Source organism: Rattus norvegicus, chromosome 5 (genome assembly GCF_036323735.1).
Source record: "Rattus norvegicus strain BN/NHsdMcwi chromosome 5, GRCr8, whole genome shotgun sequence".
NCBI classification, from domain to species: Eukaryota; Metazoa; Chordata; class Mammalia; order Rodentia; family Muridae; genus Rattus; species Rattus norvegicus.
Genome location: NC_086023.1, coordinates 43354016 through 43423156, shown reverse-complemented (window position 1 = coordinate 43423156; position 69141 = coordinate 43354016). Strand labels below are relative to the sequence as shown.

The 69141-nt window shown below is 42.2% G+C and overlaps 3 protein-coding genes and 1 long non-coding RNA gene across 10 annotated transcripts in view; 2 read left to right on the top strand and 2 right to left on the bottom strand.

The window, feature by feature from the left end:
* Nucleotides 1-16189: 16189 nt before the first annotated feature.
* Ndufaf4 (NADH:ubiquinone oxidoreductase complex assembly factor 4) lies at nucleotides 16190-21362 on the bottom strand. The gene is made up of 3 exons (NM_198783.2): nucleotides 21191-21362; nucleotides 20825-20928; nucleotides 16190-17966 (listed from the first exon to the last, which is right to left on the bottom strand). Exons 1-3 carry the CDS (start codon nucleotides 21324-21326, stop codon nucleotides 17682-17684), a joined length of 525 nt encoding a protein of 174 aa, NP_942078.1. The 5' UTR covers nucleotides 21327-21362; the 3' UTR covers nucleotides 16190-17681.
* A 52-nt stretch (nucleotides 21363-21414) lies between these two features.
* Nucleotides 21415-26618, top strand: LOC134478951 (uncharacterized). The gene is made up of 2 exons (XR_010051729.1): nucleotides 21415-21651; nucleotides 26453-26618. It is a non-coding gene; the product is annotated as an uncharacterized LOC134478951 (long non-coding RNA).
* A 7711-nt stretch (nucleotides 26619-34329) lies between these two features.
* On the bottom strand, nucleotides 34330-39870 carry LOC100911464 (glutathione S-transferase P-like). Its single transcript, XM_039111401.1, has 2 exons — nucleotides 39593-39870; nucleotides 34330-34801 (listed from the first exon to the last, which is right to left on the bottom strand). Exons 1-2 carry the CDS (start codon nucleotides 39868-39870, stop codon nucleotides 34330-34332), a joined length of 750 nt encoding a protein of 249 aa, XP_038967329.1.
* An 18206-nt stretch (nucleotides 39871-58076) lies between these two features.
* The window catches only part of Klhl32 (kelch-like family member 32), a 247220-nt gene continuing 236155 nt past the window's right edge, over nucleotides 58077-69141 (top strand). For 3 of the 7 annotated variants that reach the window (XM_017593707.3, XM_063261280.1, XM_063261281.1), the window contains exon 1: nucleotides 58083-58461. The gene's annotated coding sequence lies outside the window, so the exon portion shown is untranslated. Of the gene's footprint in view, nucleotides 58462-69141 lie in introns of all 7 variants that reach the window. The other 4 variants (XM_017593705.2, XM_017593706.2, XM_063261279.1 and 1 more) reach the window with 2 other exon arrangements.

Sequence of the window (69141 nt, the reverse complement as noted above, 5' to 3'; positions counted from 1 at the left end):
CTGTCTTGTTCTGAAGCAAAGCTATGCGGCTTCAGCTTCTTCAAGAATCTTTCTGAGAATATGAAAGTCATGAGGCCTCAAATATGCATGAAAATACATTTGTCAAATTACATAATATATTAAAAAATAAATGCATAGCTGGGACTTTGCAAAATAGTAACGCAACAACAACAATGGCAGAGAGTCCCAGCGAAAGACGATTTGAGTGCCGTTGTTTGAACAACATGAGTTCCTTTCTCCATCCTCTCTGTGAAAACAAGCAAAGAACCAACAGGACTACTGCAAATATTTGAATAATTTGAAAAACCTTTGTAGTGTCTTCTCTATTTACTTTGGAGTCATCAGCTCTCTGCTATTTCTAGAACAAAATGAACAAGTTTAAATATATAAATGTATAACTGAACAATGTAAAATCCACAGTTCCAACTTCAAATTCTTGGCTGCTGCTCAAATCATTGTTCTGTTTTGTTTTGTTTCATTTTTAAATACCTGATCTTTGTGAGGAAGGGACATTTTCAGGACATAAAGGACAAATAGTTTTGGTGTGTCACCTTTATGTGTCTACCAGAGATGTTTCTAAAACTGTGTGTCCATTTGCTTTGTCCCTGTCTTCGATGTTTCAAATAAGCCAGGGTGAAATCTAGGCCAACTCTGTCCCTGACTACATCTGCCAAATTCTAAATTTATATATCAGACAATGTTGGGCTCCATAAGTAATAACTACTTGGCAGAAATTTATATGACTCATAAGTAATAGGAATGGAGAAGTCACTTGCTATTAAATCCTAGCAATGAAGGGTGGACCAGGAGAACTCATGACGCTGCTTTTAAAGCGTGACTATAAACATAGGCGAAGGAAAAGTAAGTAAAGAAAGAAGTTAGCCAGAGGTAAGAGGTACAGGTGTGTGTGTGTGTGTGTGTGTGTGTGTGTGTGTGTCTGTGTGTGTGTGTGTATGTGTGTGTGTGACACAGAATCTCCAATTGTATCCCTCACTGGCCTGGAACACACAATGTAGACCAGATTGCCTTTGAACTGTCAGAAAACTACCTGCCTTTGCATTCTGAGTGCGGGTAATTATAGCACGATAGCCAAGGTCATTTCATAGCACCCCATGAGTGAGTTTTGAAAATATACACAGTCTTTATTGGCTGCCTCTCTAAGCAAAGCCATTCGCTGCCCCTCCCTATTCAGGTTCATCTCCCTGTCACCTTAGCAACCAAAGTACCATAGTAAACATAATAAGATTTATTGAGAGGTGAAAGAGCTTCTGGTGCCTGTCTTTAGGTGTCATGTCTCATTTTTGGAGCCTGAATTTCCTTCTCTGAGCACTTGAGATATGAATGCCTAATTACTCAACATTCAGCAGCCTGTTTCAACCGATCACCAAGGATACCACTGAGAAAGCCATGAAGACAAACCTTAAAGGTCAGCACCGACTCATTAAAAATGAGGCAAAACAAAAAACGAAACAAAACAAAAAGAAAAAAAAACAAGAAAATTAGAAAGAAAGACATATTCCAGAAAAAAAATAGCCCAGGTCCTTGAAGTGTGTAAAAGAAAGCAAAAGCACAGTCCTTGGCAGGAAACGGGGATGCAGGATGAAACGATACAGGGTAAAACAGGTTATGTGCACATTCTCCATGTTGCTTCTAAACCTTGGCACATGAGTTAGTAGTCCATGACGAATCCTATTCTCTCCTTTTCCGCCCATCACTTTCCTTGTAAGATGCACTGTTGGATATGACATCTGTGTAAGCTTCCACTCTGGGAACTTTTCTTTATGTCAGTTGTATTGACATTTAGTCTCAAAGAAGATTCTTGCTTGCTAGGAGCTTAGAATAGAGGTATAGTGGTGATGAGCTGGCCACCACTACCATGGTTCAGATGAGGCCTCTGGAGAGCAACCATGTCTGGGACAGCTTCTCTCCAATGATTTTTATCATGACCTTGAGTGTAGGGAGCGGCGCGGTAAAACAAAGATGGTGCCGACATCCAGTCCCGTCTGGTAGTAAACGACTTATCGCACATGCGCAGGCTTGTCCCCTTTCCAGGGTGGCCATAGGATAATGAGGTGATCCGGCGCCCACCTATGGTGAACAATGGTACCCGCATGCGCGGGTTTTGCACCTGGCATCAGTTGGCAGGGACGTTAATATGCTAACGAGGGATTCATGCTCCGCCAATCTTTGAAGGACAATTAGCATAGCCTCAGCCTGCTGTGTATATAAGGCGAGCACTTTTGCCACTCGAGGTCCCTGTATCATCAATGAAGGTGGTCCTGCAATAAAGGCTGTTGAGAAGAATCCGACCGTGTTGCGTCTTCCTTGCTGGCCGAAGTGGGCGCGACACTTGAGTAGAAGAGCTTTATTTAACCATCCAATATGTTCAGTTTTCTTGTTTACAAGCTGGTGGTGATAGAAATGAGCTACTCTATAGACTAATTTAGATTATGAAATGAACTCAGGGAAGAACTTGACATTATGCCAGGCGAATAACAAACACTATGTACATGCCGTGATCAGTATCATTAACCATTGTGGATCTACCAGTGAGCTTATGATATTCTAGAAAAGATTATAAGGTTTCTCTTTTGAGTTTCCCACAGATTATTAGCTTCCTGAAGATTTACCATCACTGAAATTAAAGTCTTCAGGCTCAAGGCAGCCAAAGCAGAAACCAAACCAACAACTTCTGCCTGTGCCCTGGACTACTTATTGCCTTTCCCTACCTGACCTTGGGGGTTGGAGGTGAAGTGGTACACAGGAACAGGTGAGAAATGCCACAGCAAGCTCATGCGAATGCTGCTGCAAGCTCTTTTAATACCCTCCACCCATTCCCCACTGGTCCCAAGAAAGCATCCCTTCTAAACAGCAGTTCCCAATTGGCTGGCATTGTCTGTATCACCAAACCTTGGTCTCTCAGACTGTTTTCAATTAGGTCCTCCTGCAGGAGATACCTTTGCAGCTGCACCCCTTCCCCACACCCTACCCCTAGTGTTTATGAAGATGTGACCGTGCCTTTCCTCATACAATTCTACCCTTTTGCTTTTAATTTTGAGAGCCTAGTGAGAGCTGGGGTGCCATTGCCTTGACATTGTTGACCACACCTCGGAGGATTCCCATTATACTGGACTGTGCCTGTCTTAGGTTGTCCTATCTTCCAGGATCTTACCCGTCATTGACTACCAACTCTCAAAGAATCATGTCACAGAAGGGGAAGATGAGGAGCAGTCTACATGGTGGCCTCATGGATCTCTGCCATCCAGGCTTTGATCACTTCCTTAGGGGGCCACAATCAGGATTTTTGAGAGCCATTGGCTCCTGGAGGATTGATGGAGGAGCCTTATTTATGGAGCACTGCCTGTAGACATGCAGTGCAAGAAACTTAAACAAAATATGGGTGGAGGGTATTAAAGGATCTTACAGCAAACAACACTAAGTTGGAATTGTGAGATGTTCCAAAGTTTTGTTTTCTCCCTTGTCAAGTCACCATGGTATGCAATATCTGTCTGAGACTTCTCCCTAAAAAGAGTACACAGGTTGAGGCAAGAGCAGGGAGCCATGCACCTGGGGCAATCATAGTTACTTCAGAATGTAACCTACTAAAGTCTCTGAAATAGTTTGAGTGTTTTAAATGATTTGCTTTTTCTGTACAACAAGTTAAATGTATTCTGTACATGTCTCAAATTAATAGCTTACTAAGTAAAATTTTTCTTTTCTTTTTATGTTTTATGGGGTTTGTTTTTAATTTTTCATGTATTTGTGTGCATTTGCATGCAACCCATAGTACAAATGTAGTGGCCAGAGGACAACTTCTGGAAATTGATTTTTTTCCCTTTACCACACGTGTTCTGGGGATTGAATTCAGGTTCCGTTTTGGCAGCAACGGTTTTTAACTGCCAAACCACCTTTCTGGCCTTTATAATTTGGAGGTTTTGTTGTTGTTTGTTTGTTTTGTTTTGTTTTATTGTTCTTTGCTTTTTTAATTAATTATTTTTATTTGTTCATGTACTTTGTTTTTATTGGATTTTGAGACATTCTTACCACGTGATTCCAGCCTAGACTGAGCCTCCCTAGTGCTTGAAGTACAGGTCACTAGCTTTGGCTTAGAGGTCACTTTTTAAAATGTTTGTTTTTATTTATATGTATGTGTGTATGCCCAGCCCCAGTAGATACATCTATATAACACTCCTGTGCCCATGGCTCAAGGAACATTGTGGAAAGGGGAACAGAAATCATATAAAACCCAGAGGACCAGAGAGAGTTTGTAAATAAATAAATAAATAAGTTACACAAAATCACTGAGTGAAGCCCAGTCAAATGACTGATGTCCTTGTGAAAGAGAGCATTAGGACACAAGGGAGCACCAAAGAAAGCTCATGTGAAAATCCAAGGAGAAGACAGCCACCTTTATATCTACAAGCCAAGAAGAGCATTCTCAGAAGAAACCAATCTTTCTTAAACTTAGATTCCATTATTTAGAAGTATGAGAAAACATGGCTCTGGTTTGTAAACCACTGGGTCTGTGGTGTTCTGGTTATCTGGAGCATGCATCTCATAGTACAAATGTTGGGATGGTTAGCTAATCCAATGAGCTCATCCATGACAGTCACATAACCAAGGGATTCCAATGCATATAAATATAAACACTAGGTGTTAAAAGGCAGCATCAGTCTAATGAAATGGGAATCTCAGAGTGCACTGGATAGTCACGCCTTTTCCAAAGCATTAAAAAGTCTTTTCTCAGCATATCAAGCTCAACAAAAACACCAACAGGAGCAAAACCATATCAGATATAGTTAGACACAGATATCAGTCACAGTCCAGCAAAGATAAAATAAAAATGCCAAATAGCATGTAACAGCATAGAAAATTCTCACTCCTTCTCTCTCTCTCTCTCTCTCTCTCTCTCTCTCTCTCTCTCTCTCTCTCTCTCTCTTTCACACACACACACACACACACACACACACACACACACACACACACACACACACACACACCAGGAATATGTTCCCAAGAATAGAAGACTTTATATATGCAGTTAGTAAATTAGTCATCCAAATAAAGAGACTTGGCCTGAGGAAAAGCCAAATTCTTCAGTGAACTAATCAATTTATACAGTTTTACCTCTTAAAGAGAAGCCTCATTCTCCTTGAGACAATAATAGTGGTGAAGACAAATAAATCTTGCTCAAAAGAAACATGCATCCTTCCTTTGACTCTATTACTTTTACACTGCTAAGAGCAGGTCTGAAATTCTGCTCTGTAATGGAATCATTTGTACACATCTCTTATCTAAGCACGAAGTCTCCTTATTCTTGTAACAAGTAACTAATCAACAATATCCATGAGCTGAAATCGAACTAAATTATTTTTCCATAGATTTCTGAAGTGTTATTTTGTATCTCAGGTTACAGGAAATAACTGCCAGATAGGTGTAGGTGTTACAGCTTGGATGGAAAGGTATCCTGGAAGTCCAGAGCCAAAGAATACCATAGTCACACTGCACAGCAAATCATACTAGAGATTTATTGGGAAGGAAAGCCCAGGCAAGAAGCAGCAGAGAACTGAAAAAGAGACAAGGTTTATATAGAGTTTCTTGGGGGCAGGAGCTTTCCAGAATGTCCTGGGATTGGAGGGATTATGTGGCCTGATCTTGGGGCAACATCAGGAATTGGTGGCTATTGTTTTTGGTTTGGGGATTTTGTTGTTGTTTTATGTAGGGCGGGGCCTGGCAACTCTCCCATTCTGGGGCTGACAACTGCTGTTAAAGCTGTTCTAGAGTAGGGCTGGGGGCTGGGCCTGGCCTTTGAGCTCCTCAAGAGTGGATTTGGCCACTGGTCCCCAGGAGCTGGGTTTACAAGGAATCTGTGAGCAAAGCAGAGAAAGCCACCCTGCCTGTCTTAGTTAGGGTCTTATTGCTGTGAACAGACACCATGACCAATGTAAGTTTTATAAAGGACAACATTTAATTGGGGCTGGCTTACAGGTACAAAGGTTCAGTCCATTATCATCAAGGTGGGAGCATGGCAGCATCCAGGCAGGCATAGTGCAGGAGGAGCGAACAGACTGGTGTCCCCAGGCAGCTAGGAGGAGGGTCTCCAAGCCCATCCCCAAAGTGACACACTTCCTCCAACAAGGCCACACCTTCTAATAGTGCCACGCCCTGGGCCAAGCATATGCAAACCATCACACTGACCAAGTTGCCCTGAGTACTGAACAGCCAACAATAAGGAAATAGTATTCCTACTGGGAAAGTCATGAGAGATGATTTTTGGAGAGATAAAATTGACCTGGATTTTCTCATAATTTAATGCAATTCAATAAAAAAAATGACTGGATGAATTAAAGTGAGGTGTATAGTGGTTTCACAGTCACTACTTTTTTTTGGCAAATCAGTCTGAGGGTCATGTGGGAAGTAGATTTCTAGGTAGAAGTGATGAAGTGGAAGTTGCACGTTGAGGTGAATTGGAGAACAGTTTGAAGTGTGAACTTGAGTCCTGCAGCTGGGAGCTTAGAGGAACAACTGCAGAAGCAGGCAAAGGAGCACAGCACAGCAGGTGTGGGGCTTCTATTCCAAGGCAGGGGAGCTGCACTGGCTTTTATTTTGCTTCCTTTGGTTTTTACAAGAGATACTTTTAAACTTTGCTGAGGATTTTAGCACATCATTTATTTTTGAGGACGTTTTAAGATTATAGAGTCTGCTTTAGACAAATGCAAAGTCTTAAATGAAGTGATATGATACCCACTGTATTAGACAGGGTGCTCAGAGCCCCAGACCAAGAGAATGTGTATGTGTCATAAAAAGAGAATTTACTAGACTGGTTACATGATGGGGCTGTGAGTTCGATTTTTTATTATACTAAATTATTAATTGTAGAAATTATTAATTATAGGAATGATATAAAATAGCTTAATTTTAGATATACAGAGACATGTTTGTACACTTGTATTTACTAATGAAGTCACTGACCCAGTGTCCACCTGGATCAGGACAGAACACTTTCAAAGCTTCTCATGTCTAATCCTAATCAATAACTGTTCAACTTAAAGGGGGGAAGTTGTAGATTTATAGTGAACACCTGGCAGCTGCCTCCTTAACCTAGCTATTACAGTTAGCATAATCAAAATGTGTAACTTGATCCAATGACCTTACACTTGCACTCTTTCTTACATTTTCTTTTTGAATACTGCCAACCACTGGGCCTTGGGAAGCCTGTGTCACATGCATATGCTATGTATAAAGGCTGGCCCATAGCCTTTAGATAAACCCCAGCCAACAAATAATTGAGTCCTGCCATGACGGTGATGTCCAGCCCAGATAAGCCTTCAGATAACAACATTCAAGCTTCCAATACACCTGAGATCTCGAAGGGGAGTCACTCAGGTGAGTTTCTGCTGTGGATCCATGAGAAGGAACAAATAGCTCTTTTAAACTTTAAGGTCTTAGGGTGCTTTATTGTTGGAACAACTGGACAGCAATTAATACCCTAACTCCAATGTCCAAGAGACTTGGGCCTTGGTTATTGTCTACACTATACAGCTTCTACCTAAGTGCCTACAATGTAAGTGAACAAACACTTATGATAAATGAATGATTGGTAGCAAGACTGGCCTCAGAGGATGATGAGAAGAGCTACCTGTTTTAAAAAGTTTAAAAGTTTCTCTCTTCTTTTACTTAACAACTTACTTGAGCAAGCAGAGGAAAGTTTAAAACTGACTATATTAACTTTACATCCACATTCAGAACTGGGTCATACATTTACCCTATCTAGAAGTGGGTCTCTTAAAAAAATAGCATGCCGTGACCTAAATATTTAAGGGCCTCATTAAGAATGTTGTTTTGAGGCTTCACTCATTTTAAATTGAGTCTTTACAATTTTGTCGACCTTAACTTTTGCTAGTTTTCAAGAAGTACCAGAGTCAGAGACCAGAAAAAAACAAAGAAGGGTGTGGACTGGCACTGTTTGGTTATGATGATGCTATAGTATTTCTGGATGCTTGTAAAATACAACATAATATTCTCTCTCCCTCTCCCTTCTTTCCCTTCACAAGACATTTTAAATATCTTTCCAGACTCCTGCCTGAATCAACCTCATCTGCCATTGTAGGTTGCAGGGGCAGGAAGACTGATACAGACATGCCTGACTCACTAACGAAGGTGAAGCCTGAGCTGGAGCTCAATGCCACACCACTAGCCTAGCAAGTGCAGATCTGAGTTCCAACCCCAGTGAGGAACCGAAAACAGAACAGCAAGAAAGGAACAATGAATGGGCTCTAAGGAGCAGTGAACAGTCAGAGTTTGAATGCATGGTGACTCTGCAAGCACCCCCCACACCGATAATGATGATGATGATGATGATGATGATGATGATGATGATGATGATGATAATAATAATAATAATAATAATAATCCGAACCCCAAATGGTAGTGCCCATTGTACCTTACATGAGTAGCTATGAAAGAACAAGTCTTTAAATATTTACAAGTCCATAATAAGGAACCGCCACATCATAATGTCCTATATTGAAAACAAGTTGAATTTAAAGCAAATTAAAATTATATAAAACAGACTACTGTGCAATAAGCATCACTGAAAAACAAAAGGCAATTATAGACAGTTCTAAAGTAAAATTAGAGATCTTTATTTTACGGTTCAGTTAAATTGTTGAACCATTGTGTTATATTTACCTTGTGAGGCAACGAGATATTTAAGGAAAAATTGGCTGCATTTCCCATACAATGTGGTACAAAGCATATCGCTACAGAGCAAATATACTTAAACATCATTACCTCTAAACAGAATTTCTGCCACCAAGCATGGATTACTAAATTTAATCAATAGTCATCCTTCTGGAAATAGAAAGAGGCCTGAGGCTTACTTTGCAAACGGTTGAGCCTGGGAAAGAATTCAGTCAGTAAAATGTTTTTCCATGTGAGTACGAAGACCTGAGTTTGAGCTCAGAACGCACATAAAAAGACTGGCGTGAGGGCGCGTGCAAGGGAGATGGAGACACACAGCTCCCTGACACTTTCTGGCAAGCTGCAGACAATAGAAAGATCTAGTCTCAAAAAGTCAGGGACAGGACACTGAGGAAATGACACTGTAGGTCTGAGTACATGCTTACACACTCCACTCTCACCCATACAAGAAATAGTAACTCTCCTGTCAACCTGTACATGGCCACAGCCAACTTCCCATGCAAATCCTTTCATCAGCTTGCTGGCTTTGGATCAGCAAGCAGAGTTCCTTTCAGTTGGGTGACTTTGTTTCTTCAAAATTCTGTATCTTTTCTGAATGTTATACTTTCTCACGCAACCAAGAAACATTCCTATCCAACGACTCTGTTTCTTTTCCACTCAGGAATTATGTCTCAAGATCCATACCATGGCTTATATAGATTTCATTTTGATTAAATTCTTGTCACTAGATTAGTTGTAGGGCTAATCTTGATTGTCCATTTGATACACATAATAAGAGGAAACATCAACTGAAGAGTCGCCTTCACCAGCCCGTCCTGTGGCCTTATCTGTAAGGCATTGTCTTGACTGATGACTGAGGAAAGAGAGCCAAATCCACTCTGGGAGGTACAATCCCTAGGCTCGTATCCTGGGATGAATAAGAAAGGGAGCTGAACGGGAGCCTGAAAGTGGCCAAATAGACAGCATCCTCCATGCTCTCTGCTCAGTTCCTGCATCTAGGTTGCCACTTGAGCTCTTGGCCTGGCTTTCCCTAACAAAAGACTACAATCTGGTATGTGTAATAAACTCTTCCCTCCTCTAGCTGATTTGGGTCAGTGTTTTATCACAGCAACAGAGAAGCAAACTAGGATATCAGCCATGCCTTCTCTGTGGCTTTATCCTCACAGAAAGCAGAGGAAGAATTTTGTTAATACTTAATACGTATTTCACAATATCGGTACACTGAAAAATGACAGAACTTTAGGATTCTGTTCTAGAAACTGAGTTCTTCTACTATACTTCTGCTATATTCATATATGTCCCCATGACATAGTTTGTTCCACAATAATTTGGTCCTAGTATATGAGAACTGGTAGAAGGAGGAGGAGGAGGAAGAGGAGGAGGAAGAAGAGGAGGAAGAGGAGGAGGAGGAAGAGGAGGAGGAGGAGGAGGAAGAGGAGGAGGGAGAGGAGGAGGAAGAGGAGGAGGAGGAGGAGGAGGAGGAGGAGGAGGAGGAGGAGGAGGAGGAGGAGGTGGTATTCAGGATTGCAAAGAGTGCAGTTTTGTTGGAACTTGACATGCTGCTACAGAATTGCTGAACATTAAAAAAAGTTGTCTCCAGCTGCTGTACGGAAGTGTGACTTCCTTCATAATGGAGACTCACCATCCAGGTCAGAAAAAGACAGGGTCTTCCTAATCACCAAAACCAGAAGGCACTTAGCTTAAGCTAACCTTCAACCATTAGGTAGTTTCTTGGTACAAGGGTCAAGGCCATAAATCTCCGTAACACTCAATTGGTTTTGACTATAGTGTGTTGTTGACAGGGAAAACCATCTGAAACCCTCCAGGAGGATCATAGGGCAATCATAGCCATCAAGACAGGAGATGGCTGGAACCAGATAAAGCTGAATCCATGCATAGCATCTTCCTAACTGGCTTATGAATTCTCCTCTTCCACAATGCTCTGAGCCCATTTGGGATGTTGGCACTGCCCACGGAATACCGCAAGGTTGCATGTCTGATTTGGAAGTCTGTGCCAGCCATATGACTAATGCTTCTCCAAGAGCATCCACACAGCCAGCCGGAGTAAGTTTACCTAACAGGACCAGTGTGTGTTGCTTTACCATTGCAAGATGTTTTTGTTTCTCTTTCACTTCACCGACTCATCTGCTTGGTTACATAGGGCAAATAAAGCACAATACACCATATGTGTTTGGCTTTGATCCTGGAGAGGACATATTGTGAAATGAGCTGAAGTGACTCATACATGATATGAGTAAACGTATCTCATTTATGTTTCAAGACTGACTACCACCAGCAGGTTAACACTTTTTCTCTAGAAAGGTCTTCTACTATATTACGGTTGTCTCATATGCCACAGTCCCATCCACAAATGTAAGGTCTCAGGTTCCTCCACAGCTGTCAGTACAAACAGACATCCCTGGTCTATAAGTTATCAGCAGCCATACTACCTATTAATTCTGCATGTTAGCTCTTCTGACTTTCTCAACAGGACAAATGGCAGATTGCACGATGGCTGCAGATAGATACTCAAGTTCCCTCTACTGGTTCATGTTAATACCAAACAGTTTCAGGCCTGGCAGCTACCCTCTCCTTGCACTTACTATATCATAGCCCTGGTGTGGCCACCTAGGTAGTCAGGTAGTTTCAAAGGGAGCACAGCTTGCAAGTTAATAAGCTACCGTAAGACATACATGGCTGCAAACATTCATATAACTCACTTATAGCAGGTGTTTACATGAAAAAAGGTTGAGGCCCGATAGGCCAGTCTGCATTATGACTGCTGTAGACCCCCATACACTGCTGTTGTAAAAAGATTGTATCTAGTTTCAGCTCCCTTCCAGAAAGTGATCAACACTTCAGAACGTTTGTCTGTGCTATTAAGGCCAGAGTCCAACTCATGCCATCTAGTGACTTTTAACTGCATTTGCACCTCAAAGTGTGTCTTTACAGATGCTTTATGCTGGGAAATATTCCAATCTTATGTGGCTCCCTTCTTAATCACAGATAGGGTTACATAGGTAGAAAATTACACTAGAAATGAAAGCACACCAGTAAGGAGAAAGCCTGTGCATGTTTAATGGTATGGGGAATGGGGAAATTGGCCCTTCCCATCTCTCTGTGTCTGGAAGCAAACAGGTCTTATCCAACCAGAGCATCTATAAGAACTTCACAGATGGTTCAGGGCCATGACTCCAGGGGTTGGCAGTCTGTCCCCTCATGCATATGTGACAATATAGTCATTCTACCATATCTCTCCATAATCCTCCCATTACTATGGCATCGTCTGTATTAATGTTATGTAATGAGAACAGAGTGGTCCCAAGCCACCAAAATATGACTGACAGTTGGGTGGTGTCAATATCCTGAGGCAATAGCTAGGGTGGCCACTGTTTTCTCACCCCCCACCCAAGAGAAGACAAACTGGTTCTGTATGTGTTTGCAAGGCAATGCTGAGAGGAGCATCAGTTAAGTTCAGAGAGCATTTACAAAACTAAAAAGAAGTTTTCTACTACTTTAGTCATGTTAGGTACCGTATCATGCCTAGGAGACACCAGCACAGTTCCCTCTAGTCAATGTCATTGTTAAACTCCCATCCTGCCTTTTCACCACCCAGACTGGGCCATTAATAGGCAGGGCAGGCAGAATCCAGAATTCCTTATAATTCTTCTCTGGGCTCTGTAATTGCAGCATATCACCTGGAAACTTGTATTGTCTGGTATTTACTACCTGTTTAGATATGTGGAGGCTAACAGAGTCCTACTTTTCTTGATTAATGCTGCCTTTGCTGCCTGAACTTTGGGTTAAAACTGCCCCTCCCACCCCACCCCACCCCATAGAGGTCTGTAACATCTTTCCTAATAAAGAGTATTTGCTTTTGGCATGATTTTAGAGACTGGGAGATTGAACAAATACATAGCTGGGAGGGACTCTGCTTCCTAGATTCCATTAATTACTGCACAGGGCCCAGAGATCATTCTGAGCGGTAGCACATCAGTGTATATTAGCACATGTATCTATTACACCTATTCTTGAAGGACCAGCAGTGCACAGAGTCTGACATAGGCTTCTTCCTGCTGCCTTTACTCACAGGAGTGGAATGGGATATCTATTCCAGCAGTTGATTATGCTGGAGGGAGGAAATGCCTCACCTCCCAGAAAAAGCGGAAAGAAAAGGTTGTCGAGGGCTTGACCTTCCACAGAACTGCCATGATGGCACTTGTTTGCAAGCAAACCAACCATTCTGCCTCTGCTTTCTTGGACCAGCCCTCATCTTTTCAGTATGTTCTTGTCTCTTCTCTTTTATGGGAAAGTGTACCCTTGTCCCAGTCAGACTTAGACTCTCTTGGGTTAGCAACGCCCTTGACTACATTATAAGAAACCTTGCCCACCAGTTGAGCTGAGAAGGAAGAAAAAGAAGCTGCACCATTCTTGAGACGCATTTGGTAATTTTTTTTTTCCCTTTCCTGGACACAAATAAAGAAAATCTGATTTATTAGGCCCTGAAACCACAGAAGCATAAATGGCCTGTTGTGTGCCCATTTCCCACAGAATACCTTGGGTTTTGTCAGCACTTTTCCATCGGGAAGGGGGTGACCGTCCTGGCGAATTTATCTCATTTAGGCAAGCCTCTCTCATATCTAAGAGGATCCAGTCTGTAAAATGACTTCCTAGGAAAGAGCAAGCAGTATATGGGCACCCAAATCAGAGATTAGATGAACAGTAGCACCACTCAGTTTTCAGCTTTATGTTCTGCTGTAAGATACGCTATCCCCTCCCTTTCCCAGTCTTAGCATCCAGGCAGTGCAACTCACAAAGCAGTGTTTGTAACATTTAGAAATTCTGTATTAATATACTAACAGTCCTGGTTTCTAGCACAGAAGGCTCTTCAGCTGATTATTCAGGGCTGTTTTCTTGTACCGAATCAACAGACAGTCAAACAGTGTCACAGGTATAAGGGGTTCTTCCTTACTTCTCTTAAGGATCCTAATGTTTTATATTCCATTCTGATCATGACTGCTCAAACCTGATCAAACTTGTTTCCTCTTGCTATTCTAAACCTCCCAATGGAACCAAGTAAACATGAGTTTTAGCTTGGCATTCTGATCTTCCACTATTTCTGGCAGGAAAGAGCCTGAGAAGAAACAGGACAGAGGGTTGATACATTAGGCACATAGCATTTTCCAAGCTGTAAGTTTTGCTAACATCTTTATATTCTTGATGACAGCTAAATGGGCCACCTAAACTGCCCACAGCAACAGTCATCTCACTGCCAATAGCAAGATGCCAGCCTTCCTTCCCTCGGTGTGATAAGACCCTGCCTCGAACACCTCAGCAATGTTAGGATGTGACTAGACTCATTGACATGTAGACCCTGGAGCATGCAATGCAGGAGTCTCCCCTTCCCTTATGGATTCAGATGACCACTTCAGGGTTTCTGTACTCATTTCCTCAGTCTGCCGACTGTTTTGGACGAGTGAGATGGCTCTGCGGGCTCTGCACTGGCACCATGCCTGACAACATGTCGGATCCCTGGGACCTACACGGAAGGAATCAACTCACCTTTTGTCCTCTTACCTCCACATCCAGGCTCTAGCTTGTGTCCACACAGATATCACACACACACACACACACACCCCTTTTGTCCTCTTACCTCCTCCACATCCAGGCTCTAGCTTGTGTCCACACAGATATCACACACACACACACACACACACACACACACACACACACCTTTTGTCCTCTTACCTCCACATCCAGGCTCTAGCTTGTGTCCAGATATCACACACACACACACACACACACACACACACACACACACACACACACAACTTTTGTCCTCTTACCTCCACATCCAGGCTCTAGCTTGTGTCACACAGATATCACACACACACACACACACACACACACACACACACACACACACACACACACACACACACTTTTTAAGAAGTAGGCAGATCTAGGATGGCAGTGCAGTTTATTGGGGACTTATTAACAAAAGTAGTCCTGGATGACATCAGAAGTTTGTGGAGAGCCATGACATGAGTAGGAACTACAATATAAAAGAAGTCTGAGCAAAAATAAGTTCATCCAAGCCAGAACGCACCTGGTTGATCTTAAGCTTGTATCAGACAGACCCATTCCAGTCAGTCACTGCAACGAAAACCAGTGTTATTCTGGGCAGTTATGGCAACTGTGAATGAAGATGGCTATGGTTAGGTTGAATCCATGACTAGTTCTATTGTTAGCACTACCCAGTAGCTAGCCATTGGGGGAGATGGAATCCGTGGAATTAATGACCAAAGGGTTCTGTATTAAATAGCTATTTATGTATACAGATTCAGATCAAAGATGATGAATGTTTAAGGGCCCTGAGTAAATACCGAAAGGAGGATGTCCGTTCCTGAGCAAACATGCAGCCCTTTCTGAGTGATGAGGCACTAACCTGTAAGACAGTACTGGGAGGGGTGGGGGGGGGCTGCTACAGATGGACTAAAGACTTTGAGGTCAGCTTGGCCCACACAGTAAGATATTACCTCAAACCTCACCCCATTCCAGCTCAAAAAATAAAAGGTAAAGCTAAGATATTACATCAAATGGCGTTCAGACGTAGTCTTTGTGGTTACGTGAGCTTACCTGGGTTTATCTACGTGTCTCTTGACACTAGGTGGTTGGTATTGCCAGTAGCTGTGCCCAAGTCTGGATACCCTATCTCTTTGGGTAGGATTTTACCCAAACCACCCACTCTTCTGTTGCAGGCTCCTTCATGAACAGCTTTTCTCGGCTCTCATTTTTACTAATGCCAAACCTAGGAGTTTTCTTCTCTCCTCCTTATCCAGTTCTATTCCTTCAAATTCAGTTCCCCATTCCTGACTTTTCCAAATAAAATCAGACTCAAACACCAGTCATCAGCCACCAGTACCTGCAGACATTACAGTCACTGGTCATTTTTAGAGCATCTTTGATCTAGAGTCTATTCATTCAGGGATCTCAATCCTGCTACACAGTTTCAGAGAGGGTTAGAAGCTCTAAAAGGACTCATACAAGCACACATTTGAGCAGTCTTGGCCCTTTATACCCAGGCAACCTACATATCTAGTCACATAATTCTTACAACTTCCATATGGGCAATCCAGTGTAGTAGTCAGTACAAAATATTGTTTACTCTTCAACATCCACTTTGTAGTTACTGAAGTTCCCCAGGCTGTAACTTTCCCAGGAAAACATCCTTAACTTCAAGCCTGTGGTAGATGTTAAAATTAATCCATGTAAAGCACCTAGGTTAGTGCCTGGTACATAAATTGCACTTCAGACAATTACTGGTTGCATAATCACAGACAATTCAGACACAGCTAGTTATGGAACTGAAATCTAAACTCTTTGTTTTTCCAAATATGAATTCTGCACATTTTCTGTGACATTACAATTAGTGTTCTATATGAAACAAACAAACAAACAAAAAACCAAAAAAGGAACAGAAAAGTGGGCTAATGAGTAAAATGGAAGGATTTTATTGTGATACCGTATAAGAAACCGTATTTATATCTGCTAACCACCTAGGAAACACGAGTCAGTACTACTGATTCACATACTTATTTTGAATTGAAGGAAGATGGTTTTGACTATATTGTCCAATATAATTTGCAATGATTAGACTTAGCATGTTCTCTTAAACTTCTGTACCGAACCACAAATAAGTAGGTATAGTTTGTTCACTGGACCTAGATCTGAAAAACCTTACAAACTTTCCATTCATCTCCCCTCTTCGCTGTTACTCTGCCTCCCTCCATCACCATGCTGAATTCCTCTCATCTTCCACATCATTTCCAGGGGAATCTCGAGGCAAATATGTCTGTTTGTTCCCTTGAAAGAATTTGGACAAGCCCAGTTCCCCCAACTCCATTCTGTCCTCTTGAAATGGGTTTCATTTGGCAGAATAAATAAAAATACGAGTAGGATTCTGAGAACCTAAATTCTGGTCTCCTTGCATCATAAACTATAGACAACTCCATCATAAGTTCTGTAGACACCCATTTTAACTATAAGACTCTGTGCTCGCCTGGCCTTTTGCCATTTAACTTCACTGTTGTCCTGGAATTTACATAAGCAGAGTTCTACTTTTACAGAAATTCACTTTCAGAGAGGTCAAACAATGTGGCCAAGAACCCACAGGTACAGCATGCCAGAATGAACCAAACTCATATTACCTCATTTGAGATTCTAATACTGGAATGTGTCAGACTCGAGTTTAAGTGAATGAATCAGTAACTTTCTAGGTCCCTTCAGGGATTTTATACTTCTACTGGCTACTTTTTCTCCTAGAATGAAAACAGGTATAAATATTTGGTTATCAAATCGGATCCTCTTATTTTTAGCTATTAATATTTCTCTCATTTCTAAATTAAAGGAAGTTATTTTGTTCAAATAGTCTTAAGTATTGCCTCTCAGAAAACTTTTCAAGTTACCTATTTCTATTTGTCAAGAGACAGCTAGTAGGTCACAGATACTAATAATAATTCTAAAAAGTGATTTCATATTTAAAACATTAAAAACCCTCACGGATTTTTATTTTGTTGAGTACTAATATATATTTTTCTTCCTTTGCACTCAGTTTTCTCTCTTTCTTCACTTGGGAAATATAGTCACTATGTCTCATTGCTGATTATCTGTCCCTAGCACAATGCCAGTCTTATAGGAGTCAGGAGGGAGGGCTCTTCTTTCAGTGTCTCCTCCAAAGAACAAACCATCCTAAATTGGAAAGTGAAACTTAATATTGAATCAGTCACATGATCAACACTGACATACAGCCAGGAACTACACATAAATTAAAAAAAAAATTATATGAACAATCCTGAAGAGATCAAAGGGCTATCCAAGTTATAATCACAATCACAGTAACTTGTATAATTTATATACACGAAAAACAAGGACTCAGAGCTTGGGAGCGCACATAGGAAATCGTTTTGTGATTTTCTTCACTTTGATTGTATTGCTTTCCTGTCTTCAGGAGGAACGATTTTGACTTCAAAAGTAACGAAATATTTGAGAAGGGAATTTACATCCTCCAGTTCTAAATGGTATTCCTGGGCGATTTTCTCAGCAGTCCATGTCTCTGGAGAGAGTTTATGGTTATTGAGAAGGGTCAGTGCTTCTACAACAGTGATCTTGCCTTTGGGAATGTCCTTGATATTCTTGTCAAATTGATCTCCTATCGGCAATCTGAACTCCTTTGGTTGTTGCTGTGGTTCAATGGCTTTTACCTAGTACCAAAAAAAGAGGGCTTTAGGATAAAATACATCTTCCATGACTCTTAAGTCTATACCATTTCTTTCCAAATAAATACATACATACTTCCTCAAACTTTGCTTTTTCATTGGAGTTCTTTTTTCCCTAAATATAGCTCGCTATAACTAAGAAAGCCTCTATAAAATTGTAACTGAATGCACACCATGAAATCAAGCCACTGACCATTACCGATCCAAAAATGTGAGACCCAAAGTGCTTTAAACTCCTTTTGAACTCCACCATGATGCCCCAAGTAGAAAATGCCACATCTAACCTCCTGTGATGGTCAGCAGTCACATAACCCACACCTAACTTCCTCTGATGGTCAGCAGTCACATAACCCACACCTAACTTCCTCTGATGGTCAGCAGTCACATAACCCACACCTCACTTCCTGTGATCAACTTGCCTTCAAGCTGTTTACTCATAGCTTCAAGCTTCAAATTTCATAATTAAACTTGGATCCTACCACAAAGAGGCTTCATCATATACACACAAATATTCCAAAATGAGGTCTGTAAAGACTTCAGGTCCTAAGCAGCTCAGTTAAGGAAACCTCAACTTGTATGTGAAAAGAACGAGAATTGATTGGATTAAAATCACCTCTTTCAAGCTCTGACAGCATGGTAGCAGTTTACTGGACCGCTGTTTTCCAGCCTTCCTTCACTGGTGAACTCTAACCTAGACATGTACGATGAGATAAACCTTTCTTTCTCCAAGCTGATTCTGGTCACTTTTATCACAGCAAAAGACAGCATGCACGTGCTCATGTATGCGCACGCACGCAAGGGCGCACACACACTCACTCCTTACATATTTTGAGGCTTGGCCTGTGCATCACAGGCATACATAGGTAGGTAGATCTTTGTGAGTTCCCATCTAAGCTTACCCTCTGCCTTTGTGCTACTTAAGCTGTGCCCAGATTCCCTTTTTCTTCTCATTTCCAACTACACCTGCCTACACCACTTTTAGGCCAACATCTCCATAATTCTCTCTCCCTTTTCTCCAATGACTCCCCAAAGCCCTCCTGATAAAACTAAAATTCCTTGGCATATACTTCATGAGGCTGCCATCACCCCAAGTCCCCCTCACTCTCTCCTTGTCACATACCCTCTAAGCAGACTTCCATACTCGCTCATTCCTGCTCCCACTTGAGTCTTAGACACTCACTCTCTTACTCTCCTACTTCCTAAATCTCAAAGAGTCTCTCGGCTTCCAAACCCAGGTACAACAATCTTCCCCTCCACACAAACAGATCTAACCTTCCCATTCAGCATTTCATATTAATTACTTGACACCTCCCAAAAAATTAATAAAATTTAACATCCTCTTTTCATTTAGTAGAAAGGCAGAAAAAATTTACAAATTGCATATAAAGATAAAATATTAAGAAGACAAGAAACTGAAAAACTACTTCCTGGCAGAAATAATAACGTGTTATGTGGGTAGCTACAAAATAAAAATCACCCGTTTTCCCATACATTAACATGAGGGGAAGAAAGTTTTACTTAATAACAACTTTCTTCCTCAAAGACAAAACAATTAGAAGATCTTTACCTTTTTCTAGTTAAACTGTGAACACAATCTAATTATAATCGAATGTAAACAAGGCTTACTAAAGACACTGGCAATTTGAGTTCTAAATTCATTTAGAGGAAAGTAATTTGAGAAGAGACAAGAAGCTTTTTAAGGTTACAACAGTGACCAGGATGTGTCATACAGTTTACTGAGTAGTATGGGTCTAGTGGTAAGAAACAAACCAGACAGCACCAATAAGTTTATAAACCCAAGTAAGAACATTAATAAATTACATGGGTGATTGACACCTATTCAAAGAGGTTAAACTGATCACTTCTACAGACTAAATACTAAGCATAATATGAAATAAATATCTTTTCACAAAAATCGCACACACACACAAAACAAACAAACCCAGGCTTAGCATAAATGAGAAACCCTAGTTCCAAGTATTGCTCAGCTTAAAGATAATAGATTATGGCCACCAATCAATGTATCTTTTGTGTGAGAATCTGGAGGTAACTGAATCCTACAGTTGCTATTAAATTATAAATATTATATAAGTAGCTATAATAGTAATCTTTTGCTTAGTATTAGACAATGCAAAAAGATTTATGATGCAAAAAACCTTTGGGAGCTATGGCTCTTCATTTAATCTAACTCTTCACCTTACGGACTGCAACTTCAATTCACACTCCAGGCCCAGGGTTAAATGTAATTTCCTCAGAAGCAGTCCCTCATCTTCCTGGGTCTGTAATTACACTATTGTTGTATAACTGCTCACCCACTTAATGTCTGTAGACTGCAGCATATCATGGGCCTCAGAGAGTACACGGTCTGTTCTGATCACTGCACATAAACACACCTGACACATGAGACAGGCCCACCATTCCAGCATACTATATTAACTTACATATAATATTACACATCCTGTTGGGACACAGCCTCAAAAATATGAACATGTTCCCACAAACTCCCAAACATTGAGGCTGTCATTAAAAGCATCTTAATTTACAGAATATGAAAGTAGCTCTCAAAGTCTTATTTGTCGCTCAGCTAACCACTAAAAAGTGTGTAACCAAACCCTATAACTTAGCAATAAATAATTCACACAGGTCCATTCAATCAATCCCTTCACAGGTCTTTCAGTATACCCTAAGTATCCAACAAGCCAAACCCCGTGTCTAGATCGCTGTGCTTCTTTGCACTGACCACCGCTCCACACACTTAGCACTTTCACCCGTTTCCCTCTTTTTCTTGATCGCCTCCTCACACCTCCAAAATAAATTGGTGAGTTAATTAACGTATACATTACCGGCAAGGAAGGCACCGGATCTTTGGAATTGACATATACATCTCTTAGTAAGGACAGCAGCTTGTTATCTTTTCTAGAAACTTCTTCCTCGATTTCTGGATACTCTAGGGAAAGAAAAAAGGCCGTAATTTTTTTTTAAAGAAAAAAATATCCCTAAAATCGTAAACATGTATGACAATTAAAAAAAAACAATCATCTGGACATCTAGGGACAAACATTAGGGCGAGACTCTGCGCGCATCCTGTGCAGACCCCGGAAGAGAGCACGGGCTGCCTTGGGCTCTGGGATTCCTTGCCGCTGCCACCACCGGAGCCCGCGCGGGGACGACCTCAATGTCACCGGAGGCCTGGAAGGGGCCGCACTCACGACTCAGGTGCTCCTGCAGGAGACTGCGGGTGGAAGGGTGCTTGGGTGCCATGGAGGGCTTCCTCTTGCTGATCTCCTGCTCCGCTCGCTTCTCCACGTTGAAGTTCCTGAAGGCGCGGGTCATGCGAGCCCCCATCTCTACCTCATGATGCCCTTAGTTCACTACGCACGTGGGGAAACACCGGCGCGACTGACCTCTGTGTGCAGGGAGCATGCGTAGAGTAGGGGTCAGGCACCGGTAAAACGCCGACGGTGCGCTCGTCGCCCTCTAGCGGCCAGGAGGACGCATGCTGGACTCCGCTCCGCCCTCTTCCACAGGGGCGCATGCGCGGACTACTGCGGGCATTGCTAGGGACGCCCGCCGGGGACTAGGGAGTTAAGAGCTGTTGCAAAATCCCGAGTAGCTAAAGTGTAAGGCGGAGATCTTCCAACCTCTTCAGAGGGTAGAGTGCAAAGTCATGGTAAATTTACCTGCCTATGCTTTTGAGAAACGAAAATAGAGAATATTTGTTCTCAGCCGTTCTTCCCGTTTTGACAGCCCTTATTTTCCTGTCCCCTGCCTGGTGCATTTCTGAGCCAATTTTGTTTAGGTTTTGTTTGTTTGTTTTAACTCTTCCACTATTTTTGCACACCATTTTCCCGTCACTTTGTCCCCAATGCTATGAAGTTTCTTCCTCCTCATATTCGTATTACAAACTTGACGTACTCCTCTGTAAGCACCGGATCACCCTGCTCTTCTCAGTCCCATTTCTCAACTCGGCTGCCTCTCAGAGTTTCAGTAATCTTGGGAGACCCTGGTGAAACTTGGGTTTTAACGGTGTATTTGGGGGGGGGAAATCAACGTTACACGTTCTGTCTTCCTTTCCCCTCCTCTTCCGTCCCCCTTTGACTCTTCCTTTTTACTTCTGAAACGGTTCGATGTGATTGACCCGTACATTTTTAAAGCCCACCAGAAAGAAAATAAGTTTCCGAATTAATATTTCTCCCAGACTGTGGTTGTGAAATCTATTAGAAATATTAGCCTGGTTGATTAGGTGAAATAGATTGGTCGTGTCTAACCAAAACAAAAATTAGGGGGAGGGGTGTTAATTTTTTAAACCACTATTATCAACTAGACGGCTTCATAATAGGGGAAAACACTAGAGGGGTAAAGTTCTCACTGTTGCTTATGAAACATTTTCTGGTGACGGCTGTATTGGGAGATGGGACATACAGAAGCTAAAAACCTCGTTCAGTGAGTTAATTTGTTAGTTATCCTGAAGGTGGCAGGCTGCTCCAAGATTTCCATCTGAGAGCTTTAAAACAAGTTCATAATTGGGTGAATTTATAAAAACCAATTTCTCTGAGTGCCGAGAAATGTTCCTCAGCTACATTAAATCTGTTGTGTGCTTTAAGAATTATAGTAGCAATTCTAATCACTCCCTGCTAAAGTATTTTAAAAGTGAAAATCTCATTTTCATGTAATTGCACCAAACTTCGGGTAATATGAAAGTAACCTTACACTGGAGTTTCAAATAAGTCCAGGACAGCATCGAGTACAAAATTAAAGACCTGTGAATTTCTACACACAGACAAAGCTTGGGTTTGATATTGAAAGAGACATGCTCAGGTGAGCCTAGTGCTTTATCTAGCCTGGCCTAGGGTTACTCAGACCCTTAAAAACCAAAACAAGGCAGACAGGCTCCAGCAGAATCCCCTTTGGCTATCCTACTTTGGTAATCATAATGAAAATAAATCCTGGAGCGTAAATGCATAATTTCAACTCTTCTTACCAAAACATACAAAATAACAGGAACTCTGAACTTAAGATTTTCCTTCTGGCTTCTGTTTAAGGGTTGAAAGCAGATACACAAGGGAAGTCAGAAGTATGCTTTTTCTCTCAGCCAAATATTGGAATAAGGTTTTGATAGCTGCTGAGCTCCAAATATCGCCAAAACAGTAAAACGCTTGTTTTTTTGTTTGTTTGTTTGTTTGTTTTTTGTTTTGAAAAGAGACATTTTCCTTTGTTTTGCTTCATGCTGTATGCCCAAGTGGTTCTAGGACAAAGAGGTGTTTATGCTAAGCTCAGTTTCAATTGCTGACTAGCATGCTCTTTCTGAGCGACAGTGATATTGAACCCAGGAAGGTTGGAACATCGGTAAGAATTACATCAAGGGTTTACAATGCTATCTGCTTTTGCCTGGCACTCACAGCAGTAATAGTCATCAGCAGATCCTGCAAGCTTCCCTCGCTGTTGTGTAGACATTTTCCTCCTGGTGGAAACCTTCCTTCCTGCTTCAGGAGGGATGCCTATGAGACTCAGGAAGTTAACAGAGCTTACAAGTCTGGGAAAGCTGAGGTCTACATGATTAAAGAAGCCCATTGTGGGTGGGTGGGTGGGGGAGGGGGATGGGATAGGGGGTTTCTGGATGGGAAACCGGGAAAGGGGATAACATTTGAAATGTAAATAAAAAGGTTATCCAATATGTTTAAACTAGAATATTTTAAAATTAAAAAAAAGCCCATTGAATAAGGAGGCTTGAAGTTGAGGAGATGCCCAGAAGCCAGACAAAAAGCTCCAGCATTGCAGCTTTGGTGAGCTGTCATCCGGCTTGGAGTGGGCTTCTTAGGGAAGTGGCTCCCCGAGAGTCACCCCTGTTCCTCTAATGTATTCCCATGAGTAACCCCCAATCAATTCACTGGCTTCCCAAGTTGGACTTGGGTGGAATTATTACTTTATCCATTCATTGGTTCCCTAGCTAAAGTTAGCAGACATTTTTATTCATGTCTTCCCAAGAAGTGTCCATCACTCGCTACTCTTCCTCCTCAGGTGTTTTCTCTGCCTAGTCTCATCATCACACACTCTTTCCTTTGAACATACTTCAACGTCCTACCAGGCGTTTTAGAACTCAGGAAATAGGTGTCTCAAGCTCAAGTGTTATAGGGAGCAAATTGCAGCTGCTTGTGGGCCTCAGACGTTTATGGAGATGTGACATCCTCACGGGGTATTGATGTTGAGAGAGAGCCCAGGAGCCAATGGATTTGTAAGAGCCCAATTCACATAATTTCTGAGGTTCTAAGTTTGACCAGTTTTCTAGCAACACAGAGTTACAAGGGCTAGACTCCAAGCCAAAATGCATTAGTCTTCTTGTGGATCTAGTACTCAAACTGAGGAAATAGGAATCTTATAAATCACACTGACAAGAAACACAGCTCTCAGCTGAAAAGAAATATATGATTAGCCAAATATGAATGACCGTAGATTGGGAATGAATATAGATTCATGTTGTCCTAAATAACTTGATCTAGTGTGGAAACGGGTATATGAACTTTTCTTAAACACAGAACAAAAGAATCATAAATTAATGTATTCACGTGTGATATATGTGTGGAACATCAGGCAGGCAGCTTACAGAAGAATAGAAATAGCTCTGTTACAGGTCTCAAATGCTATCTGATGACTTTCAGTTTGGAAAGGTTAATAATCTGCTAATACAGTCAGATAGTTGCTTAGACACTTGAGGTGAGTGATAAATGGATACTCTTTTTTTTATCTTTATTAACTTGAGTATTTCTTATTTACATTTCGATTGTTATTCCCTTTCCCTGTTTCCCAGCCAACATCCCCCTAACCCCTCCCCCTCCCCTTTTCTATCGGTGTTCCCCTCCCCATCCTCCCCCCACTGCCGCCCTCCCCCCAACAATCACGTTCACTGGGGGTTCAGTCTTGGCAGGACCCAGGGCTTCCCCTTCCACTGGTGCTCTTACTAGGCTATTCATTGCTACCTATGAGGTTGGAGGCCAGGGTCAGTCAAATGGATACTCTTAAGACTAAAGATAACCTGAGATAACTTTGGCCGTTGTATTATCTACTTGCCACATTATTGTGGCAAGATCATTGATAAAATCATCGAAAAGGGCTGTTTCTTTTGGTTTACAGCCCAACGCTGTACAGACCATCAAGGCAGGGAAAGCACGGTAGCAAAAGTGAGCCAGAGAGTGCCTCCGCATTCAGGACGCAGAAACAAATAAACCCTGCTGCTCCTCTTGCCTTCCTCTTGTTCAAATCATGCTCCAAACCCAGAAAATAATGTCATTCACATTTAGGGTGGGCTTTCCCATTGCAAGGAACTCTATCACGGTAGGTAGGCCCAGAGGCGTGTCTCTTTGGTGATTGTAAATCCTCTCAAATGGACAGCCAAGAGCCATCCCAAGTCGACCATGATCAATTTGGCACCACAACAAGCCACTTTTAAGTCACAACAGTCTATCTCCTGTCCTCATAGGCTCATGGCCACTTCATAAAAATACATTTAGTCCAACTTCAAAAGTCCCCCAAATCTTTAACAATCCCCAAACTATTCATAAGTTCAAATGCAGGGTCTCTTCTCAAAGTCAAGTAGCCTTGCAACAACAAAACACCATTTACAAACTCTCAGTATATGATGTCACAGAGTAAGCAGCTCCGTTACAGATGGGAGAGATAAGAGCATAGCAAGGAGTAGGCAAAAGCAAGACCAAAAATCAAAGAGGGCAAGCAAAATCCTGCAGCTCCATGTGTGGCATCTGGGGCGTGCTCTAAAGGTCTCGAGTAACACCACCTTCTGCCTGAGACTCACTCACAGGGCTTTCTGGATGCTTCGCTGTAGCTTAGACTTTACCTACACAACTCCCTGCATTCACCTCTTTGTAAAGGCTTCTTTGGACCGGCTCTACCCCTGCCACATACTGCTTGGCCTCTGGGCTGTGTGAAACCTTGGTGCAGGCCAATGTAACTTTCACATCCTTCCTCCCGTCAAAAGCAGTACATGAAGGTTACTGCCAAGTCCACCTTTAGCTATATAGCCTGACCCCCTTGGATCACAGCATGGTAATCCCAGGAAAACCATTCCCTAAGTGATTGGTTTTCAGTAGGACTAATGCTTTCATTAGCATTAGTTCACTCTCTCACCTTTCAAATGAATTGTTTTTCAAGAAGATGACACCTTTGATGGGTGGGACCTTGCCCTCTGGGCATCTTTTCTATTGCTCTAGTGTAGAATTTCTATAATGTAACTGTTTCTCTTTAATGGTGTTAATCTCTTTATTGAATATATTAATATATAGATAATTGTATTAATATTAATTGATTTTATGTTATATTAATGATAATATATGTTATAAAATAGTCTATGCAATAATTAATATATATTCTCAGATTCCTTGCCCACAATTTTTAAAAATACTTTGCTTTTTAATTATTTGTGTTTGTGTCTTTGTGGGACTCTGTGTGTGTGAGTGCAGGTGCCTGCAAAAGCCAAAAGAAGATGTCTGATGCCCTGGAGAAGGCGATAAGGGCAGTTTTAAGCCACTTGATGTGCTGGGGACCCGAACTCTGCAAGAGCCATACACACTCTTATCTCCCCAGTCCTTGTTTGCAACATTAAACTCATTCTGCTCTGCATCAAAACCATGGTTAGAAAATATAGTTTTGTTCCTTTTCTTGCTCTATATCACAACAAACCGGGTCAGAACAGTAAACAGTATGCATGCTAAAACCTGAATGCTATCCTGTCTTGAAATTTACTGCATCAACCAAATTTGACCCTTAATTTTCAGTTCAGCCTCACTGACGCTATCAGGATATGGGCAGCATACAAGCAGTTTCTTTGCCATAACGTAACAGGAATGGCCATGAGCCCAGTTTCTGAAAGCATCCTTGTTTCCTCTGAAACCTCATTCTCTGGGCTTCTACTGACCGTGTTTCTTTTGACACGCCTATGTAGGCTTACTGTTTTTGAGCATTTTGTGAAGGTTATCCTTGTGTTATTCAAATGCTGGTTTCTCTGCCCTCAGATCTTGCTTAATCCAGACATGGCATTGTAATGGCTATGTTAAGAATCTCCTGTCTCATGCTTATATAAAAAATTCTTACCATTTATTCTTTGCCTTGTCAATAAATGCAGATCACCTAATGGCTGGGCAGAAGAGAGAATAGGGTAGGACTTCCACCAGCCTGGGAAGGAGAGAGAGAGAAGAGGAGAGATTCAGATTGGCTACAAGAAGGGAGTAGAAAACAATTTATCAACATTCTGTCTCACCACAATCACAAAATTCCACTCAGCCAATCCATCATATAGAATCTTCAATGTAGTTGTTTTTCTGGTAATTTCAGTTCACACAGAATTCTACACTTGATCTTAGCCAAAAGGCCAAGAAGCAATCACACAGAATTCTTAACTGGCATTTATGCTCACATGCATGCACTGTAATTACTGCCTGTTACCACTGTAGTAGATTTCTACTGTTGCTAGTAAGTTATCACAAAAGAATAGCTTCAAACAAATAACTTAGTACCTTATTTTTCTAGAGGTCAGAGTCCCAAAGAAATCTGTCGAGGATAAGATCAAGGTGTCGGCAGACTTATTCTTCCAGGAAAAACTAGGTGGAGACCCCTTTTCTTGCTTCTTGCAGATCTAGGAGCCAACAATTACATCACTTTATTGTAGATCTCCTGAGTGAAACAGGATGGGTATCCAAAGTATGGCTTTTCTGTCTTTCTCTTTCCATTTTAATTCCACTATGACTACATTCATCTTCTCTGTATAGAATAGAATAGAATAGAATAGAATAGAATAGAATAGAATAGAATAGAATAGATACATCTCAGAGATAACTAGAAGGAGAGAGGTAAATAAAATTAACATAAGAATTCAAGTTAGCAACAGGAAAAGATTATTAAAATAAATCCTAAACTTAAAGAATTTGAGTAGGAATAATTGTGTAGGGAAACCAGATGATTCTTGATAGCTATTAGATCTGACTAAATAAATAAACAAATAAGAGTGAAATCATAGATAACAACTAAGAAAATCAGAATTTTTAAAAAATAATGTGATCACAAATACAGAGGAATTTTTAGAAGTCGAAATCAAACAATATGTATCACCTAATATTGTGGGAAGCTTTACCACTCCTGGAAGCACTGCTTCTCCTTCATGACATGCCTTTACTCAGTAAAATGTAGCAAATATGGATTCCGTGGAATGGAATGGAGCTATAGGGCAAGCAGGATACAGATAAATGGGCCCACACTCCCTTTTCTTATATAAGGTGATGTCTTAGGAGACAGGGAGAGCTTCTTTTCTTGGTCTTAGAGAAGCAAGTTGCCAAATTGTTGAGCCTTAGGGAGAGCTATAAGAAGCCATATTGAGAGAACTATGAGAAGTCACGTGAACTTAAGCCTTTTAAGATTGAGAAAAATTACCCAGTAACAACCAACAAGACACAGGTCTCAATCCTACAATGACAACCGGACTAATTTTGTCAATTATCACAGGATCCTGGAAGAATATTATGCCTTCATTCCGAAAATGTATCCATCTTCCCACCATTATATAACTATTTTCATTTATTCTTAATTTAAATGTATGTAAACTCGGTACCCATGGCTAACAAATATAGCTAAAAAGTAAAGGAAACTTCCTTTCTGTGATAAGTGACATATCAACAAATATAACAACACCATATTGAATAACAGCATGATATAACAAACACAATGAACTTACTGTCTCTGACACTGGATGTCATCTACATCTCAAACATCCTATATGACAAACAAGGAAAGGAAGAGTTGTAAATGTCAGATCGTATTCTCATTTTCAAAATCACAACTTCTGTGTTGATAGACAATTCAAATTATCCAAAGTATACCTAGGTATAATAAATAAATGTAAAAAGACAACTGACTAGCAAGCTACACAGCCTATGAGTTGGAAAACATAATGACCAACAGATTTATTGACTATGATAACAAAACTACTCTGCAGCTTCCAAAAATGGGCAGAATGCAAATCAAGCAAACCACGGTTTTTATTAAAGAACCCAAGGAATCACTGGGTGTCTAAGATCCATTGTTGCTGCCTCAACAATGAAAAGCATCCATTCATCTAAGAGTTCATTCATAAATTCAATAGGCTTCTTATTTCTTCTTTTTATGAATCAGGGAATCTTTCCATGTAGTCCAGTCTGAGATTCTGGATCCCCTTTATCTTCCAAATGCCAGTAGGCATGAACCACCGTGCACACTCAGTGTATTTTCCAGTAGTATTTCAGTAGGATTTTCTTTAAATTTGTCTGTCTGTCTCTGTCTCTGTCTCTGTCTCTCTCTCTCTCTCTCTCTCTCTGTGTGTGTGTGTGTGTGTGTGTGTGTGTGTGTGTGTGTGTGTGTGTGTGTGTGTGTACATGCCAGAGAACAACTTTCAGGAGTCAGTTCTCTCCTTCAACCTGGGTGAGACAGGGTCTTCCTTGTTCTTTCCTTATGATATATTCCAGGCTAGGTGACTAGAAGCTTCTAGGTGATTCTCCTCTTTCTGCCTCCCATCTTTTCCATCTTGCCTTAGGAGTTCTAGGATTACAGATGTGTCACCACATCTAGCTTTATCCCCTGGTTCCAGAGACTGAACTTGCACAGTAAGAAACTTTAACACTGAGCTGCTTCACTGTGCTTGGCCTGGAGAGAAGCACCATTTGGATGTGTGGCCTTATTGGAGAAAGTGTATTGCTATGGGTCTGGGCTTTAAGACCCTGGTCCTAGCTGCCTGAAAGCCAGTCTTCTCCTGTTTGTCTTTGGAACAAGATGTAGAACTCTCAGCTGCTCCTAAACCACGCCTGCCTGGACACTTTCATGCACCCACCTTGATGATATTGGACCGAACCTCTGAACCTGTATGCCAGCCCCAATTCAATGCTGTCCTTTATAAGAGTTGCATTGGTCATGGTGTCTCTTCACAGCAACAAAAACTGTAAGGAAGACAATAAGTAATTAGATTAATATAATAGATTATTATTGCAGTATTTTCTTACAATCCTCTGATGCCTTCTTCTGAGATAGTACCTGAACCTTTGGAAGAGGGCAGGTGGATACAGATGTGCCATTCCTGGCTGAAAAAGATACTTTTTTCTTAATTTTACTTGAGCTTAGTCATCACCCACTGCACAAAGAAATGTCTCTAATGAGGTTTGAGAGTTACACTAACATACAGGCAGTGAGACACAAAGTTAGTTTGATAATATGTTTATTAATAGGAGTAGGTTTACTCCTGAACCTTGTGAGTTCACAACCATGGCTTCCTGGTTTTTGTTCCAGGCATGTGATTCCTTCTGTGGCATGGGCCTTACACTCAAGATTCCAAAGGTGTGGTGGTTTGAATTGGTGTGACCTCCAGACTCATGTGTTTGAATGCTTGGGCATAGAGAGTGGCAGTATAAAGAGGTGTGACCTTGTTGAAGGAAGTATGTCACTGTGGCTTTGAGGTCTTCTATGCTCTAGCTATGCCAGGTGTGACATAGTCTCCTTCTGCAGCCTGCAGATCAAGATGTAGAACTCTTGGTTCCTTCTCCAGTACCATGTCTGTCTGGTAGGAAACCGACCTGCTTCCTACCGTGATGATAATGAACTGAACCTCAGAACTTTTAAGCCAGACCCAATGAAATGTTTTCCTTTATAAGAGTTTCTGTAGTCATGTTGTATCTTCACAGCAATAGAAACTCTTACTAAGTCAAAGGGTATTTCAATAGGTAGCTTGGTAGTCTAATGTTGTTCTTAAGTGTACTGTAAGCAATACATAAAGCATTCTTGTATGTTTTTCTTGGAATGGTTTTCTATCTTCAACTCTACCACTATAGGAACAACTCTTCTTTCTATTCTGAAACCTGCCCTGTTGATTAATTTCCCCTCTCCAATGTCTCTGAGAATCACACACAGTCCATCGCTAAGCTTCAGTGGACACACATGCATGCCAGGGGTCATTTCTGTGGGATGTGACTTTGTGAGCCACGGCAGAGGAGGCAGCTGTGATAGGTCAAATTCTGTAACGTCCAGTGATCTTGGGCATAGAAGGAGCCAAGCCTCAGTGAACTAAAGAACTAAAGTGAGACAGTAACTACCTGCTGTTTTAAACCTCTAGTTTGGAAGCAACAGGAAATGAATGCAGCAAGATGTCTGGAAAGTGGGGATGACACATGTGAATAAGAAGAGAAAAGCAGGGACTGGTTGAAGTCCTCTCAGGTCAGGTGGTAGAAGACTTTAAATATAGGAGTTGTACATGTCTCTTAGCAAGGTGATTGGTACCTACTTAAAGGATGGTTTGCAAGAGAAGGCCCAGGTGTGATGCTATTACTGTGCATTTGAGAATTAATGGTTTTCCCATGTTTCCTGAGGCATATCTATTTAATTAAAGGTTTTTGGAGAAACACTGTTTAAATATGCTTCTACTGTATCTGGACAAGCACCAATAGAAATATAGAGAGTAGAATTTGTAACTAGAGGATGGAGCATAAAACTGTCATTTTAATATTCTCACACCACTCCACATAATTGATGCCTTTAAAAGGAGCTTTAGATTGAAAAGAAGCTTGGGACGTGTAAGTACAACCATGATGGCTTGAAATCTCCTGCCAAAGAAGAGTGAAATACAGGTTTTCCTTACAGAACTCAGCAGAATGAGTAAATAGATTTGCATGTTTGTGCATGTGTGTGTGTGTGTGTGTGTGTGAGAGAGAGAGAGAGAGAGAGACAGAGAGAGAGAGAGACAGAGAGAGACAGAGAGAGAGAGAGAAGCAAAGAAAGAGTGTCTGGAAATTGTTAAATACACTTGAAGATACAAATCTAAAGACAATTATTCCCTATATACTCATTGGACATATTCTATAATTATAAATTTATAACCAATTAAATTTCACCTATATGTTTTCCCATTTACTTCTGTCAGTTATGTTGAAGCAAATGTACTATCGGGCTACTATGTCTGGATTCCTTGAACCCAACCAGTATTGTAAATTGTTGTAGTTAATTCGCTGTGATGATGTATTAAGTAATTGATGCAAGGGTTACATATACAGTGGACAGAGGGTTAATTCAAGTCCCAGGCAGGACGGAGTGTGGTAAAGTGTGATTCTGTCTCACCACTAAGAATTTGCAATGTAAAATGTCTTACTTATTTGTAGAATTTTCTACTTAATAGTCTCAGGCCTTATTGACAAGAGGTCACTGAAATAACAGATAACAGAACATGAAGCAGTGTACAAGAAAGGAACAGTATATAGGATTTTGGATGGACTTACATTTAATGGATTTTGTAATCTTTTTTCACTGAGATTCATCAATAACACAATGTGGCTCTTAAGCAAAGTAGGCACATTATAGTCAATGGAGATCATCACAGCAATAGAAATATTTGCCAAGACATTTGTATTAACACACGGTCCAGCATTCTGGAGACTCTCATGTGCAGGCTCTTGCCAAGAAGTAAGGCCAAAGATAGAGGAATCTCAACCTTGTCTGCCCTTCTCTGCATGTTTGCCAGAAGCTCCTATAGTTCACTGGCTTTCTTCCTTCTAAAAGGCTGAGTGGTTCTTCCAAGGAGTGGTCTGTAATTTCAAGATGCCTAAACGTATTGCATGCCCTGCATTTCTTTCTCAGTTTCTGCTCAAATGCCACGTTTGGATTTTCCTGGTAAGTTGAAACAGATAAAAAATAAAACATGATTCATGTGAAAATATCACACCCCTGCATTATTGCCAGCCCCCTATGACCTCCCCAAACCATCATTCTGGCTGACAGCTCTACTTTGAATGCAAGGGACTAGTTGTCTATTTTTCTAGGACAGAGTCAAGAAAACAGAAGATTCACAGATTCATAAATAGCAAGTATTTAGGATGGATCGAGTGCTTTAGGCTAAAGGAGCAGGGGATGCCAATGCTCTGAGTCAGAAGAATGCTTGACATGGTACCTGTGTATGTTGCTCGTGTCTCTATGATATGAAAGCCATAAATACCCACAAATCTTCACAGGCCAACAAAGTTACCAGTGGCATAGCTGTGCCTTCTTGGTCTACTTTAAATACCCTTCTGTATTTATATTTGGAAAATTAATTACCTGTTTATTTTAAGTCCCACTGTGTGGTTGTTCCCTCTCCCCGCAGTTTCATGCTGCCTTCATCAGCATTCGGGGCAAATTCCTCACACCTGACTGTTTCCCAGAAGCCTATCGCATTGGTCATAGGCTTTTTATTGGCCAGTGATGCTTCCACACAGGATGTAAAGATTCTCTCTATACTGACCACTCTACCTGTGCAGTTGGCCACATTGAATTGTTTAAGGATATCGCTTAGAACCTGCAAATCACCCAGAATACCCATCTCATCATCCAACGAGCAAGTACCCGCTGTCCACATTTCTCTCCCTTTAACTTTAAACCCACCCCTGCCCTGCCCCTTCCTTTCACCAGTTTCAGATGCCTGAGACCACTCTACCATGCCTCGCAATTGCTCCTAACTAGCTCTCCCTGGAAAAGTGCTACTGGCAAGGAAAGCCAAAGGATTTTACTTGCACCAATTTTAATGCTTATCTTTGGGGGGAATACAATTTGTTCTTTTGCTATAAACAATAGAAACTCTACAGTCATTTTGACAAAAACAAGTTATTGGAAAGTACAATGACATTATAAAGAAAACTCTGCAGAGCAGCTCCAATGGACTCAGCTTCAAGATAAGTTAACATCAGGGACACATGTCTAGATGCATTCTTCTACTGGAATTTTTTTTTCTTCCCCAGAATTGATTCCTGGGCAAAATGAATGTAACTGACCTGGTTGGGTTGTCTGTGCCAGCTGTGGAAGAGTTAGAGTTAAGCATCCTTACCAGAACTACAAGGAGGTAAGAGAAAGACATTGAAAACCATCGCTGCTAACTCCTAAAATTAACTCTTCTATTCTACTTTGAAATTTCCTGTGTGTGTGACATTGTGATGGCTTATGTAAGTTTGGCCCAGGGAGTGACACTATTAGGAGTTGTGGCCTTGCTGGAGAGGTGTGGCTTTGTTGCAGTGGGTGTGTCATTGTGGGTGTGGGCTTTACGACCCTCATCCTAGCTGCCTGAAAGCCACTCTTCTCCCAGCTGTCTTCAGATGATGTAGAACTCCCAGCTCCTCCTGCACCATGCCTGCCTGGATACTGCCATGCTCCTGCCATGGTGATAATAGATTGAACCTCTGAACCTTTAGGTTAGTCCCAACTAAATATCCTTATAAGAGTTGCTTTGGTCATGGTGTCTCTTCACAGCAGTAAAACCCTAAGACAGACATGAAGACATTAGACATGCCCACTACCCCAACCTTTTTCACTACTGTTTGCCCTTGTCATTGATGGGACGGTTCACATCGTTAGAGGAGGACAGAAAGGCTTTGATCTTGGGCTGGGCACTGAGGTGAACCACATAGGCAGCGAGCAGGGGGAAGTGGACCAGCAGCAGGTCCAGCAAGTTGTAATTGGCAAAGGAAATCTGATCACCCACGATGAAAGCTTTACCTTCCTGGTTCTGGGACAACAGGGTCTCAAAAGGCTTCAGATGCCCAGGCAGGGCCTTCATATAGTCGTCCTTACCATTCTCATAGATGGTGTAGATGAGGGTGACATATCTGTAGTGAAGGTCCTCCACCCCATCATTCACCATATCCACCAGGGCGGCTTCCCTCTGGCCTTTCCCATAAAGTCCAAAAGAGTGGCCCACGTGCCTCAGGATGGCACTAGATTGGTAAAGGGTGAGGTCTCCATCCTCAAACTTGGGAAGCTGCCCATACAGACAAGTGTGCAATCTGATACCACCATGGTCTGGGTTACTGGTAATTCATTAGCTAAGGAGAACCATCCAATAGCTTCTGGATGAGCAGGATGAACAGAAACAATCTCAGTAGCGAGCAGAATGTCTGACCTGTATATCAGAGCCAGATACCCTAGGACTCAAAGTGATTCCTAGCCAGTGTTATTTCCTATTGCAGGCAACCGTTTTCAATCCAACATTTGAGAGTCAAATGGTAAAGCAAAGCAGTTCTTGTCAGGCCAGGACATTTGGAAGAGTGTGGAAGTGTGCGCTTATGGTAGAGGGATTATGACTGGGAGATTAAAGGTTACAAAGTAGAGCGCTAGCAGTGGTGTTTTATTAGAATTGTATAATTGCTGAGATGAATGGTGGTTTTGAGATGGAAGATTTAAAGGACTTTATACTTTTCATTTTTCCAAAGATATAACAAGCAGGAAGGAGATGAGCAGGAGCAGGAGGAAGAAGCATGCAGAGAGGTAGAACATCAAAGATGAAGCACAAGCAGCCACTTGGAAGGGTAAGCCAGACTACTGCCCACTGTGACCCTGTTAGAGTGTAGCATCTTCTCTAGGTCTGCGACAACAGCTTCTCTTTGTCCCTGTCACTCTCTGTGTGTCTCTGTCTCTCTGTCTCTCTGTGTGTCTCTGTCTCTGTCTCTGTCTCTCTGACTCTGTGTGGTGTGTGTGTCTGTCTCTCCCTTCCCCCTCCCTCCCTCCCTCTTTTGCGCTCTCCCTCTCAGGCAATGCAGGTTGTTGTAAACTCCTTTTTTCATTATAGAGGATCCCATGACAACCAGAGGAAAGTAAGAAAACAAACAAACAAAGAACCGCAAGTCCAACTTGTGTTACCCATATACTCACTGGAGCAGGGTCCAACTCGCAGTGGCTGGTCCGTTAAAGAAAACTGAGTCCTTCAACTCTTGTACCGCCCCGAAACCCCCCCCCCCCCAAGCTGCACTTCCAAATCCTTATCACAATGTTTAAGAACTCTCTTTGATGACTTCCTGTCCCAGTTGTTAGTATTTTTTTTGAGGGAGGTGAGAGGGGGTGTGGGGTGGGAGCCGGGTGGGGTTAGGGTTTATCACAGAGTCTGGAGTCATCAATACTACTGCAAAAGAAGCTAGAAGCTCTATATTTTTCTCCATCTTTATTAAATTGGGTATTTCTTATTTACATTACAATTGTTATTCCCTTTCCCGGTTTCCAGGCCAACATCCCCCTAACCCCTCCCCCTCCCCTTCTCTATGGGTGTTCCCCTCCCTACCCTCCCCCATTACCACCCTCCCCACAACAATCACGTTCACTGTGGGCTCAGTCTTGGCAGGACCAAGGGCTTCCCCTTCCACTGGTGCTCTTACTAGGATATTCATTGCTACCTATGAGGTCAGAGTCCAGGGTCAGTCCATGTATAGTCTTTGGGTAGTGGCTTAGTCCCTGGAAGCTCTGGTTGGTAGGCATCGTTGTTCATTGAGCTTTTTTTTTAAGTAACTCTTTGGTACTGATAAAAATATTATTTTAATCTTGATTAGCATGATGCAATTCAGTTTGGCATGTAGGTTGCGGCACCAAACAGTTCTATAAAACTAGAAGAGACCCAGGCTTTGACTCTTTGGTCTGTACTGTCCTGTGTAAATAACTGATATTTTAAATTTCCCTATTTACACAGCACGAATGATTTATGTGTGTGAATATGTATTATAAAGCGACTTTGGTTATTTTTATAAGGAATGTAAGACACAACTATATTTTAGACTTCCTTTTAGGCTAGTGCTTTGTAGATCAAGCATGTTAGCATTCTGCACTCATGTTCTAGGACTGATTTAAGTAAGCCCGGTAACTTAAACAACAGAAATTTATTGCGTTACAGTTCTGGAGCAGAGACAAGGGCACAAGGGCCTGGCATGGTTTCTTTCTTCTGAGAACTCTCAGGGGAAAACTTCTGTTTTTCTTTTTTCTTTTCTTTTTTTTTTTTTTTTTTGGTCAGCTTAGATTGCTATAAAAATGCCATAGACAACATGCCACACCGTGTAAATTCATACCACACCATACCAAGCTATCCCACTCAACAGAAATTTTTTTTGTTGTTATTTTGTTCTTTTGTTTTGTTTCCTTTCTGGAAGCCAGAACAGAAGATCAGGGTCTTTTAGCATAATCAAGCACTGTGATTTCCCTCTTTCCTGAGTTAAAGACTCAGAAAATACCTGTCTGCCCCATGGCAGAATGAATGAGCTCTCTGGCGTTGCTTTCATTGGACATCCATAAAGATGCTATCCGTAAAGATTTCATCTTTGTGATTTAATCCCTCTCAATACTCCACAGTCTCATGCGTGTTATCGCGATGCAAGTGTGAGTTTTGGCGGAGCATGAACATTATGCAGGTAAATCTGGTAGATCCTTGACTGGCAGAAGCACCTCCTTTTAGTGTTTCTTCTAAGCTCTGCCCAGCCATTACCTAGCAACAGCCAGGTAGGAGCCTGGCTTGCATAAGAGACTGTCTAGTCTCTCTCTCTCTCTCTCTCTTTCTTTCTCTCTCTCTTTCTTTCTCTCTCTCTCTCTCTCTCTCTCTCTCTCTTCCTCCCTCCCCCCCCTCTCCTCTCTCACTGGCCGCTTTCCCCTTTCCCTTTCTTCTCCCCTCCCCATCTCTGTCTCTCCACGTGCGGGTCTGCCCCTTCCCTTCTTTCTCTCTCCTTTTTCTTTCTTTCTTTTTTTTTTTTTTGGTTCTTTTTTTTTTTTTTTTTTTTTCCGGAGCTGGGGACCGAACCCAGGGCCTTGCGCTTCCTAGGCAAGGGCTCTACCACTGAGCTAAATCCCCAACCCCTTCTCTCTCCTTTTTATTACTGTCCCTCTCTGTCCCCTTGCTTTCTCTGCCTCTACTCCCTTCTCAACGCCCCCCTCACGCCCCCAAATAAACTTCATTTTATACTAGACCAGTCATGTGACTGGCACCTCAGGCGGGATGCCTCAGCACCGGCCCACTAAGGCACCACCTCTCGCCATATTATGCCACCGCATTACAAAACACATCACCTCCTGTCTTCCCCCATCTTCATAAGGAATTCTTCTTTCTCTGTGTCTGACCATGCTCAGATGCACTCCCCCACACAGCTGTGGAGAACACTATTTGTTATCTGTTTAGGAGTATTTCCTCTACTCCAGACAACCTCATCTGAACCAATTGCATCCACAATGTCCCAATCTACTGTAATGTACCAGATAGGATTTGGCATATGAGGAAGACAGAGGCAATAAAATTCAACCTGTAACATGGTCTCATAGTCTAAAAACATCTTTCTACTTGGACTATTTCCTTGCTGAAATTTTGTACTATTTCAAGTTGTCGTAAGTCTTCTCCTTACTTGGGAGATGTAGGTCGGAATTGGATTCTTACCTAAGGCAGAAAACATTATCCTCACTTAATTCATTATTTGCTCCACGATGGGATGTGTGCCCTGATATCTGCTAGGTCATTGTCTTTAGGGTGAAACCGTGATGCCTTAGAGTTAGAATTCAGGTCTGGTCCTTGTGAGCACCCTGGATTCAGACAAGGAAGAAGCCTTTGAAGGGAGACAGATCCCAACTTGTTCTAGTTCCTTGATAAAAAAGATAGCTATGACCTGGAGAGGTGGCTCAGTGGTTAAGAGCACTGACTGCTCTTCCAGAGGTCCTGAGTTCAATTCCCTGCAACCTCCTGGTGGCTCACAACTATCTGTAATGGGGATCTGATCCCCTTTTCTAGTGTGCCTGAAGACAGCCACAGTGTACTCACATACATAAAATAATAAAGAAGGAAAGGAAGAAAGAAAGAAAGGAAGAAAGAAAGAGAGAAAGAAAAGTCTCCTTGAAACACTTGCTTTCATGGAATAGTTATGGAGGAGGTCTAAGCTCCTTGTTGGCACTGAAGTCTCAGGCTCCACACTTACCTTCCCTCCTGCTTTGAGATCAAGAAGGGTTGTCCAGACCTCTCTGGACCTCTCCTGACTTCAGTTAACTCTGAGCACAGTGGGTGCCTTCGAATTGTGTGTTCCTTCAGTTGATCATGAAATCTTACCCTTAAGGTTGTAAGTCAAACAGTAGAATCAAGAGAGACAATATAGGATGATCTGGGTTAGGTTTAATTCTGACCCTCGCATTTATCTTTTACTATCGAGGACATGGACTGGATTTGCATTGTGTCTGCTGATTGCTTCTGGTAGTATAATATAGTAATTGTGACAACATTTATTCTTGCAGTCCACAGGGTTTCCCTCTAAGCAACCCTGATCTGTAGAACTCATTGACATGTTATGTCTGCTGGCCTCATCCTCTTTTCTTCCTTTATATCTCACGGCCAAAAATAAGTCATGTTTAGTTATTATTTCTCAGAAGCCTGTTCTTTTCTAAGGAGAGACAGAAAGTGGATGGACATGGAGGGGGAAGGGAGGTGGGGAGGGACTAGAAGGAGTAGAGGGAGAGGAAAGTACTATCAGGAAATACTGTACTGGGGGGGGATCAAGTTTCAATAGAAAAGGGGGAATATTTTCTATAGAAAAACTTAGATGCCTTCCTTGCAGTGACTGGCTCCCTCTGCAGCTCTCAGCTCTGACACACGTCTGTAGGACACTGTTTGCTGTTCCAACCAGAGACACTCCGAAAGCCCTGACTTCCACTGCTCTTCCTCATAATTGCGTCTTGTGGCATTTCTGATTAGTCTTTGGGATAATTTCTCCACTTCCTTAGATTCCCTCTTATCTCTGGGCACTCCTGTGTTTAGGGTCTGTGCAGCTTTGAAGAGCTTCTAATGTTCTTACTTTCCCGACCATCCCTGAACCACTTCAAACCTGAACAAACCTTTAAACAAAGCCACTGTTGTTTCTACATCTTGGGAAATAATCCCAGCTGTTTCTAGAAGTTTCCAAAGGGCATGCTTTAGTGAAAATTCCATTCGAGCAGTTTCTGGCATCGGGTCTCCTCCTGCAGTGCTGCATGCAGTTCTTGCTCCATTATCCTTCCCTCCTTGAAGAGGGTGTGGCTTGGTTATAGCTTTCATGCCCTGAGGACAGTCCGGGGGCTGACCGTCATGACCCATGATGCCTTTATCCCTAGCACACTGATACCTGCCTTTCAAACTAAGAGTCTCCCCATAGCTCATTTATCCCCCAAGTGTAGGGAAGTGTCTCTTGTCCTCCTTCCAAATTCTGTGATGTCACTGAGCCTGAGAGCCTCCCAGCCAGAGACCACCCCTTCCTTAAGGACCCAGAGTTAGCCTAAGCACTTACCGTTTATCCCCAGTTTTCAGAGTGGCTCTCCTTAACCCTTACTCCAGTCTTTCACCCATCGGCAGTTAAGTATGATTGAGGCTCCTCCAATTACTAGGAAACTAACTTCAATTTCCTTTCTCCTACTGAAAGAGACCCCTGCACAGTGGGAGTTTCCTTTCAGACCCCAATTAGGTACAAACTAACCCAAGCTCCTGCTTTCACAGAGGAAGCCCTTATTAAGCCAGAAAGTTCAAGTGGCGGCTTTCTGTCTCAGGCAGCAAACCAGCAAATGGTCTTGCTGGTCAACTTTTTAAGAAGAGAAAAACTGTGTTACACTGGGCTAGGGTGCAGTGGCATGGTTTGATTGGGAATGTTAATTAGGTAAACCAAAGGGGCTGTTGGTTGCTAGACTTCAGTACTTTGATAGCTGGACCTTGGTAGTCAGCCTCAGGAGGAGAAAATGGCCAAAGAGACCTCAAGGAATAGATCTCGGTCGCTAGCTTTAGGAATGTAATTTAATGTGTGTGTTTTGTTTGTTTTGTTTTATTTTGTAGCAAGGCAGAGGGGATGGGGGAAGATGACAAGGCCAGTCAGCTGTGCTTGCTACATGCTGGAGCTGGCCGGAGTCCTACACCCTTCTGCCCTGTATTGGTTTCCCTGTCCTATTTATTGACAGAAACTTCCTTGGGATTTCTATTTACATTTCCGGCCATTCCTCACCCAGGCAAATCTCTTTCACCCCTAGTGGAAGGGCTGCATGCACCTTACAAGCCCTGATGGATAGATCTCTTTCTCGTCCATGCCTCACTTGGCCACGTAATAGTATTTGAGTCTGTTAACCCGGCTTTTCAGAAATCTCCTTTGCACAAGCGTCCCTCTGGCTTGTCCTTCATTTCTTTCTGCAGTTTCTCCGTCTGTGCTTTAAATATGGGTTTCGTCTGTTTTGCCTTGAACATGCAGCTCTCTCCACATTACATCCTTTCCCTGGGTACCCCATCCTGTTGCTGGCTTAGGTTTCCATCTCTATTTGGTTGCTTCCAAAACCTGTCACTCCAGATCCCCAAGTGTCAGGCGTATAGAGCTGCCTGCTGCCTGAAAACCTCCACTCAAGTATTTGACACTCTAAGCCTGAGATCACCTTCCCCTCCGACCCTGCTCTTCCTCCTACGCTCCCCAGTGATGGTCACAAACATGTCTCTAGATTCTCAAGCAGGAATCTACACAGCAACCTATCAGGGTCTGTTGTTTGCTGAAGATACCTCAGACTCAAATAGTACGCAAAAGCAAGGAGCGTTTTATTCTGCAGGAGACCAGCATGCTGGCGGTGGTGGGGGGGTCCCTCATTCCAAAATGGAGAGACAACCACATGAGCTCATAGGCTAGATTTAAAGCACACTAGTGGATTCCAGAGTAGGTGACCTCTATGTGACTCCCTCTCTAAGGACATTCCATTACCAGGGCATGGGGCCTGGAAACGGTTACTGAAGAAGTCCAGGGTAGGTGGCCTTTATCTTAGTCCATCTCTAGGGACATTCCTTTACTGGGGAGGTCTGTACACTTGCTGACCCATATTCAGGCTGAGTAGTTTCTAGGTTCTGACTAACTGCCCGATGCCTGTTTGTTTGTTTGTTTGCTTTTTCTTCTTCTAGTAACTGCTTGCCTGCACTTGCCCAGTTCTTAGGTCTTGTCTCCTAGACTGCCAGTTTGAAACCTGCCATGGAGTCAGCCTGTCTCAACCTGAAGTCTTCGTCCCATAAGGCATCTGCAGCCAGTGACTGTCATCTGGATCCCAGCTTCCTCACCGCCTTATTCTGCTTCCACACTCTGCTGCTGGGATCCTGCACACATAGGACAACTTGATGGTCTCTCTGGTTAACAGCCAGATGGATAAATCCTCTTCACTTGGTCCTTTGTAGAGGGCAGCAGCTTACAAACGTGCACTAGAAAAGTCAAGATTCTTAAACATGAAGAATTCTTTCTTCAACTGAAGAACTTCATACCCATTTTCCACCCACAAGGCTAGACATTAATGTGTGAATACCTGATAATCTTTGCTATCCTGTGGAGCTAGCCCTCACCAAAAGAATCCTGAGCTTTGTTTCTCGGTCAATACAACCCATCCTTATGAATGAAGTCCCAAATACTCCGGAAAAGACTTTGCAGTATGCATATCACACCCCTCCTCCCAGAGCCCCTTCCTCCCTGAGCACCGTATCTCAGACAGTAGAACCCATTCTTGAAGGAAAGGTCGCAGGTGCTCTGCTAAAGAGATGGACTTTGCAGAGGATTTTGATGTAAGCCGTGCCTAAAATTTCATTGTGAAGACTGTTACATGGAAATTTTTTTCTAAAGTTTTACTGTGTTTAAATGTGTAGAAAATAAAGCACTTGGCATCAGGCTCCAGAAATTCTGGCCCAGCACTGGCTAACTAAAGTCAAATTCCGTTCTTATCTCATCTGGATCTTTTCCCTGAACGCTGTGACACTTGCAGGGCCCTCAGCAGTCCTTGACATTGTAGTCCGTGACTTCACTGTCTCTTCTACCCATTTGCTCCCCACCTCAGTTTACGTCTTCAGTCAGGTGAGCTTCCCCTCTTCCTGAGACCCTCCTGCCATTCCCCAGAGAGTCACTTTACTTCTGACATTCCCCTTGTGCTGGCTAGACACAAGCAAAAGTCATTTTGGAGAAGGGAACCTCAACTGAGAAAAACACCCCCATGAGACTGGCCATTGCGTAAGTCTCCAGGTACATTTTTCTGATTGATGATGTTGTGATCCCTATGGGTAGTGGACCCTGGGCTCTGGTCTTGGGTGAGAAGGCCATGGGAAGCAAACCTGTAAGCAGAATCTTCCACAGCCTCTGGAGAGTTCCTGTCTCCTACCTTACTGAGTTCCCACATGGACTGTTACCAAAAATAAACCTTTCCTCTACACATTGCTTTTGGTCATGTCATTCTCACCACAGCAATAGACACCTGAACTTAAATGTCCTTCATCGGAATGCTTTCCTCTCCATCGTCCTGGGAAACTCATTCCCTCTTGGTGAGAAGTCTTAGCGTGAATGTTAGAAGATATAAACGCACTAAGATGCATCTAGACATATCTGGTTTAGACAGAAACATGGATGATATTTAGTAAATATTATTAGTACGTTGGACATGAGTTATGCTGTATCTATAACTTCCTGCCTAATGCAGTCAATCTCAATAAAGTGAGCACCATAAATAATTTCATGAATGCTGTGCTTTATAAAAAAGAAAAAAAGCAGTTTGGTGGAGGTGTGATATGTTATAGGGGAAGTGGGTGCCTCTGTGGGCCCATGCTGAGGTGTCCCTTTCCCCGGAGGTACCAGCCACATGGACAGGGACAGTATAAGATAGAATAGAGTTTATTTAGGGCCTCGGGAGAGGAGTTGAAGGGTAGTAGAGACAGAGAAAGGCAGAGAGAGAGAGAGAGAGAGAGAGAGAGAGAGAGAGGAGTAGAGGCCTGCCATGAGCCCTTGGAGAGAGAGGGGGAGGGGAATGGGGGGATAGAGGAGGAAGAAAGTAAGAGAACAAGAGAAGAACAAGGGAGTGAGGAGGGGGCAAGCAGTCCCTTTTATGGTGAGTTAGGCATACCTGACTATTGCCAGGTAACTGTGGGGATGAGCGTAGAAGGAAAGCCAACAGGTCCCCTGCAATGTAGAGATAATCTTGCTAGTCCCTACCACCTACAAACACATTTCCCACCAAGGTTCCTTGTGAAAGACTTTAGCTCTCATGTTTATATGATTTTCTATGTTCTTAGTATAAAGCATTGCTTATTGAATAGTTACTCCCTGGAACAATTCTAAAGCATGTGGGGCTATCTGTAACCTTGCATTTTGTCAGGGTTTTTTTGGTTTGTTTGTTTGTTTGTTTGTTTGATGGAAGAGGTGCTAGGGACTTAATCCAGGGCCTCATACTTGTTAGAAAAGCATTCTACCACTAGCTAAATCCAAAACTCATGTAATTCTACTAAGATTATAAAATACTGATTTAAAAAATGCCTTTTTGACGTGTCTCATGTCTACTGTCTTAGGGTTCTGTTGCTGTGAAGACACACTATGGCCATAGCAACTCTTATAAAGAAAAACATTTAATTGGGACTGGCTTATAGTTTTATATATTTATATCACTATCGTCACGGGGGAGGCATGGCCACATGCAAGCAGACATGGTGCTAGAGAAGGAACTGAGAATTCTGCATCCAGATCAGCAGGCAGCAGGAAGAGCTTTGCCACACTGGGCCTAGCTTGTGCATATGAACCTCAAAACCCGCACCCAGTGACACACTTCCTCCAATAAAGCCTCACTTCCTGCAACAAGGCCACACCTCGTAACAGTGCCACGCCTAATGGACCAAGCAATCAAGCAGATGACTCTATGGGGCCATTCCTATTCAAACCACAGCGCCTTCCCAGTTTAGAGATATAATAACTCCTCGTGGTCCTGGATTCATTCCAGGCAAGTGACTGTGCTCACCAACAAACAGAATCTTTCATAGGCTATTGAAGAGCAGAGGTCAATTGCATTAAATTGCCAACTCTTGGGTCCTGATATTTGTTTGGGATACTCACACCACTTTCAGCAGCCTGTCACCGTGCTTGACCTGTCAAGTGGGCACTCGCTTTCAATTTATATACACCCAGTGGTTTGCTTGAAAACATTTAGTAACTGGTTTAACAACTCTCAGAGCCTTCTTCATGGTATTTGTTCATTTTCACTGAGTAAACAGCTTACTTTGATTCATGCCACCTTGATGTTGCCAAATTCCTAAACCAATAGCTTTAGTGAATGGCACAGCTCCTGGACGCAGCTTATCACTGTCTGTATGGGGCAGAAGAGGGAACATGTGGGGCCTCATTTTCAAGGGGAGCAATCCATTATTAGGGTATTAGAGTCAACTACTCATGAATAGAGAAAGATTCTGACACAGAGCAGAGAGTTTGAAGGCTTAGGTCACATTGTTCCCTGGAAATTTGTGTGCCCTCAGCCTTCATAGGAGGCGGACTTGACACAGTTAATGAGAAGGGTGTTGCAGGCAGGCACCTGTGTTGTGTTCTAATCCTTCAGATTGTGAATATATTACTATCTTAGCTAGGGTTTCCGTTGTTCTGATGAAACACCATGACAAAAAAAAAACACATTGCAGAATATGTTTGTTTGTTTCTTTGTTTGTTTTGTTTTCAGCTTTTATTTTTCACACCACAATCCGTCATCTAAAGAAGAAGTCAGGGCAGGAACCGGAGGCAGGAGCTACTGTAGAAGTCATGGAGGAACAGTGCTTACTGGCTTGCTCCTTGTCTTTCTCAGCCTGCTTCCTTACACACCTAAGGGCCATCAGTCCAGAAATGGCACTACCCAGAAAGAGCTGGAACCCCCTTCAATCAATCATGCCCAACAATCTTGCACACAGGTTGGTACAACGGAGGCAATTTCTCAGTTGTGGTCCTCACTTCTCTGATAACACCAGCTTATGTCAAGTTGACAAAAACCCAACAAGATTACCCTCCACGACAAGAAGGTATGTTAGAAATGGATCTAGGATTGCTCATCTGCCAAATTTAACACAGAAGAGCATATATTAGTGGGAAAGGCTTTGCTAGAATTCAGGTGTGATTGAGAAGATGGATAGAGAAAGGCAAAGATATTACCCTGGACTATTCAGGGAACACAAATGTAATTAATTTATTTTAGGTATATGAGTACACTGTTGCTGTCTTCAGACACATCAGAAGAGGGTATCGGATCCCATTACAGATGGCTGTGAGCCACCATGTGGTTGCTGGGAATTGAACTCAAGACCTCTGGAAGAGCAGTCAGTACTCTTAACCTCTGAGTCATCTCTCCTGCCAAATGTGATTAAAAGTGTAAGGAAAAAAAAGCAGCAGGGACGACCTGGGATACAATTGTGTGAGAATGATTTGATCCAATGTTCCTGGGTATGAAAATATAGGAAGAATTCATTAACAAAGCAATGTGTACAAGCTTTGAAAGTTGGCAGACAGAAGTGTCTCCTAGAACCCCACAAAGAAACACAATCTATTAACATATTAACATTATGGGTCGCATATAGTATTTCTAGGCAACAGAACTGTAACACAATAGAAAAATGCTGTTTCGACATGTGTAAAGTAATTTGTTATAGCATCAAACAGGACTTAATACAAATTAGACTACAAACACGTGCTATTCAGCACTGACCATGCCACAGGTCCACTGCACTGGTTAAGCACCTCCTTCAGCTCAGTTCCTTAGTCTTTAAGCCGTTGGCTCTGCAACATTAGGTATGATTCTGCATTTGACCCTCCAGTCTTAGCTGCATTGAGTATTAGGATATTTGGAATTGAATCCGATTTTCCAGCATAGACTGTTTTCTTCTTTTTACCTTCATGCAGCAAAGCCCATTTATCAGATACACAGTCCAGCTACCCAACAGTGTGTCTCCCCTAAGGACAAGGAAACTTAGCTAATCATTGCTTCACTAAAGTTCTTTTCCTCTCAGTTTCCACAGAACTCACTGTGTATTGTGTTCAGTGCATTTAAATTCTAGATTTTATAATGATCCTTACTGTCTCCCATGAGGAAAGTTAACCCTTCTGAAAGAAAGAACCCTTGTTACCCGTTTCTGCAGAATAAGACAAAAACACCTCAGAATAGCATTCACAGCTTCCCAGAATTTTGCCCCAGTCTTCTTTTCTAAGAACATTTCTCCGAATTCTTCCACTAAAGTTTACATTCCAACCACAATGACATCTAAGGCTACGTTGTCATTTCTATACATTCATCCATTTATCCACCCAATGTGTAGCATAGTTCCTGGTTGTCTAAAATCTCATGATGCGAATATTAAAAGGTGTAGAAAAGGGTACGTCTGTTAAAGTAGGAAAGACCATGGCTGTGCCATTGAAAGACTCATGCTCTAATGGAGGATGTGTGAGACAATCAAATACTGCCATGGGAGAAAAGGACTGGCCCGGCTTGCATTCTTGTGATTCCTTCCCCACCTCAGATACATCCATAACTCAGAGAAAACAGAGTATAGGAGTAGAAGCCTAGGTTTCAGACACAATTTTTAGCCCTTTATTTCTTGGTCAACTTGGCAGAACACTGAGCCTTCATTTATTAACAAAGAAGAAAATAATAGGTAATTGTCATCAATTTGCATCCTGATAGAATTAACAAGGCTATGTAATCTGAAATGTAGCAGATGCATTTGATTCCAAGTTTGCTATAGAGGTCTCGGAACAATCTCCTCGGCTGTAAGCCACTTTGGTATAAGGGTTACTTTGAGTTTGTATTGGTCAGACTTTTTCCATCACGGAGCAGCAAAGCAAATGCTTTTACCTTCCTCTACCACCTGAAAGCAGGACACACCTGAAGGGCTTCTGCTCAGGACATAAGAAAAGGGCCCTTATTTCTAAATAAGAGTCATTCTTGATATAACTCTATAACAAACGATCTTGCTAGAATTACCCTTATCTTCTATTAGTTTCTCCCAAATACTTAGCCCACCCCCAACTTATGTCTAGATTCTTCGTTCTTTATCTTATCACCTTTCTAAAACGTGTCGCCCTTTGTTAAACTGATCTATGCCTGGGGAAGCCAACAACTTCATTGGTGCTTCACTTCTACAGCAAGGCCTCTGTGCACATTAAAGGACTAGTATCAGATACAGTATGGTATAGTATAGTATATACAATATATATATTATATACAGTATAGTATCAGATACAGTATGCATGGGTTTTCTGCTGCTAACAGTATTTTATCAGTTTAATATAGGAAGCTCATAAGCAAGTGAATTAATTAAAAAGAGAAAGATACAGCATAAAAATTCTTCATCTTTCACATTTGATTAAATAAAACCTGTTGTTTATGATTCCAGTCATAAACCATTTCTGGTTTTCCTCTAAGTTTATAAAGCACAATTTTTAATCTTCTTCCCAAAGGTACTTTCTTCCATTTGAAACAATGTCTGATGACATAAACCTCATGAAAAATAGACAAAGCCTTAATGAACAGTCTCTTTAGCTACTGTGAAATGAACAACCATGAATTCCTTCTAGAGCAAAAAATATTACAAGAAGCTCAGGAGAACCCATGTGTAACTTAACCTTTTCTTTTTTTAACATTTGAAATTGCCTAATTGAATTAAAAGGATTTTGAAGACAGATTTATTAGCTTATGTTAGAAATTGTCACATCCAAAGGAAATGCATAAACAGAAAACAAATGTTAGCAAACCGGCTCAAGGCTGTTTAGGGACCAAGAGCTTCCTTGCTTGTTTGCTGTCCTTTCTCTCTGCTGCTCAGAATGGCGGTTTCATGTCTGAAGAACTTCCTGGACATCCTTCCTGCCACCTTCTGATTGATAATGGCTCTAGTAATGATCTATGTAATATCATCTATCTAGTAACATCAATGCTGTGATGGAAACTACACTCTGGATTTTAATTTCAATCTCCTGGAGTAGCAGTATGAATTTCTGTATGTTGCTGACAGTGGCAGTGAGGTATCATTTCACAATAGCCCATTAGCCCTGTGGTTAGGCAGAACCTGACACTTTCTACAGAGAACTGTGCTTGTAAGCTATGGTGAGTATAGGGGCGATGTATTAAGTGCACTTTCAGCTCACAGTAAAAGCCACCAAATGACCATCACATTCCTCATTAGGAAGGCAATCTCATCTTTAATTCCGTGGGGACCCAGCAGAAACTTCAACAGCAACTCTCCTACTGTTTACCAAGCCTGCTTTTGTCAGGAAGGCTGCTAGCAACAGTTCTCCTTGTGAAAGGGACTAGTAAATATAATGGTTTAAGAGATTTCAACCAGAAATCTGAGGGAAACCAGAGTGGGGTCAGGAGGAACATGATTAGTTTAGAAATAGCAAAGGACTGGTGATTTGAGGACAGAGGATCTATCACTCAATTTTCTCAGCTCTCTGAGACTCAGGATTGCATTTGGAGTAGTTTCTCAACTGCTGGTCTATTCTGTTGGAGAATTAGGGAACTCCCCATTAAGGGCAGTTAAAGGGCATCCTGTGCACTGCAGGACTTGAAGCTTCATCCCTGGATCTTCCCTTTGGATGGTAGGAGCCCTCTCTCTTCAGTCACAAAAAAGGCAAAAAACCATTTCCTAGAAGGAAGAAATTATAAGCAACAAATGTAAAATTAAAAGAAAAGAGGCATCCTTGGAGGGTTCTTCTATTCGGAGTCAGAGAATTATTCTTGTGCTTCCAAGGATGGGTTGTGTAAAGTTAGTAGTGCTCATTGATAAAAATGACTTTAAGACAACTAGGAACATAATTTGAGAAAGCTAGGTTTCTTGCTTCTGTTAACCAGACAGGCTGAAACAGGATAGATGGTTGTGTTATTCTTGACAGTCTTGGCCTGGAAAACATTAGTTAGATTTTCAATGAACGAATAATTTGAATGGAAGAAAAAGTTAATAGGATTTTTTCTCAGTGGTATCCTTAAGTTCAGACACTACATTAAGCTTAGAATAAAATATCAATTGTGTTATTCTACAAAAACATTATTACAAAATAGGAATGAACTTTCAGTGCAAATTGAACCCATACAAATAATTCTAAGATTAGAAACTAAAATTTTGATGTATCACCAAGTGTTCAACTTTAATTCCACGATAGGTGGCCTAAACATATGGGAAGGCATTTTGAAAATACAGTTCATGAGACATATTTACATTAAGGAAGGTTATTTGTGTCTTTGTAAGAGGACTTATGTCATTAAAGGAGATTTCACTACTTTGATTTAGAATATATTAGGTGATTCCAGGTGATTCCATCCAAAATGTATTTCGAAGCAGTAATGAGGAAGAAGAGATAAGAAAAGGAAAATTTTTTTTAAAGGACTATAATAGCTACTTTCCTTTTGCTGTCACAAAAGCAATTGAGAGTAGATGAGTTCAATTTGGCTTCCAGTGTAGGGAGTACAGTCTATCTTAGCAGGGGAGACATGGTGGTAGGACTGGGAGGCAGATGGTCACACTGGGTCTACAGTGAGAATTTATGAGAGATGAATGTCTGTGCTCAGCTCTTGTCCTCCTTTCCAATGAGCCCAGGACTCCCAGCCCATGGCAGGTGCTGCCACACTCAGGGTAGGTCTTCTCTGCTCAGTCAACTATCGTCAAAGACAAACCTACTAAAAGCTGTGCTCCCACAATGATTCTAAAGCTGTCAGTGAATGTTAACCATCAGAATTACACTCTTTGTTAATTTGACATTCAGATACATTATTATCTTTTAAGTTATTTAATTTGTGTGTGTTTGTGTATGTGTGTGTGTGTGGTCTATGCATGTGTGAGTGTATATGTGTGTGTACACACATACATGTGTATGTATGTATGTATGTATGTATGTATGTATGTATGTATGTGAGGCTGTGATGTATATCTATGTGCGTGGGCATAAATGTGGAAGCCAAAAGCCAACATCAAGTGTCTTCTGCTCTTTCTACCTTGTTTTCTGAGGCAGTGTCTCTCACTGAACCTGGAACCAGAAAGCTCCTGAGATAGTCCTGTTTCTGCCTCTCTGGTGTTTAGATTACAGGTGCATGTCAACAAGCCCAGTGTGATGGCTGTTATTGGTTGTCAACATGACTACATCTGCTACAAACTACAATCCAGAAATAGATCCATAACTATAAAAGATTTTTTTTGGCTTGGTTTGAAGTGGGTGAACCCAATTATAGTCCAGAACTTTGAGGCAGAAGGATACATATCTTTAATTGGGATCCCGATATGGGAAGACACACCTTTAATTGGGGCTATAACTTCTGCTAGACGTCTGTATAAGGAGACAGAACAAGCAAGCTTTTGCTCTTTGCCTGATTGCCTGCCCTCACTTAGCAAGGCCATTCCTTCACTGGCACTGGGTCTACTTTGGGATTCCAACATATACTGAAAACCAACCAAGACAGGGAGAAATGTGTTCTATAAGTTCTGTTACTCTGGAGAACTCTAACTAATATACACAGGTTTTTATGTGGGTGGTAGGGAGGCAAACTCAGGTCCTCATGCTCATGTGGCAAGCATTTCACTGATGGAGTCATCTCCCTAGTCACCAAATGCATCGTTTTCAATTATAACATTTTACTCTATATCCTGAAGTATCATTTTTATTTTAAAATGCAAAATTCATTTAGTGCACTTCTAAAAGCCCTCATGGCCTTCAACAGTCTCAACATTATTCAAAATTCTAAAGCCCAAAGTATCGTTGGAGATTCAAGGCCATATCCTAACCATGAGTCCCTGTGTGCTCCAACACAAGCTGCATACTTCTAGCAACAATACCACAGAACAAACATTCTCATTCCAAATCAGAAACAGGGGTATAGGGAAAAAGATGAGACCAAAGCCCAACAGGGATGGGCAGACATCAATAGTATAGATTCATTTTGGCATTTGGGGCTCATGAAAGTCTTACCTGGGCTACAAAGATTTTGGGGAGTCCTGTCCTTCCAGATCTGCTGCCTACAGCACTCACAGCTTCTCTCTTAGCCATGTTCCTCGTTGGACATAGCTTTCCTCAGCAGATGTTTCACGGTGGTTGCACCTCTAACACCATGGAAATGTTATAACCTGGGCTTCACCTTCATAGCTTTATGCAGTGGATTCTCTATATCTTCTTGAAGATTTTTGACTGTGCCACTCATTTCCTGGCTTAAAGACCTTCAGAAACCTTGGGGTGAGTCCACAGAACTCTTAACATTTGTATACTTCAAGCCTATAAACCTAGCACCATGTAGACAGTGCTGTCAAAGTCTGCTAGCTTGAGCTGTATGACCTAGCTCACTTGAACCACAGCTGCATTGGTCCCTGTGGGGGAAACACTTCTTCCACTGTTACATTTTCAGCAGGCAACTTCTCCACAGGTACCCTCAGTTTAAACTCTCTCTTTCTAAGTGAACTTGGATTTTTTACAAGTTGGACCATTTGCCCTCAGTGCACTTTTCATGTTGCCTGTACAGCAAAACAAGACATTTCTCTTTGTTTTTTTGAAAGACGTTTTTGTACACATGCATGTATTTATTTGTATTTATGTGTGTATATTGTATGTGTACGTCTGTGTACATGAGTGGAGGTCAAAGGACAATCTGAGTTAATTCTCTCCTGAAAGTTCCAGGGACAGGACTCCTGTCATTGGATTTGGTGGCAAGCCCCTTTACCATGTTGTGAACCGTGTTGTGGCCCCAAAGGTTTCACTTTGGTGGTGGTGCCCTCTAACAATTAGAATTGCTTTTTTAAAATTTTCATCATTCTGGAACTTAGATGTTACTACTCTTGCTCCTTTTTGCCTGGCAAATTGCACATTTTTTCCCTGTCTTTCTACTTCCCATGCTGCTTTTGCTTTCTGTGGTCCTAGAAAATAACAGTGAAGAGCCATTATGACAGTGTTAACTGGAAATTCCTCCCCAAATAAATGAGTCCATTGCCTTTGAACTCAGCTTTTCTCAAGCTCTCAAGGCAGAATACAGCCAAATTAGTTGCCAGAACATAACATAATCAGCCTCTATTATAGGTAGAGGTCTTAATTCACCTCTAAAAACCTCCTCATCTTGGCCTCCACAGTCTACATTTCTGTAAGCATTTTGCTCTTCCAAAATGCCACCAAAGTGGCCCAATTCAGTCCTGCTTACTAGATTTCAGGGCTTCCACATTTCTCGTGCAAACCACACGGTCAACTTGATCACATCAACTGTTCCACTTCTGGTACTGATTATCCGTATTATTTTTCTTATTGCTCTGACAAAATGCCTGACAGGAACACCTTAATGGAGTAAAGGTAGTTTGATGGTCCGGTTCATCACGACAGAGACAGCACATCAGTGGGAATGATTAGACTGGTCACATTGCATCTGTGGTCAGTTCATTTCTCCTTTTCATTCAGCCTGGAATTCTAGCCTGGTTGATGATGTTGCCTGAGTTAAGGGTGAGTCTTTTCCATTCATAGATAACATAGATGTTTCCATGGTGATTCCACACCCTACAATAAAATTTAATAATTACAGGGAGCAATCGAAATGGCAAATTAAATCTTTTTTTTAAGAGTTAGTTAAAATTGGACATTCCACTACCTGAGGACCCAGCTATACCTCTCCTGGGCGTATACCCAAAAGATGCTCCAACATACAACAAAGACACGTGCTCCACTATGTTCATAACAGCCTTATTTATAATAGCCAGAAGCTGGAAAGAACCCAGATGCCCTTCAACAGAGGAATGAAATAAAAAAATGTGGTACATTTACACAATGGAGTACTACTCAGCTATCAAAAAACAATGACTTCATGAAATTTATAGGCAAATGGAATGAACTAGAAAATATCATCCTGAGTGAGGTTACTCAATCACAGAAAACACATGTGGTATGCACTCATTGATAAGTGGATATTAGCACAAAAGCTTGAATTACCCAAGATGCAATCCACAGACCACAGGAAGTTCAAGAAGAAGGATGACCAAAATGTAGATGTTCCCACTCCTTCTTAAAATGGGAAAAAATATCCACAGGAGGGGATATGGAAGCAAAGTTTAGAGCAGCGACTCAAGGAATGGCCATTCAGAGCTTGCCCCACATGTGGCCCATATATATACAGCCACCAAAACTAGATAAGATAGATGAAGCTAGAAAACGCATGCTGAAAGGGACCGGATATAGCTCTCTCCTGAGAGACACATCCAGAGCATGTCCAATACAGAGGTCAATGCTGGCAGCAAACCACTGAACTGAGAATAGGACCCCCTTGGGGGGAATTAGAGGAAGGATTGAAAGAGTTGAAGGAGCTTGCAACACCATAAGAACAACAATGCCAACTAACCAGAGCTTCCAGGGACTAAACCACTACTGAAAGACTATACATGGACTGACCCAGGGCTCCAACTGCATATGTAGCAGAGAATAACCTTGTTGGGGCACCAGTGGACGAGAAAGCCCTTGGTCCTGCCAAGGTTGGACCCCCATTACAGGGGAATATGGGGGGCAGTAAGGAGGATGGATGGGGAGAATACCTGTCTTGGGAAGGGGGAGGGGAGTGAATTGCGAGTTTATGGACAGGAAACCGGGAATGAAAATAACATTTAAAATATAAGTAAAGAAATATATCTAATAAAAATTAAAAAAAAAAGAGTTAGTTAAGTGAAGAGCCATTGGTTCGAATGTACAGTATCCTTTGTGCTTTACTGCAGACAATTTCACTGCCCCATTGGGAAGTCCTCCTTCCCCATTCCATATGATCCTGTTGTCCCTAACCCCTGGCCTCAAACTCAGCATAATGTGTGCTCATGACTTAGAGCGAGATGCCCTTGGGATCTCAAATCTTAATTAAGTAAAGTTATTAAGGTTCCTAGTCCTACTAAAAACTCGGGCATTTGGATTTCCCTTAACAATCCTTCAATTCCAAGAATCCCAATATTCATTCAGTAAGGTACCTTCTTACTTATCAAAGGTAGTAATATTAAAGTGTATTATTTTAAAAATTGCATATACATAGCCCAAGAGGTGAGTTGAGTAGACCATGATGATGTTAATTTGTAAACCTTAAAAAAAAAAGGAGAGGAACAATGTCAGAGAGGACTAGTCAATGAAACATCATAAGAAGCAAACGAACAAAGTGCACTTGCCTCTTGACTTGTGAATTCAAAAGCTGAGGCCTTGTGAAAACTGAAACTGGGCTTGTGTTCCAGAAAAACAGGTTGTGTAGGAAATGAACACAGGAAGAGAGCGTGAACAAAGCCTGTAAACTGAGAAGATTGGAGAGGCTTCTTTGTGACACAGCAACTTCATAAAGGACTAAGGTCCGTGGGGGCAGGCCAAGACCCTAGTCAAGAATCCTAGGCCAGAAGTGGCACTGACATTAGAGATACCTCCCGTAGTGTGAGCATTCTGCTCTGTCACATGCAGCACCAAGTCTTCACTCAGTCCACAGGAAATGTCCCCTCATGGGAGGACGTGTGAGCATTATTCCTTCCTGTTGGTATTCCATTACAAGTTCGTATCCAGCAGGAGAGGACCCAGTGTGTACTACGATGAGCTCATCCTAAACCTACCATAAGTATACGACCTGTGAATCGCTTGGGAACTAGAGTTGCACCGTGCAAATGGTAATGCTGTAACAGTGCAAGGCCCTAGTTTCTTTATGTATGTAAGACTGGATGAAACAAGTTTGAGATCCACATGTTTCTTTCTGAACCAGTAAGATATGAAAACACACAGTTATTCATGAAGCTCTTTAATCCCATGTTTTATGTTTACACCGATTATATTTTAACACTGGATTACATTATATCCATTCAACTTAAAAATGTACTGATATACTGATGACGATAGTGTATAAAGCTTTTTCTGTAGCTATATGTATTATCCACACAATTGGCTTAAGGTAAATCATTTATTCTTTATCATTGATCAGTGGTGGAGCTCTAATTCTTAACCCTCTTCTAGTTCTTTATACCCAAGAGTAATACCCATCTTTAATTTTTTAAGCTACGGTGAGTTTCTTAAGCAAGTCTTTGTACTTTTGCTTAAGGTAACCTGAGGGTAATTCTTAGAGGCAGAGTTACTGGATTAAAAGTTACATGCACTTTAAAAATATCTTTAAATGTGAATATCGGCAAACTCTCCTATATAATGTGTGTATTCACTTTCATACAGTTATACTTAACCATATTTTCCTTAGTATTGTATATTGCTGAGATGTTGGTTAATTTCTAGTTGCAATGACAAAGTGCTCAACGTAATCAACTTAAAATAGGATTGGGGTGGGAGAAATGCCTTAGTGGTTAAGAGCATTTGCAGAAGACCTGAATTTACTTTCTATAACCCACATCCAGAACTCCCTGTTGCTGGAGAATTCTAGCTTCATGCAATCTAAGGCTCTTTTCTGGCTTCTTAGACACTGTCAGCCCCTACACTTCTAAAGATACATATCTTTGGAAAAAATGAGAAAGGGTTTCATTTCTATTTATTTTTGGTTCATGGGTTCAGACGTTGTGGTCCATGTTCAGTTAGCTGTGCTGTTTCTGGGCTCTGGGGAGGCAAAGAATGAAGGGGTAGGATATAAAGGAAGAGAGTTGATCACCTAGTACAGTTAAGAACAGCAAGAAGGACCATGCCTGGGACAAGATAGTCCAGTAAAATACCTGGACTGTGTGTCTTTTAGATGGGCTAGCCAGAATGCTTCATTCCAAACAATCCAGGCCATCGCTATTGCCCTTGGATGCCTCTTAGAGGCTGCTGAAGGCACCACACAGAGGACTGGATGAGTTGAACTGGGTCCTTTCTGTGTCCTAGCTTTGATAGTATTAGAAAGTACTATGCTAGCTTCCAAGGGACGGAAGCAATTAATAGTCCTACCCAGCTGTGATGCCGATGAACACCAACGATGATCCTCATGGCAAGATGTTCATAAACATACAGTGGGTGGCACTCACATGCTGTTAGTAATCAGCAGCTGTCTAATCGGACTTGAGGTGCATTCACGGAGGGGGGACGAGGCGGTAAGGGTGGGGTGGGGGTGGGGGAAGCAGGCCTGTGCCAAAAACCTACCCAAGCACCTGAAGCTAGTGTGGTCACAGGTTTTAGAAGATAATCTTACTACTACCACTTTGCCAAGCCCGCATAATTCCTTAACTACATGTAATACTATCCCTATGCTTACAAATAAGCGTAGCCCTCGCCCGTTAACAAAGAAGCATCCTTTTACAGCAAATGGAGACCATCATAGGAACACGCAGCTGAGCCCAGTGCACAGATCACTGGATCAAGGGACCTCAGCCTTCAATGGATACAGCACAGCACAGCTCCTGCATCTGCAGCTCAGGGGCCATGCAGGCAGAGGCAACGGAAAGATATTAAGAGCCCAAACAGGAGAAGTCTAGCTTTCCTGCAGATGGCTTCCTGAACAAGACCTTCCAAACAATGACGAAATCAGTAAACACACTAAAGCTGAAGGGAGGAGCGGCTTACATCTTGACACCATTGTCAGTAGTTTGGGGTTTAAAATGCTTTCACATTTGCTCTTCCAGCATAACATGAAAAAACAGTTGCTTAAGAAGTATTCCGGAGTCTAGCTCTAACCTTCTTTTTGGTCAGGTGCACATATGCTGGTGTCCAGGAGTGCTGAGTCAGCATCCTGAAGTCCAATATGAAAATCGTGGGATTAAAGTGTGGAGACAGGTATCAGGAGGTCAAACACACTGAAAACTCTTGTGGGTCTAAAAGTGGAAACGGATTGCTAAATCATTGATTTGAGAATAATCAAGAATTCCTCAAAACAGATCTAGACTTCTCTGCTAGCTCCAGTGTGTGGAAAAAACATAAACCTGTCCATTTGGCGGAATTCCGGAATTCCTTGTTATGTTTTAAGTCTTGCAGTATTTTAATTCACTCATGTCCACTAAGTATTTCTCTCCAATTTCAAGTCTACCACTCTTGCGGTTTGACTTCAAATTGGACCAAGGGTTTCCAACTCAGAGGTGCAGTATTATTTATTAAAATTATTCATTTTCCATAAAAGGGAATTTCTCAGCGTGCTTACAGGAAAGACACAGTTACCAGCAGCTTTGCTAAGCCTTCAACAGTGGTGTCAACGTTTTAGTGCCGATTAGTGGTTATCAAATATTCTCCCTCTTCCCGCTGGGTTCAGGACATCAGTCTATCTATGCATGCTATGGTTTCTTAAAAAGTTGCTCCATACTTATCCTCAAAGGTACCTTAACAAGAATTCTCAGAAGGCCACAGCATGTTATTCTGGGCTAGTGCCTCTGAATTAAGTCAGCCAAGTCAGGGACAGGGGAGTGCGCTCCGGGGGAAGGTGGCACCTGCAGGCTCAGACGCTTCCAGACCTAGGAGGGCTGGGACGAGGATTTAGTGTCTGGGTCACAGGAGCGGCAGAGGCCTGCGGGAGCAGCAGGGTGTGCGCGTGACCCGCGACAGGCGGCTCGGTTGCGGGAGCGCGGAGAGGGGGGACTTCCGGGGAGCGCGCGTGTCGCGGGCGGCGGGGCGGGAGCGCGCAGCGGCAGGAGGGCGGAGCGGCTGCGAGGGGCGGCTGGAGGCCGGCTGCTGGGAGGGTAGAACGAGCCGGGTTGCACGCGCCACCTGCGAGGCTGGCTGGCTTTCTCTTTCCGCGGACACATCCCCGTCCCTCCCCCCAGTCCCCTGGAGGTCGGGAGCGCGCGAGTTAGCGCGCACACCCGCTCGCATCCACACACACGCCAGAGCGCGCGATCATCACTGCTGCAGCCCGGGCCGGGCAGACAGAGCTGCTGCAGTTTCCCCAGGGTCGAGCGGGGAAAGCAGAGCCGTCTTATCCCGGAGAGAGCCTGGTGCCCGCCGGCCCCCTGGGGTATCAAGCCCAGCAGACTGCTCCCCTCCTTCGGGTAAGCCAGTCTCTCTCCTTGTGACGGGTTCGGAATTAGTGTCAGCAGACCCAAGGGAGAGGGTGGGAGGCTGCGGATGAGCCAGACCGGGCAAGACCTGGAGTTGCTTTTCAAAGGATGAAGCCTCTGCTGGCATCGTCTAGCGGGAGCAATTACTACTCCTGTTACTTATTCTACCAACCTAGAGTGGCAACCCCCTCCCCCAACCCGGTATGCACTATGCTTCCTGGTTGCCAAGGAGACGTGTTTAAACATCAGCCTTGGGACATATATTAGAAGAAATTTCTTAAATCCTTTTTACTTTGATTTTTTAAAAAAATAGTACGAGCATTGAGGACCTTGTGGCAACTTGGCAGTCGTTAATTTGTATTCAGACAGTGGTTTCATTCAACTTTAAAAAAGTGACAATGTACTATACATATGCGGGTTTTTTTTAAAGGACCCATCAGATGAGTTTTTCAATGGATTGTGTCTTACATTATAATTTACTACCATTTTGGTGACCTTAAAAGAAATTCAATTTAGAAGCTGACCTTTCCTTCTATTTCCAGTTCTATTTTGCATTTCACTAGTATTAAATTAACTGTAAGAGCAGATGATTTTTTATTGTGGCTCCCACACCAGGAAGCTCTTCTGTTGTAAATTGACCAGACTGGGGAACAGCGCTTGCGAATTTCTAAGGTAACAGTATAGATGACATTCACGACATACAGCTTTCCTGACATTTCTATGTCCACTGCAGCCCGTTTGTGAAATTCCATCTTCCAACCTAATTGATTGATTAGAAGTTGCAGCTTCATTTATGTGTTGATATAGCTAGACATGAAATGCTTGCCCTGGTATACTGTCGTTGAACACGGCTCCTGTTAAAATTTTGTTTCCTTCTGGAATACCGAAGAACCTTTCCCTAAAGTGAGGCCCATGAAAGACACCAGACACCCGACCTCACAGGAGCCCTTTATACCTGGACTGACTAAGGTTGATTCTTCTTTTTTCTCTTTTCCTCTCAGATGTTTAGGGAGTGAACACGGAGACTTCGGAGATGCAGTAATTATACTTTGTGCTAGTTTCATTCTTTCATTACAGATAGAATAGCTTAGTAACGATCCAGTGGCATTCAACCGTTCACTTTGCTTTTTACAAATATCTGTTTTCCTACCTCTTGTTAAGTAAGGGAATCGTACATTCTTCAATTTCGATCTTGAGCCACGTCAAATGGCATAGTAATGGGTGGGGTTGGGGGAGCCAAATAAGGACAGGTAATAGGCAAAGGGGTTTGTGAGACTCCCAGAGCACTGTGAGTGCACAAAGAGGGAGAAGAGTTGACTGTACTGTCTAGAGACCACTTCCCAGTAACGTCTGAGCTTTACAGTCACTGTAAAGCCAAATCATCGCTGAAAGATTCAAGGTTCAAACCTGTAGGTCAGAGGCACTGGGTGGGGGAGACCTTTTGTGGAACTTGCTTTTTTCATTAAAAAATTTTTTTGGGGGGGTTGACAGTTAAGATTAAGGAGAGGTCAAGGCCGTGTGGGAATAATGTACCAGATTTTCAAGGACAGCAGTGTCTCTGTATTTTTTTTATATGAAAGTAATCTTAATTTAAAAAGAAAAAAGAAAATCTGTAAAGACCACATTAAAAACGTATTTGGGCCATGTGTGTCCTGCTGATACACGGTCCTCAGTTCTGGGATGCGAATTACTACATTTTGTCGTGAAAGTAGCAGACATTTTAAGGACTTTAGTCAATGCTCTGCTATTCTCTTTGTTTGTTTGTTTGTTTTTGTTTCTGTTTTTTTTTTTGTTTTTTTTGTTTTTTGTTTTTTTGAGACAGGGTATCTTTACATAGCCCTGGGTATCCTGGAGCTCACTATGTAGAGCCGGTTAGCTTTGAACTTATCCACTTTGCTCTGCCTCCTGACTGCTAAAATCAAATGTGTGCACCACTGTACACCCAGATTTCTGCATCCATTCTTAAGTCAACAGGTCCAGAGGTTTCTTGAATCTCTCTCCTCTAAGGCCTCAGAGAAGAAGAGTTGTTTAGTGTACTTGGGTTAGCCAGGCAGTGATGATGCACACCCTTTGAGCCCGGGAGGCAGAGGAAGTTCAAGGTTAGCCTGGCCTATAGAGTGAGTTCCAGAGAAACTCTCTCTCAAAAAACCAAAGCTTCCTACTGGTGAAAATTTTGATTGTGTTGAAAGAAAAACATTTATAGTTTGAAATGTCATAAGTTCCTGGCCTGTTCTTTTCCTGATACAGGGCTAGGAGACATATAGAAAGTAATCTGAATATGATTGGCCATCTGTATGCACAAGTTCCAGGAGCCAACTGTAGATAAAAAGTATTTGGAACAGTAGTGGTGTCTGTACTTTTTGTGTGGGACTTGCTTTCCTTGTCAACTCTCACTAGTCAATGCCTCACAGCAGCAAGGGCATTGCATTAGGTGTTAACACTTTCTAGAGGTATTTAACATATGCAAAGGATATTTATAGGCTGTATGCATGCAAATGCTGCTTCCTGAGGCACAAGCATCCACACACCTTGCATTTGTGGGAGGTCCAGGACTTCTCAATGCAGAAGAAGTAGAATAAAATCTTGCTTAAGAAAGGGAGCATTTTAGGTTTTCCAAGCATGCTTTCTATTAAGACGTTAAGTAATTAAGACATCACAGAATGCTGCAGGATGCCGAAGGGTGTCCTAACAAAGTCCCGAGTCCTCTGGAGATTTCATCCCTTCCCTTAGGATTCAGAACACACATTGTTATTGCTTCCAGAGGCATTGCTTTGAGGCCCCTTCTGTGCACACGCTACTTTGCATCAATCAGTCTCCTGCTCTATGTGCAATGTCCTTATAAAGGGTGTCTTAGTTTCGTGTTACAGATGAAGAACATGAACTTAGAACAATGAAAGGGAAATTTAAACCATTAACTTTTCTTTGCACTTTGCACTCCCTTTGTCCTTAGTTACCTTCGACTAGGTTATAGAATATACATAATATACATTAATTATAAGATTGACGCAGTTATGTGTTAAATGTTCAGTAGAGCTGTACTATTCCACACTGCAACTTTGTCTTAGTAAATAGAATGTGTAGCATGTGGGCCTACGCTTGGCCCACAATATCAGCCCATCCCTCACAGAGGACTACACTGAAGCACAGACATGAAGAAACTTTTTGCAAAGAATAAAATTGTGACTGTGGGGATCAGTTCAGTCTTTCTCTGGGAGAGGAATTAAGGCTAGAGCTGATGGCTGGGTTTGATTATGTAAATGCAGGTCTTTTGACCTATTAAAAGGTGAAAGGCTCGGCCAGATAGGTCAAGTTGGAAATATGAATTGGAGGATAGCACTAGTAAGAGCTGAAGTGCTGAGTTCATCGTAGGTGAAGGGAGCGTGAAAGCCAGGGGAACCACGAAGAGGGAGCTGGAGTGGAAGGCAAGTTGCAGAAAGGGATCAGGAGAGGCATTGTTGAGTTGGAGGACAACCCATGTCTAGTACTCACTTCTGTAAAAGCTCTGAGGGCAAGCATTGGGCTGTCTGTAGATCTGGCCCTGTTTCCTTTCTTGTTAACTATTATAAGTCTGTATTTTTACAGAGTGATGGGCACCTAATTTCCTTCATGATATTGTTGCTCAAGAGTATATAGGGGCACAGACTGTACTTGATAGCTTTCTTTTTTTAAAATAAGAGAGGGTGCAAAGTTGGGTGAGTAGAGAAGGGGTGAATCTGGAAGGAGTCGGTGGAAGGGAGATGAATCTGATCAGCGTGTGGTACAGAATTTCTCCATGAACTAAGTAAAAACGAGAAAAAAGTATATGCATGCATTTTATGTGAATTCAGTGGGGGTGAAGAAATAGGCAGATAACTTTTCATAAATGCAATGAGAGAGTCTGGTAAATTAGATAATGAAATCTATTATTTTCTTTTGGGAGAGTCACGGATTTCAGTACTTTTTGCAGATAAAGGTGTGTGTGTGTGTGTGTGTGTGTGTGTGTGTGTGTGTGTGTGTGAGTGTGTGTGTATGTTCATGTGTTCATCTGTGCAGGTGTGGGAGCAATTCTATGTTGTACAAGGATTAGAATAGCTGTGTTCAAATCTAGAAGGAAGCCTTCAGTGACCAGTAAATGCCTGGTTTGATCCTAGCAGGGTTCTCATTTTTATAGAGTACTCAAAGGGAGACCTGAAAGATGGGCGATAGTCTGTAGGGCAGAGGTCTTCCTCTGTCATCCCTCACCCACCCTGTTTTTTGGGGAGACGGTGTGTCACTGAACTTGCTGCTCACTAGGTCAGAAAGGATACATGGCCCACCCCAGGGGGGTCCTCTGTGATCTGCATCACCCCAGTGGGAGTATACGAGCATGCTGCTGTGACTTTTTTTTTTAAAGCCTGAGTGTTCAGGTTCTGGATTCAGGTCCTCATGCTTGTGCAAAGCAAGCACACGCTTACTGACTGTCCCTTCTCCCCAGCCCTTCAGATCAAGACTGTAATGTTCGGTGTATCCTGAATAAAGGCATATCTCATCTGTGGGACAAGTAAGGAGAATTGTGAGGTGCACGTTACCTCCTTTGTTCCTGTTCTCCCCGAGGATTAGAACAGCTGTGTTCAAATCTAGGAGGAAGCCTTCAGTGACCAGCAAATGCCTGCTTTGATCCTAGCAGGGTTCTCATTTCTAGAGAGTACTCTAATGGAGAACTGAAAGATGGGAAGTTACACTGCCTCAGTGCCTGGCTATGAGAGCAACCGAGGAACAGCAAATGTCATTTAAAGCTAGAGTCTTGCACGAGCGACAGGGACTCAGTTCACGGTGGAGGGACTGATCTCCGTACAGGACAGTGTAAGCCTGTGCGATCAGTTTCCCCTCACGCCTGCATTTGTTAAGTAAAGGACAGTCTTATGAGCTCCTCTCACGAAGAGGCTCTTAGTAAACTGGGCTTTCTGTCACTGTGGAGATAGCTTGAGGTAGCTTTCTCTTTCTATGCTCTTGGTTCAACGTTTCTTCCAGTTTGCAGTTTGTTTTTAGAATTTACCCTAGAACATTTCACTTCCCCTTACTGGGACTTAACAGATGGAATTAATTTCATTCATTTTCTCCCTGGTCTTGGCATTTTTAACTGGGTCCTTTATTCCCAGACCTGCCTTGCAAAAGTGGTTACTGATTTGCTGAGCAGGAGGAAGCGCTAGTCCTTTCCCCTTATTCTATTTATTCTTATCCCTAGTCTTAATCTCAGTGTTAATTCGTCCCTGCCCTGTTTCACAGGCACACGGCGTGCACCCATGCATTTAATTTCTTGGTTTACACATATGGCACTATAAATTTTGGTGGGTTTTTTTTTTTCCAAAAATGTAAAATCAAGTCACAGCCTTGCAAACTCAACTTGGAAGCGCAATGGCTCTGCATATGGGGAAAGCATCAGGAAATGTACATCTGTCTAAAATAGCTTTTGCCTTCCTGAGGTTGAAATCCCCAGCCTGACGAGCCTGTTTTTAAATGAAGGAAGAAAATCTTTGGCAGGTTTTACAGATTCTCAATGTTCCCCTACACATTTATTTGAGGCATAATACATTCCGCTTCCCATCTCAGATGAGCCAGTCCCAGTAAATGAGAAGCAGGACCACCGCCCTCATCCCCACCCCGGCAGAACGACTGATCTGGTGTGCAGGATATTGGTGGAATAAGCAGCCCCATCATAGCTGATTGCTGCTGTGGGAACACATTTGATGCTAATGGCACTAACAATAAGAGCAGTGGAGGAGGCATTCTGCAATTTTTTTTATGACAAATTCTGATACCTCATTTAAAATCATCACTTGGAAGCTGTATTATTTATTACTTTCGTCTCACTATTGAAAGTGCAAGGAAGACTGGCACAGGCAGATCGTAGTCTTGGAGCCTGGATTGGATACCAAATTTGATACTTTTTGGCTCTCAGGATTCACAACCGAGTGACATCTCTCTGCGTCTCAGTTTTGGATTTATAATGAGATTTCTGTCACCTACCTTATAGCTTATCCTGATTTTTTTTTTTCTATAATGGAATGTAGCAAAGTAGTCATGCGCAAAGAATCATGGTTTCTTTAATTAACATTTTGGGCATTAGGAAGTTTAATGGCCTGGTGCCAAAAGCCAGTGAAGCCTTTCCTGCCACATCCTGTCATGGCAGAGGTCATCACAAGCTGTGTGGCACAGCAAGCCTCTCTTCTTCTGTCCCTAATGTAATCCTGGGGCTCCTTATCTCATAATCTCATTTTATGCTAATTTTCTCCAAAAGGCCCCACATCAAGATGCTTTAAGGATAAGTTCCTAACGGTTGAATCTAAAGAACACTCTGGAAGCATATCACAGGGCCTGTTCTCAAATTATGAAATATGCAGCAGGACAAACAAACAAACAAACAAAAAAAACCCCAGAGCTCATCAATTCTCTCCCTTTGCCGATGCCTTCCTCTACCCTTCAGTTTCATGCACCTTGTAAGAAATGTCATATTCTTAGGTGTGAGGGCCCTCTTTGAGAGAGGAGCAGAGTCACCAGTGTGCTGCTTGGGTTTGCTCTCTTAGTGACCTCCTAGGGAAAGGAAAATGTCCTGAGGTTAATGACGGTGTCCTATCTATGTAGTGATGTAACTTGCTGAGTTCTGTCACTTCAATGTCTGGTCTGTTGTGCAGCTCCCCCTCCCCCCACCCCGAGAAAAGGAGGGAAGGCCAGTTTCCTTTTCAGTGGGTACCACTAGGGGACTCTACAGCAAGAGCTCTGGGTCCCCATCTGTAAACACCATAGAAAGACCTGGCAGGGATTGACCTCCTGGCCTTTCTGCCTCTCTGGTTCTGGTTGTTTCTTGACAACTAGAGATTTCCTTTCATGCCAGAGTATGTAAAGTGTATGAAAAAGTCATAAACTTTCCAGGTCAAATAAAGGAAGTTCTCGAGTTTTCTGTCAAACCTCAGGACTACTCTCTTCCCATAGAGAGCACTTTCTGCTTAGGTCTGATGTTTTCTCTGCATCACTACTTTTCTTTTCTTCCCAGCCCTTCAGCCAGGAGTCCCTCATCCTTGAAGGGGTGGGGTAACTTTTCTGCATTTTACACATCAGTTGGATCTTGTTGACCTAGGAATACAAATGGGGCTAGCATGCCTTGGCTCTTTCAAGATGACCGCCCGGTTTATGGGTTTGGGGTTAATCGAGACAACAGTGGGACCTGCTAGCAGTCCACCACACTGGTGACTTTTGCTAAGAACTTTCAAAGGACGTTGCCTTTAGCAATACGTTTTAGAAACCCACAGGCCGAGAGCCAAGTTCTGTTTTCACCACGGAGTGGTCCATGAAACATGTCCCAGGGGAAAAGATGTGCTCTGCCTGTATCTAGTGTGCATGTGTTCATTTATTTCAGGGTTTTACAAATGTCACAATTTCACTTGTATATTTTTGGAGAGTTTTTAAGTAGCATCAATTTATGTATCTAAAATAAGAAAGCTGTAGGAAATTGTTAATGAGGAGAGTGATCATTTGGGCTGGAGATATCCCTTCATTGTTAGGATGCTTGATGCCCTGTGTTCAGTCCCCAGCACTACCTAAATAGGTAGGAGTGTCTGCCTGTCACTCCAGCACTCCAGAGGCAGTGACATTAGAAGCTCCAGGTCATCCTTGTCTCTGTAGTGAGTTTGAGACCACCTGGGACACATAGACCCTGTTTCGAAGATAAAAGCAAAGGGGCTAGAGAGATTAAAACAGTTGTTCCTGCAGAGGACCTGGGTTTGATTCACAGCACCTACAGAGCGGATCACACCTATGGGCAACACTAGCTTCAGGGGATCTGATGCCCTCTTTTGGCCCTCTGAGGGCACCAGACATTCAGCCGGTGCATATGCATACATGTAGACAAAACACTCATACACATAAGTAAATACATTTTAATAAATCAATAAATAGCCTTTGGCAAAAGAACTTCTTTATGGTTTCTTTGCAAATACAGTTTCTTTTGTTTTGTTTTGAGACCGGGGTCTCATTATGAGGCCCTGGCTGGACTGAAATTCACTAACTAGACCAGGCTGACCCAGAACTCATCAAAATTTGCTTGCCTCTACCTCCCTATGCTGGGGTTAAAGGTATGTACAACAATGCCTGGCCAATAAAACAAAGCAAACAAACAAGAAAACATGTATTTAAAAATTACGTAGAATATAATTATATCGGGGCGAGGATTGTGTTTATGGCTGGAGCCCAAAAGATAGGAGTGTGGGTCTTCCGTTTATGTAAAATACACAAACCACCAAACTTATGAAATGGTACTAGCAAGAAAACAGCCTACTGGAAATGTGGAAAGGGTGCGTTTGTTTTCAGGTCCTCTCTAGGAGAGCTATGATTCTTGTTTTGGAAATTAAGGTTTGAAATTGAGGTAATGATCTGATTTAAAGAGATTAATTTTGCTAGAGTGAGTTTCTCTTTGAATTACTTCCTCATTTACACTGTTTGGTATTTTGTGAAAGCAGCCTTGAAAATGCTGCTCTCAGGCCAGGCAGGGCCATCAATGCAAACCCTTTAGCCTGGTATACTAGTTTACTCAGTCTTTCCTAGTCTGATGTTCTTGAACTGACATGCCTGGTTGTTTTTCTTTTCTTTTCTTTCTTTTTTTTTAAATTTTATTTTTTACTGTATTTTGAAATTTCAAAGCCCCAGTAGTCTTGTGCTTCTCAGCTCTGAAAACATTAATTACCTACAACCTGGTTTTATTTGGGTGTGGCTTGTTGGCTTTGGCTTTAAGTGACAGCAGTTTCTCATTTCTTGAGGGTATTTACTGTCAGCCACAGATGGGGTTTCTTAATCGGTGAAATGCCATCTGAGAAACTCACAACCACAGCGTGAGCCTTTTTAAAACATTGTACTCAACTTGGCTTTTTAGTAAAACTCTAATTTGTGAGCCTTAGTATCATGTTACTACTTTATGATAAATTCCCATTGTCTGACCTCATAGTCCTGCTCAGAGCTGCCAGGTACACTGCTTCATGCTGGCCAGTTTGCAGGTCATTTGTTGCTGGGCTGTCAAGGTCTCCAGAGGGCAGGACCACAGTAAATGAGGCATTTACCTTAAGGCTTTCCTATCTATGGTTGCTTGGGTTCTTGGACAGAGTCCACAGTCCCCTACCGGTCATGTTTTTTGGGGAGCAGAGGGAAACTGTGGTGGGCGTAGTTGGCTTAGTTTTGGAGAGCCAGGGAAGCTCATACCTGGCCAAAGACTTCAGGCAAACCTTTCACTGCTTCCTCTTTGCTGGAACAGTGAAGAGTTGTGCTCTTTGTCCCATTATTGCTTATAGGAGTCAGCTTGTATATACCCTTTATGTTAAAATAAATAGTTTTGTTACTATAAAATACCAAGTAAATACTCTGTTCACTTCTGACTGGCCATTGCTTTAGTGAATTGTCTATTTACCAGTATTCTAGAGAGAAATCCAGGGTGAAGTTTAGAACCAAGTTGACCTTCAGAGTGACTCTGGGCTGCATTTAAAGCAAGGTCCCTGGATCCCCACTATATAATTTATATATGCTCTATATATACTGTGTTAGAATCTGTATTGGTATAGAATCGTTTGTGTACTAAAAACACTTCAAGTGGTTTCTACCTGGGAGCCACTGTCGGGCGTGGCGCCTTGCACACACTCAGTGTCTATTTTTTATTGTTTGAGAACTTCCCACATGCATATGATGGGCTTTGAAGAAGTCTACCCTTGATTCCTTCCCCTCCAGTCCCTCCCATCCTCTGACCACGTCCCTCCCTACTTGATGTGCTTTTTTGTTTGTTCATTTGTTTCTGTTTTAAGCCACCCGAGTCTACTGTGTACTGCTTGTATGTGCTTGGGTACAGGGCCATCTACTGGAGTATGGGTGACTTCTGGGGACTGCATCCTTGAAGTAATCTGAAACTTCCCTCACCTAGTAGCTCTTGAGTTGCTCCTTGGCTAGGGCAGGACTTCATCGTCATCTCAGCCATCCATCCTGAGATTTTGAGTGGCTTCATCTAGTATAGGGCTTGTGTACATCTTTTTTCTTATTCCTACACCTCCTGGATCAGCCCTGCTACCCAGCTCTCTATTTTCTGGTCATTCAGACCATCACCATAACTCCCGCCACCCCCGCCACCCCCACCGCCACCATCACACCACCACCACCACCACCACCACCACCACCACCACCACCACCACCACCACCACCACAGGCTAAGCCTCTGGATTCTCAGACAGCCAGTATCAACCAGGTGCCCCATTCGGTCTGAAGTCATGTTGTGTTGTTAACATCTTCACTGTGAAACAGGTTATTATTTCTCCACTCAAGCGTCTGAACAGCTTAGCATCCAGATTGCTGCAGAGAGCATTCGTGTAAATATCATTATGTTATCTGGATGGTGATTAGATTGGTTTTTAAGACACACACGTTTCTGTGTGAGATAAAATCAAATGGCTTTTATTCTGTTTCTATTTTGGTTTTATTGCATGGATGGTGATTATGTAGCATTATATAAGCCAGCTGGAGAATGTTACCTCTGCAGTGGATGCAGCGTTACAAGTCATTGAACAACAGGTAGGTCGTGACATGCTGTGGGACAGAGTACATACAGAAGCATCTTGGGAGCAGTTTCCAATTTTCAGATTGTAGTTTGCTTTTTGTTTTGTGAAAGCCTCAAAACATATGTTCTGA

Bases quoted from the DNA above. Each gene is read 5' to 3' on its own strand.
- Ndufaf4 (NM_198783.2), bottom strand. From the start codon at position 21,326: ATGGGGGCTCGCATGACCCGCGCCTTCAGGAACTTCAACGTGGAGAAG. The intron at 20,929-21,190 runs GTGAGTGCGGCC...TTCTTTCCCTAG, and splicing joins CCTGCAGGAGCACCTGAGTC to AGTATCCAGAAATCGAGGAA. The intron at 17,967-20,824 runs GTAATGTATACG...TTTTGGTACTAG, and splicing joins ATCCGGTGCCTTCCTTGCCG to GTAAAAGCCATTGAACCACA.
- LOC100911464 (XM_039111401.1), bottom strand. From the start codon at position 39,870: ATGGGTCATGACGGTCAGCCCCCGGACTGTCCTCAGGGCATGAAAGCT. The intron at 34,802-39,592 runs GTAAGAACATTA...TGGTGGTATCAG, and splicing joins GTTCAGGGATGGTCGGGAAA to ATTGCACACTTGTCTGTATG.